This window comes from Schistocerca nitens, chromosome 5, assembly GCF_023898315.1.
Source record: "Schistocerca nitens isolate TAMUIC-IGC-003100 chromosome 5, iqSchNite1.1, whole genome shotgun sequence".
Taxonomy (NCBI): domain Eukaryota; kingdom Metazoa; phylum Arthropoda; class Insecta; order Orthoptera; family Acrididae; genus Schistocerca; species Schistocerca nitens.
In genome coordinates, this window is record NC_064618.1 from 623,504,497 (window position 1) to 623,576,585 (window position 72,089).

The window sequence follows — 72,089 nt, forward strand, 5'->3', positions numbered from 1 at the left end:
TATATAAAAAGTGGGCTATGAAATTAACAAGAAAGAGACATGGAAAATAGAGCATTCGCTTGGATATAGGAGATCGGCAGAGGCGTGGAGGATGATAAGAAAGATGAAAATTGCTAGTAATCCCGCACCCGCAATACAACCAATATCTACAGGACTGTGGAAAAAGCACTTTGGAGGACAGCCGAGATTAACATGGAGAGCAGGATTAATTACGATGATGAGGAAGAGAGCCATCGTTCATTTTCCATATTAGAGTCTATTGAGTACGAGTGGACAACAGTTTAGGACAATTCGTCCCGTTGACCAGTATGTGGTGTCATGAATATTCGCCCTTCAATCTAAGTGGTAAAAATATGTAATCGACATGGAAAGACTGAAAAGACATGTGCTGTGTCTCGTGTGGACAATTAGGAAGGTAAGTTAAGCAGAACAAGTGATTCGGTTTCGGAAAGCCGACATTAATGGCCCACTACTGTATTGCCAACTGAAGGTCTGATCCTATTAAAGAGCAATGACGCGTTTGGCAGAAAATGATATATTAATCGGTCGGCATCGCCTAGTTTCCTCAGCCAGATCGGATGGTAAAAATTATTTTTTAATGATATTATGCTTTCAGAACACAGCTGTGTACTAGCTACATTTCTGAAGTTTCTACCAGTCGTTTCTGAGAAAGGATATAAATGTACATAACGCAACTAGTCACAAATTATTGGTGACTGGTGCTCATCATCAGGTGTCAAGGTGCACAAATCACTTAAAATGTTACTAAAGCTGCTAACACTTAACTACATTGTTTCAATTCTTTCGTACCAGTATGTTACTTGGGTGGTGCTGGTGACAACGCAAGTATGTCGATCGACTGCTGCCGTGGCTTTTCATCTGTTCTAATGAATTGTAGCACTTTTCTGTGCTCTTTTCTGTCACATTTCACTTTCTCTAGTACTTTTAAGAGAGGCTAGCACTGCATAATTTACTACACAATTACTGACTGTATTTGCGCCCCTTATGGCCTATTATTAACTTACATTTGCACAAATCATAGCTATATGAACGTAAGATGGTCAACATACAAACAGTTGCGCTGCAGATTCTTTAGAACTCGAAGATATTGTAAATTGGCCGAAATAATTCATTTAGTTTCCACTTTCTTGACATAATGTACAGTTAGTAATAATAATACGTCGCATATAGTAGGTTTTGGCTGTTATCTGTTAATATAATTTGCTTGTTCTAAGTGAGACGTAATGAAGTTTACATGCAGTTAGTGCAACAAAGCATCAGCCACTGGAGATGCGAAAGTTCTGCTTTTAGCTTTCTGCAAAACGTGAAACTGTTCTTACACAAATACAGTCTAGCAATGATTAAGTTGTTGTGTGTATGTTTTCGATTTAAACAATGATTGTTTTACTGTCCATGTAACTGCACTGAAGCCAGATTTCCCTAACACAAAAAATATCTGCATTTCAAACCGCTGAATGTTATTTACGCAAGCAGATGCACCCCTCCGTTCAAATGGAATGGCAACGTCTTCCTGTAACGGGGAGAAACGTCCCTGTCAGAGAAACTGTGAACGCTTGTGACGACATTCTGTTTCTGTGTTGTTGCCTAACATTGCGTCTGTTCTCCGGTTATTTCCAATATCTCCACACAAAATGTCTCTCAGGCATACACACAGAAGCACTCAAGCATAAAGGCGCAGTCTTGTTTCTCGTACCTTTTCGCATCGGACCGAAACGATCGTTCCGGAACCAATGCAACACATTCGTTTCAAAGAAATTACTGGAGTTTCTGCTGCCTGAATCACATTCATAAAATGTACAAACCATTCGAGAACGCTGTAAATAACGTTGAGTCTGAAAAAGAGGGGAACCCAACAGACCACGAAACTGGAACACGTTCTACTTGTTTCTGTAGACAAATGCGACTACTTAAACACTTTTATATTTCATTTATTCTGCCGGCCGTGGTGACCGAGAGCTTCTAGGCGCTACAGTCTGGAACCGCGCGACCGCTACGGTCGCAGGTTCGAATCCTGCCTCGGGCATGGATGTGTGTGATGTCCTTAGGTTAGTTAGGTTTAAGTAGTTCTAAGTTCTAGGGGACTGATGAACTCGGAAGTTAAGTCCCGTAGTGCTCAGAGCCATTTGAACCATTTTTTTCCATTTACTCTCTAACTTCAGTCAGTACTAATAACATAAGCTCCTTTTGCCGGCCGAAGTGGCCGTGCGGTTAAAGGCTCTGCAGTCTGGAACCGCAAGACCGCTACGGTCGCAGGTTCGAATCCTGCCTCGGGGATGGATGTTTGTGATGTCCTTAGGTTAGTTAGGTTTAACTAGTTCTAAGTTCTAGGGGACTAATGACCTCAGCAGTTGAGTCCCATAGTGCTCAGAGCCAACCCATAAGCTCCTTTTGTTGTAAACTGACTTGTAAACGTGAATGACTATAGTTATCTGAAAATACATTATTACACAATAACAACGAAACAATGAATGAACACAGTACTCCGAAAACCACATAGCATGCAAATCAATATATTCCTTCCATACACTCAATAGCTCTTAGCATTATGAGAAGTTAATGTACGCTACTGGCCATTAAAATTGCTACACCACGAAGATGGCGTGCTACAGACGTGAAATTGAAACGACAGGAAGAAGATGCTGTTATATGCAAATGATTAGCTTTTCAGAGCATTCACACAAGGTTGGCGCCGGTGGCGACACCTAGAACGTGCTGACATGAGAAAAGTTTCCAACCGATTTCTCATACACAAACAGCAGTTGACCGCCGTTGCCTAGTGAAACGTTCTGATGCCTCGTGTAAGGAAGAGAAATGCGCACCATCACGTTTCCGACTTTGATAAAGGTCGGATTGTAGCCTATCGCGATTGCGGTTTATCGTATCGCGACATTGCTGCTCGCGATGGTCGCGATATAATGTCTGTTAGCAGAATATGGAATCGGTGGGTTCAGGAGGGTAATACGGATCTCAAAGGCCTCGTAGCACTAGCAGTCGAATGGTTCTAATGGCTCTGAGCACTATGGGACTTAACTACTGTGGTCATCAGTCCCCTAGAACTTAGAACTACTTAAACCTAACTAACCTAAGGACATCACACACATCCATGCCCGAGGCAGGATTCGAACCTGCGACCGTAGCAGTCGCGCGGTTCCGGACTGCGCATCTAGGATCGCTAGACCACCGCGGCCGGCACTAGCAGTCGAGATGACAGGCGTCTTATCCGTATGGATGTAACGGATCGTGCAGCCACGTCTCGATCTCTGAATCAACAGATGGGGACGTTTGCAAGACAAAAAGCATTTGCACGAACAGTTCGACGACGTTTGCAGCAGCATGGACTATCAGCTCGGAGACCATGGCTGCGGTGACCCTTGACTCTGCATCACAGAGAGGAGCGCCTGCGATCGTGTACTCAACGGCGAACCTGGGTGCACGAATGGCAAAACATCATTTTATCGGATGAATCCAGGTTCCGTTTACGTTATGATCCGTGGCTCTACCCTTCATTCGACCCCTGCGAAACCCTACATTTCAGCAGGGTAATGTACGACTGCATGTTGTAGATCCTCTGCGGGCCTTTCTGGATAGAGAAAATGTTCCACTGCTGCCCTGGCCAACAGATTCTCCATATCTCTCACCAACTAAAAATGTCTGGTCAATGGTGTCCGAGCCACTGGCTCGTCACAATACGCCATTCAGTACTCTTGATGAACTGTGGTGTGATGGGCAGCTGTACCTGTACACGCCATCCAAGTTCTGTTTGACTCAATGCCCAGGCGTATCAAGGCCGTTATTACGGCCAGAGGTGGTTGTTCTGGGTACTGATTTCTCAGGATCTGTGCCCCCAAATTGCGTGAAGATGTAATCACATGACAGTTCTAGTATAATATATCTGTCCAGTGAATACCCGTTTATCATATGCATTTCTTCTTGGTGTAGCAATTTTAATGACCAGCGGTGTAATTGTTTACAATCGAAAAGCTTATGGTTGCATTCTGATTTCTAGCAAAATAAACGAATACCAATTATAATAATAAACGTTCTAAAAGAATAATTGAATATTGCGATTGGATAAAAAATTTCCTAACTGTGAAACTCATTACACCATTTTTTATCTGATGACAATTTTAAGAAAGAAAGTTGTAATGGGTGTTCGTCATGGACGTCTTATGGGATATATCTATACAGGCTGTACAGAGTGATTATAATTAAAGTTAAACTATCAAAAATTTGTAGAAATAACACCACTGGTCAGAATGACGTCAAATTGCAAGGGGAAAACGTATGGTAAAAGAAAAACAGTGTGAAAATTGATCAATAGATGGCGCTATATGTGTCAGAATACGTAAATGAAAACCCGTTTCATCCGTACGACCATTGAAGTTGATATAAACACGCCGGGTACACGCCTTCTCCTCCTTTCGCATCTGCTTCGTTCGCCATGACTATCTGGATGTAGGATCGCGCTCTGTTTGTAAAGCTGTATTACAAGACTGATGACTGTGCACACGTCGCTCTGCAGACGTTCCGGACACTGAAGGGTTTGAAAAAAGGCGTTGTTCCGATGACTGCCGTGGGTCTAGAGAAAGTGATTCGTAAATTCGAAAAAGACGGTTTCTTTCGGTCAGCAACCTGGTAGAGGGATAAATCGAATTGATTCGACGTCAGTGGAAGCAATGGCCACAGAAATGCAGGAGGAGACGAGTGGTGGTGTGTAAACGTGTAGTGCACGGAGAATTGCCCGAACGTTGGACATACCTGTGAGCACTGTGCGTAAAGAAACTTCCTTCTTTGCTATCCATTCAAAATTTCCCATGTGCACGAGTTGCTTCTTGTTCACCTGCCAGCAAAGAGAGACCTTTGCTTTACAATTTCGTGCTCGCATGGAAGTAGACAATGACTGGTGGTGGAAGATTTTGTGGACAGGCAAAGCCCATCTGACAGGATATGTCAACACACAGAATTGTCGAATATGGGGAACGGAAAATCCACAAGCAAATCAACCAGTACCACTTCATCCTGAAGAGGTCTCTGTGTCGTTCTGGTTTACGGCATCGTTTATCACAGGGCCATATTTTTTCGAAGAGACAGGTGCTCCGGTCCTGTTACCTGGATCGTCACTGGTAAGCGCTATGAGTGTCTTTTGTGCAACCACATCATTCCAGCTCTGCAAAAGCGTGGATGTGTGGATGGGATCATTTTTATACAAGATGGCGCACCTCCGCACATTCTAAATCCCGTTAAGCAGCTGCTGAAGCGCCATTTCGTAAATGCTAGAATTATCAACCGCCGTTTCCCTACTCCCTGGCCGTCCCGATAATCTGATCTTAATCCGTGTGACTTCTGGCTGTGGGGTTATCTGTGTTCAGTGCTCCGACTGCAAACTTAGCCGCATTGAAGGCACGCATTACGCAACACATTCTGAACGTGACCCCGGAAACACTCCGAGCAGTTGTGGAACAGGTTGTTACTAGACTTCAACTTGTTGCAGAAAACGGTGGACAGCATACTGAATATGTTTTGCGCCAGTCACACGTAAATTAATAATCCGATTCGATTTTGATTGATGCTTTTTATACGGTTTTTCGCTTCAGGACGACTAAAAATCGATTCTTCCCATCCGACGTGATATGACCTTGCCGTGGTGGATGGGCTTATGTAACTAACGGTATCACACCGGTACACCCATGCACAGTGAGTAGTACAATTTGTTTAACGTCAGACGTACTCCCTAGGCATTGTTGTATGATTCATTTGTCATTTGTAGGCGACCACTATTAAATTATGATGCTGCCAGTGGCATCTATTGCTAAATTTTGTAACTGTTTATTTTTCTTCTGCCGTACGTTTTCCCCCTTCTCCGATAATATTTTGTTGTAATTTGACGTCATTTTCACCAGTGGTGTTATTTATAAAGCGGTTTTTGAAAGTTTAACTTTATTATAATCACCCTGTATATAAATAATACAATCAATGCGTTTTGCGTTTTGGTGTTTGGTAAACAGGTGCCCCTTCAAGCAGTAAACCTGTCCACAACAGCACAGTTTGGATCCTGTGGGGCGTCGAAGATTGGGAATTGTGACGTTAGCATTTCCTGGTTTATATCTCCTAATTTTTATAGATAATGCGCTAACCCGTGGCACGGTCGGCAACTTCTAGTTGCAGGAAGCCTATCTAACGACGTACACGGGCAACAAAAATTTGATTTTCAGTAATTCAAGTACATATTGACAGAATTTAAAACTTTAAAATGCTTTGAGAGTCTACTTACGTTAAAGGTTCAACAGACTAAGCCAAGTATGACAGTCAGATATTGTGTTTATGTCTTGAGGTAGGGTAGCTTACGACGCGTAAATCATAAAGACTATTTTCATCCAGTATTTGAGTATGGGAGCTCTTAGTGACTTCCAACTTTGGACATAATTTAAAGTTTTTAGGAAATGTTTTTCCGCTGACAGCCCTCTCAAAATAATGAAAGGTAAAGGTTTCATCACTGATTACATTTTCGTTGTTTCTATAGTAAAACATCAGCAATAGGCATGACGTTTTAATTTATTACTTCTTTACTCCTAACTGTATTTGCAACACATTTTGTAGACAGTAAATAGACGGTCTATTGAAAGTACCTGCCAAATTATGTCATTGTGCGACTGATAGTTCACGAGCAATGACCCATAAACATTCAGAATCGTCAAAATCTAGATTTTTGCTTAAAATGGAGAGCTAATTATCCAGACTGTATTTATGCAGCGTTTCATAATGAGATCACTTAGAGATTCCCAACTAATTTTTAACATAATTTCAAACGTTTTCTAAGATTTTCCTCACGTATGTGCTTAACATCACATATTTAAAACAATAACTCATTTGTAAAGCAACCAGACGCTTGAGGCTGTTTTATACGCGGCAGATCGACTCTTCAAAGAATCGGGAGATGGCTCGTCGTAATTAGTTATGCAACCCACTGGGCATTAGTGTAAAGTGAATGCTAGTAATGAGCCTAATAGCCTTCTGGTGTAAGTGCTTTTATTTTTACATAGTCCTTTGCTCTCGGCATAGAACAAAGTAAACGACAACATAGATCCGCAGTACAAAATTATAAGGAAATATTTCCCAGTGGATAAATCCTAAGTTCGCATTATTGCAATTTCTCGGAAACTACTTACGCCTATCGGTTTTCGGACAGTGTAAACGGTTAAACTCCTCCCTTTTAGGACTACTTATTGTCAGTAGTTCCATTTGGGAAAAAGAAAAATATTTAATACCCGAATCTCCGTAACTAGCATAGCTAAGACGAGATACATATCTCGTTTAATGGAAATTATTTTAAAATTGATTTGAGGACAATTTTATTATTTTTTTTTCTGTTAGTGCGGCCCGCCACGAATTCCTCTCCTGTGCCAAGCTCTTCATCTCAGAGCAGCACTTGCAACCATCGTCTTCAATTATTTGCTGAATGTGTTCCAATCTCTGTCTTCCTCTGCAGTTTTTAACTTCTAACGTTTGCCTCTAGTACCATAGAAGTCATTCCCTCATGTCTTAACAGATGTCCTATCACCCTGTCCCTTCTCCTTTTCAGTGTTTTCCACATATTCCTTTCCTCTCCGATTACATGCAGAACCTCCTCATTCCTTACATTATCAGTCGACCTAATTTTCAACATTCGTCTGTAGCATCACATCTCAAATGCTTCGATTTTCTTCTGTTCCGATTTTCTCACAGTCCATCTTTCACTACCATACAATGCTGTACTCCAGACGTACGTCCTCCGACATTTCTTCCTCAAATTAAGGCCTATGTTTGACACTAGTAGACTTCTCTTGGCCAAGAATGCCCTTTTTTCTATTGTTAGTCTGCTTTTGATGTCCTCCTAGCTCCTCCCGTCGTTGGCTATTTTACTACCTAAGTAGCTGAATTCCAGAACTTCATCTACTTCGCGGCCATCAATCTTGATGTTAAGCTTCCCACTGCTCTCATTTCTGCTACTTCTCATTACTTTCGTCTTTCTTCAATTTACTCTCAATCCACATTCCTCACTGATTAAATTGTTCATTCCGTTCAGCAGATCATGTAGTTCTTCTGCACTATCACTCAGGACAGCAATGTCATTAGCGAATCGTATCATTGATATCCTTTCACATTGAATTTAAATTCGACTCCTGAACCTTTGTTTTATTACCGTCATTGCCTCTTCGATGTACAGATTGAACAATAGGGGGAAAGACTACATCCCTGTGTTACACCCTTTTTAATCCGAGCATTTCGTTCTTGGTCGTCCACTCTTATTATTCCCTCTTGGCTCTTGTACATATTGTATATTACCCGTCTCTCCCTATAGCTTACCCTTATTTTTCTCAGAGTTTGGAATATCTTGCACCAATTTTCATTGTCGAAGGCTTTTTACAGGTCGACAAATCCTATGAACTTGTCTTGAATTTCTTTAGTCTTGCTTCCTTTATCAATCTCAACAACAGAATTGTTTCTCCCTTGCCTTTACCTTTCTATAGCCAAACTGATCCACATCTAGCACATCCTCAATTTTCTTTTCCATTCATCTATATATTATTCTTGTCAGCAACTTGGATGCATGAGCTGTTAAGCTGATTATGAGAAATTCTCGCACTTGTCAGCCCTTGCAATCTTCGGAATTGTGTGGATGATATTTTTCTGAAAGTCAGATGGTATGTCGCCAGACTCATACATTCTACACACCAACGTGAATAGTTGTTTTGTTGCCACTTCCCCCAACGATATTAGGAATTCTGAGGGAAGTAGTCCATGCCTTCTGCCTTATTTTCTCTTACGTCCTCCAAAGCTCTTTTAAATTCTTATACTGGATCCCCTATCTCTTCAAAATCGTCTCCTGTTTCCTCTTCTATCCCATCATACGAACTTTTCACCTCATAGAGACTTTCAATGTATTCTTTCGCCTGCCGCTGTGGCCGCGCGGTTCTAAGCGCTTCAGTCCGGAACCTCGCTGCTGCTACTGTCGCAGGTTCGAATCCTGCCTCAGGCATGGATGTGTGTGGTGTCCTTAGGTTAGTTAGATTTAAGTAGTTCTAAGTCTAGGGGACTGATGACCTCAGATGTTAAGTCCCGTAGTGCTTAGAGCCATCTGATTTGATTTTTATCCTTTCCTGTTTCCTCTTCTAACTCATTATACAAATTCCCCCCCTCATAGAGGCTTTCAATATATTATTTCCACCTATCCACTCTCTCCTCTGCATTTAGCAGTGAAATTCCCATTGCACTCTTAATGTTACCACCCTTGCTTCTAATGTCACCGAAGGTTATTTTGACTTCCCTGTATTCTGAGTCTGTCCTTCCGACAATCATTTCTTTTTCGATTGCTTCACATTTATCATGCAGCCATTTTGTCTTAACTTCTCTGTACTTCCTATTTACTTCATTCCTCAGCGACTTGTATTTCTGTATTCCTGAGTTTCCCGGAACATTTTTGTACTTCCTCCTTTCATCGATCAAATGAAGTATTTCTTCTGTTACCCATGGTTTCTTCGAAGTTACCTTCTTTGTACCTATGTTTTTCCTTCCGACTGCTGTGATGTCCATCCCTCTTCAACCGTTCTGCCTACTGAGCTATTACTTACTGCTGTATCTATCCCCTTAGAAAACTTTAAGCGTATCTCGTCATTCCTTAGTACTTCTTTGTCCCACTTCTTTGCGTCTTGATTCTTTCTGACTAACGTCCTAAACTTCAGCCTATTCTTCATCACTACTAGATTTTGATCTGAATCTATATCTGCTCCTGGGTACGCCTTACAATACAGTACCTGATTTTGGAATCTGTGTCTCACTATGATGTAATCTAACTGAAATCTACCCGTATCACCCGACCTTTTCCATGTATACCTCCTCCTCTTGCGATTCGTGAACAGAACTTAATTAGTCTCTCTCTTCTCTCATTCCTTGACCCAAGTCCATATTCTCCTGTAATCGTTTCATCTACCCCTTCCCCTACAACTGCATTCCAGTCTTCCATTACTATTAGATTTTCGTCCCCCTTTACGTACTGTATTACTCTTTCAATATCCTCGTATACCTTCTCTATCTCTTCATCTTCAGGTTGCGACGCCGGCATATATACCTGAACTACCGTTGTTTTATGGGATCTTAAACAATTCCAAAAATACCTGAGGTGACCAGATTTGCAGAGTCACGCAGTACTTCACAGAATAACAAACTCTATAACTAACAGCAGTTTTAGTTATCTTCTTTTGTTGTTGTCGACTTTTCCTTCAGTCACACATTCTCTTAGTACAAAAACACTAAGACTTGGAAATGATTCTCCAACGTACGATATCGATTTAGTTGTGTCCATAAATTATTAATATAATTATATTTTCGTCTTGTACATTACTCATACACGTAAAATATCGCAATGAATCGGTGTTCTTGATGAAGTTTAAATCTGTGTCCTCGTCCATGGCTTAATGTTTCATACAAGGAGATAAAAAAAAGAAGGGAGTTGTCGTTACATCACAAACTTGAAGCCGAGCTCCGCCATCTTATATAGCCCAAAACAATAGGTTCACCACATTTAAACTACATGATCCACCGCAGTGATACTTCACCGTGACGTCATTGTGACGTGCCCGTGTCCGTTTCAACACTTTGGGATATCCATCGACTTTCTTGATCGTATCCCAAATAGCATCTGGTGCTTATATAGTGTGGAGGCGTAGTAGTTTCATCAGAATTGTCAGCTTGCGTCATTTACGGGTATATTAGTCGATTCGACCGTAATGTAAAGTTATAAGGAATCACATTTCATTCGTAAGAGGCTCCAATCGAGCGATATTTTCTTTTTTGTACACGAATTATGATTGCGCTGATTACTTTTATTCCTTCCTCTATTTTTCATTGCTTTTCAAACAGCCAACGCTCCGACGCCAGAGCCACGCTGTATCAACGGCCTCGTCTCCGTACGACACACTGCTACGTGACCCCTTAGGTCGCTAGTGCAGCATCTCGTATCCTAATTTCCTCCCGCCGATAATTGTTCATTGTACTCATTTTCGCACTCATTAAAAAAGATACTGCGTAATACAGTTGGAGCCAGCGGTCATGTGTGTGTGAGTTTTGTGTGTATGATTATACGGACATGTGTGCGTGTGTGTGCGCGCGCCCTGCTTCCTTGCTCAAGAAGGCTTTGGCCGGAAACTTACTTGAACGGTCTTTTCGTCGTGCTCGGTGTGTAAGTAGCAATCTAACTGCTCCACAGTATAGTAATTCCCTCGTGATCTTTGTTGTAGGTAATCAACTGCCCTTCAACTCGAAGTGTTCTACATATAATCACAGACGAATGAAAATGACATTCATTGCCCCACATTAGGGTTGTGAGTAGCACAATCAGGAGTTCACAATGCTGCAGCAAAAACTTTTTATCACGTATCCAGTGTTATGTAATGCCTGACAGACATCAAAGTAAAATTATAAACTAAACTGAAAACTTTTTACTTTCTATTATTGTAATGTGTAAACGGTGATAATAAGGAACTAATGACTAACATCTCTCAGCCTTCAATTGAAAAAAAAGAAAAGTAGTAAATGAGCAGCATGGAGACATACTTACAAAAAAAATTGATGTTAACATAAAATGACTTGCTCCAAATCTTTAAGATTTATCGTGAAAATGATACGTGGGACATGAAACTATCTAAGTAACTAATTGTTGGTGTACCAAAAACTTGGTATAGACTTCTATGCTTTGAAAAACTTCCAAATGAATTTCGAAAGTAAAATGAAGTAAATGATTCAAGTAGACATACATTCCAATTGTGATTTGTTTGGTTATTTCTGAAAAAACTGATAGTCACTGGCGAGAAGTATTCCGGGAAAATAAGTAAACAGGCTACTGTTGGAAATATAAGCCTAAATGTTACACTGGTTAGGCTACCATTACTAAAAAATGACTTACATACATGTCAAAGCAAAGCATCTATTTTATGTGGTTTAATCGTTTAAGACCATTCCCTTAATCACATTTATAATAATTCACAGTTCCGGATCATTTTTAAAAATTATACCGGCACTTTTTTTTATTACTGTGTAAATTGCTATTGCTTGTCACACACTGAATGATACATCACAGGTAAGAATTAAAAGTGAGAAGATGTGTAAACTATATTGAAACTAATGTACTGACAATCTAATAAAATACACTACTGGCGATTAAAATTGCTACACCAAGAAGAAATGCAGATGATAAACGGGTATTCATTGGACAGATATATTGTACTAGAACTGACATGTGATTACATTTTCACGCAATTTGGGTGCACAGCTCCTGAGAAATCAGTACCCGGAACAACCACATCTGGCCGTAATAACGGCCTTGATACGCCTGGGCATTGAGTCAAACAGAGCTTGGATAGCGAGTACAGCTACAGCTGTCCATGCAGCTTCAACACGATACCACAGTTCATCAAGAGTAGCAACACGATACCACAGTTCATCAAGAGTAGTGACTGGCGTATTGTGACGAGCCAGTTGCTGGCCACCATTGACCAGACGTTTTCAATAGTTGAGAGATCTGTAGAATGTGCTGGCCAGGGCAGCAGTCGAACATTTTCTGTATCCAGAAAAGCCCGTACTGGACCTGCAACAAGCGGTCGTGCATTATCCTACTGAAATGTAGGGTTTCGCAGGGATCGAATGAAGGGTAGAGCCACAGGTCGTACCACATCTGAAATGTAACGTCCACTCTTCAAAGTGTCGTCAATGCGAACAAAAGGTGACGGAGACGTGTAGCCAATGGCACCCCATATCATCACGCTGGGTTATACGCCAGTAAGGCGATAACGAATACACGCTTCCAATGTGCGTTCACCGCGATGTTGCCAAACACGGATGGGACCATCATGATGCTGTAAACAGAACCTGGTTTCATCCGAGAAAATGACGTTTTACCATTCGTGCACCCAGGTTCGCCGTTGAGTACACCATCACAGGCGCTCCTGTCCGTGATGCAGCGTCAAGGGTAACCTCAGCCATGGTCTCCGAGCTGATAGTCCATGCTGCTGCAGACATTGTCGAACTGTTCGTGCAGATGGTTGTTGTCTTGCAAACGCCCCCATCTGTTGACTCAGGGATCGAGATGTGGCTGCACGATCCGTTACAGCCATGCGGATAAGGTGCCTGTCATCTGGACTGCTAGTGATACGAGGCCGTTGGGATCCAGCACGGCGTTCCGTATTACCCTCCTGAACCCACCGATTCCGTATTCTGCTAACTGTCATTGGATCTCGACCAAAAGCGAGCAGCAATGTCGCGATACGATAAACCGCAATCGCGATAGGCTACAATCCGACCATTATCAAAGTCGGAAACGTGATGGTACGCATTTCTCCTCGTTATACGAGGCATCACAACAACGTTTCACCAGGCATCGCCGGTCAACTGCTGTTTGTGTATGAGAAATCGGTTGGAAACTTTACTCATGTCAGCACCTTGTAGGTGTCGCCACCGGCGCCAACCTTGTGTGAATGCTCTGAAAAGCTAATCATTTGCATATCACAGCATCTTCTTCCTGCCGGTTAAATTTCGCGTCTGTAGCACGTCATCTTCGTGGTGTAGCAAGTTTAATGGCCAGTAGTGTAAGAACTCTATCCTGCATGGAGGTACATCTCTACGCACTACCGTTTCATTGACATTTCAATAATCGTCCACTTCGTTCACATGCACAAGATACCATAGCATGCCTTGTGTTGTGTCTTCCTTCGTTGTACACGTTCATGGGCTGTCAAAGAACACGACGGTAAGTTCTGTCTCTATCTCTCTCTCTCTTTTTTTTCAAACACCAGCATTAAATATGCTGTGCATACGAGTTGAAAGATTAAAAGGTAATGAACAAGAAGCAGTGAAGCAGTACTAATCAGGAAACAAGCATTGCTTTAGGAGTTTCAGCTTCATTTTCTATCGATAAAAATACAGTTAAAGTGGAATTGAGTGGATTACGGAAGCATCCTTTTCACATCACTTCCTTCTCTTCTTGATTATTCAAAATATATTAACAAACAAAAGTTACATTAACAAGGCAAAATGTGTCACATTACCAGAGTAAATATCCGTTTGAGAACAGAAAAACGTTCGAAATTGCCTTCCTGACAATAAGTTATTCACATAAGCACTGCAACTTTTAGTATTTAAAACAGTTGTTGCGTGCACACGACAGAAATAATGTGAACAAGAGGCAGTGGTAAGCAGTAGCCTGCTGATGTTTTGGGCTATTTAAGATGGCGGCAGGTCGCGCCCACTCAGGGTTCATATCTCGATCCACAGGAAATAGGTACAGAAGATATTACATTAACCTCGCCACAAACTCTCTATAATTCATCGTAATTTTTACACACTGCCTTTACAGTTCGTAGCCTACCAAATTTATTCACTATTACACATGGAATAAAAAATCGTTTTAAAATAAAAACTAAGTAATATAATGTTTATAAATGTTCTTTCTCGTAATTCTTTTACAAGAGCGGTATCTCAACAGGGCGTAAGTCAATTTCACCTAGGCCTCCTAACATTACGTAAGTTCCTCTCTTACTTCGTTTATCCCGTACAAAAATTTGTACAAATAAGCCAATAACCAGTTTTCTATTTTTGTTTAGTGCTGATGCCAAAAAAGGCTTCTTGCTTTATCTGTAACGTATAGGTTCACATCATCTACATTAAGAGTTGTCGCTATCTGACCATCATCGTGGAGATATTTCACGAGTATTCACACTGAATCAAATGGTTCAAATGGCTCTGAGCACTATGGGACTCAACTTCTTTGGTCATTAGTCCCCTAGAACTTAGAACTAGTTAAACCTAACTAACCTATGGACATCACACACATCCATGCCCGAGGCAGGATTCGAACCGTAGCGGTCTCGCGGTTCCAGACTGCAGCGCCTAGAACCGCACGGCCACTTCGGCCGGCTCACACTGAATCAATAAACCCAAGGCACGTGTCCGCAAATAAGCCACAGAGAAGGAAAACTATTTCTATCGCTTATAAAGATGATTGTGGACATACACAAACAAATTAAATTTGTTTTGAGTGGAATTACAGTGGAATAACAGTCGTTGAGTTTAACATTCGAAACGCCAGTTATATCGTCAAAGATTACGGCAAATTAGGCATTATTCTTTAAGAAGGATTAATAAATCAAGACGTCAAATAATATTATTGTAAGTCCTTCACATTAAATGCTGCACATCTCAATGTTATTTGGATCGCAAACATCAAAATTAGCATCACGTATCAAATAATTGAAATGTTGTTTGTTACTTTCGAAGTAACTTTTTATACTTTGAAGGATTACAGAAGGAACACCTGCATTTTGATTTGAGAGAAGTGGTAATTACAGCGTGGAGGTTCTGAATAGCTTGTACAGACTTTCCAAGCCATACAAACAGTCACACTCCTGAGTGTGGGTTTACTGTGTTGTAGAATTCGCGCGAGGAACGCCGAATAATAAACACTGAACAGTACGAATTTCAAGCTGTGAGCTCGCAGGCCCGCTTTCAAAACTTCTCGTCAGAAATCTGGAGAGCCGGCCGCGGTGGCCGTGCGGTTCTAGGCGTTCCAGTCCGGAGCCGCGCTTCTGTTACGGTCGCAGGTTCGAATCCTGCCTCGGGCATGGGTGTGTGTGATGTCCTTAGGTTAGCTAGGTTTAAGTAGTTCTAAGTTCTAGGGGACTGATAACCACAGCAGTTGATTCCCATAGTGCTCAGAGCCAGAAACCTGGAGAACAGGACGTCTGCGAGTGTAACTGAGGCCGAGGTATTTCCAGACTGCAACCCTAATAGGGGTGTAACGGACGCGCTCTGATATACTGTTAGGAATGGTCAAAGCAGGTGATCTACAACATCTCACGTGACTCACGACGACACCATACGGAAAACGGATTTTGGTAATTTTTTGTATGATAAGAGAAATTTAAAAGTCAAATAACAGTCTCTCTCTAGCAATTAGAAACAGCTCTCACAAGTTGTCGAGAAAATCGATGCTAAAATTTTCCAAGCGTAATTAACACTCTAAAGAAATGTAACCTTTTTTCGAGAAGCCACGTGGCTCTGTGGCACATCGAAATGAGGTTCGATTCCCAACTCATGCCAATTTTTAAACAAAGGTGCATGTTCTACCAGCATTTCTGTGGAGGGTAAACATAGATAAAGGCGAAAAAGTAAGTGGTGCTTGAGACTGGTATTTGCTAGACCGCTGATTCGTGTCTCGTTTCGCTCATTATCTGTTTTTTCGGTCTTTGCCCTTCAGACCGAATACCTACGTCATCCAGATATGAAACTCATCAAGTATATGCTAATAAACACGTATGTAATTGTAACATCCTTGAAAACTCCACATCTTATTTCTAATTACATATCGCGCACATTGTGAACATAAATTCTTAATTTCTGGGCTGTTATAAAAGCTGGTTTAAATTAAGATAAAACATTAAACATTAAACATTCTTCAGTATTTTATACTTCACGGAGGTGCTGCTGGAATATGCACTTTCACTTAAAAATTTACCATTGTCGGAAATAGGACTTCTGACGACCATGTAAACAAGCATTCTACTACAGAGTCAAGCAACCCAACGCAAAAGCAACTTGTTTTAGGATATCAGAGACGCTCAGAAGACTTGGTAAACCTTAAAGTTGATTTTATCGAGAACGCAATCATTCATAGGTAAATTCCATACAGTAAACAAAAAACTTTGGCGGGTTGATAATTGAGTTCTGAACTTCATGTACCATAAATACAACAAAATACGAAAATACAAATGCCGTGTGGTCTACTTGTTAGTCAGCAAGCACCAGTACATTTTCACATGTAACTCACGCCAAGGATAGGTGTGTGGGGATTTGCGCCAATTCACATTAACATACATGTAATGCATACACCACAGTATGTAGAACTGGACCACATTATTTACTAAACCACAGTACCAGTACCGAATGCTGCGTTTTTGGGTGGCAAGTGGTCATGTAGTGCATGTGTTAGGACTTGGATTATTTCGAGAGTCTATCATCACTAAAATTCTTCCGCGAGTGATATCGTAGAGGAACGTCGAAGTTTTCATCTTGCGATAACACTACGCGAGTGATATCATAGAGGAATTTCGAAGTTTTCATCTTGAGATAACACTAGCACTGCATCGCTATCCAGCATACTTGGCAGACATCTGATGTGGTCTATCCATTCTTGAACAGAACAGAAAAAAAATTTCACGCTAGTGATAGTTGCTACCTAATGCCACACAACATACAGTGCTTGAAGAATGTACAGCAGATACATAAGCACATAGGACAAAATAATGGCGTCAATTCGGCGAAGAGGGAAGTCCACAAGTTTATTTTGGTATTTAAGACGCATCTGAACGCACTCATTCCATACAGTAAACAAATTGCGAGGATGTTGGTTGGTTCGTATCACACAGTGCTCTAAATAGCCCCATAAATTTTCCAGAAGACTACGGTCACGTAATTTAGCTGGCCAATAGAGATACAATAAGGTGCACAAGCGTCGAACGAGGAAGGCAAGCGTGTAACTTTCAGGCTTTCCAGACGTAATAAGTCTTGAAAGTCTCTTCGGAACTGCTGCCGGATCCTGCAATCAACTCGATTCAATATTTCAGAGATACAACTGTCCGCTGGTGAGTCCCGCTGAGAACTCAGAACAAACCCAAAGAGACTTTTTAATGTATGCTTGTAGCCTGTGAACCCAGCGGTTGTTATCAGCAGTCTTGCCTTGAAGATGTATATGAAAGGGCTGCACTTGGCCACCAATAATGTTGAAATAATCATCGTGGCTCATGTGAGCTGAGGCTTCCCAGAGGATAAGCTGTTTCTGAGGTTCTCGGATATACTACCGCATCTAATCGTCGAAGGTCCTCGATGTTTCGGCGAACAACCACTCCGCCATCATCAGGTGCTACTGCAGGAATGATGTGTGTGCTGGGTGCTGGTGCTGTTTCTACCTACCGGTCCAGAATTCGACCATCGCCGGCGCCGCGCCGTACTCCGAGGTGATAGTGAGAGGAATGCCATGGTGTAGGAATAGAGAGAATGGGGATGGGCTAAACTGCAATTTTCCGATATTAGAGATTTCTGTGAATGCTACTTTTCGGTAACTGCGATCTTAACTGCGATTTGTCACAGTTAAGAATCGCAGTTAGCGAATTCACAACTTGTACCCCTCCGCTATTTCTGCGACTTATGCTACTCCTGCGATTTACTCGATTTCTGCGACTTACGCGATTTCTGTGATTTCTGCGCTTTACGCGATATCTGATGTTCATCACCGAAGATGTTACATTGTCATTAGGCACAATAAGTAGTGAACTGTGTCAGTGCAACGGAGAAATATGTGCTCGCTTCTATAGGCTATTATTTGTGGGGACCTAATGTGACTTTTCAGTAACCCAACTGACAAAAAGTTACCTGAAGTGGTATTATTAATATTTCCAACGCTTCTTCCTCAGTTGTTACAATGATATACGAAAGAAACGCTCGCCCAGAGAAAAAATTTCGTCTCAACAAAACAGTAAGTATTAAGTATGTTTTACGTATGTTCTTCCTTTGGCTTCAGTTTTATATAAATGGAACAAGTGTGAAAATATTGATAGTGCGATGTTGAGAACAGTAACACACATAACACCGTAGAAGTTCATGTTTAGAATACGGATTCTAACCACGTTGTTACGTTCATAAGTATCTGAACCACATTGTCTGTCAATCGATATAGCAGTAATTCAAAATATCAGTGCCAACAGAACTGGAAAAGTTGCCACAAAGTCTTTACACCGTCTTCATCAGAAATAAGATTAGTTTCTAAGTTCGTGAATAAACGAGTGAAACCTCCCCCACTCAGCTGCTTTCATTCCGAGAAGTATTAGCAGATGTATAATGTGAATTATATTGGTAGTAAACAGTAGAAGTAATAAAATATAATAATCCTCGTGATTTTCCAGACGATGTTCCCATTTCGATTCCTGACTGCTCAATGTACCCATCCACATCTAGAAGAGATAATCAAGAAGATTCAAAACGACCCTTCAAGAATTCGCTGCGTATAAGAGCCATAATTGATAACATAAGTGTGCAAAATGAGTATTGGTACAGTGTGTCATTGAAGTCATTATCTGCTTTGAAAGGGATTATAAATTAATGTGAACTACACTGTGAGTGTACCCCAAAGTTTTCTGCCATGTTTTTAGTGATAAAGACTTGCTAAAGTGTGATACTGGTTCGACCATGTTTCCAGCCTTGAATGTTCGTTTTGATTACAGACTGACTTGTAGTGTAGCCCAAGGTCTAGGTTAGGTTGGAAGGTTTCGTGTCTTAGGGTTGGTGATGTGCAAGTGAAAACAGTCGCGGAATAGTATTAATGCAATATTTGAAAATCAGACAAAAGTTTAAGTCCGTATTGTACTGTCAGAAAAAATATCCGTCTTTTGAATACAGTTGTTAAACATTTGGTAAAACTAAGCTAGTAGACACCAGTTTGCATTTTTGGTAGATTATGCACGATGTATGCGTGTAATACGCATGAAAACACTCATTCAGCACTTGTCCATTATCTGTTTTTGAAAACACCCTGCAGTTTTAGGTTTTATGATAAAGAGTGTGTTTGAATATGTCACGAAACTTCCAGGCTATGCTATAAGTTTGTATATTAGCACAACCTTGTTTGGTCTTCAGATTCCTCGGCTGCACCAATCCTCAACCCAATATAAAATTTTTCTCAGAGCAGATTAGCTTCTTGTTTCATTTCTTGCATCATAAGCATGTAATACATCCATATCGTGAGACACAAGGTTCTTAGAAAGAAGTGTGGACATGGTTAACTGAGCTTTTTAGTTCCTACTTGTGACTGCCACCTGCGACTTCTACTTGCGACTTGTCACTGAAATCGCAGCTAGACAAGAGGTTCATAGGAAGAAGTACGAAATTCTGCCAACGAATGGTACGTGGCGTTTAATATTAACTGCGCTTCTTAGTTGCTACTTGCGACTTATCACTGAAATCGAAGCTACAGATGAGGTTCACAATTCCGCCAACAGATGGCACAAGTCGTTGAATGTTAACTGCGCTTTTTAGTTGCTACTTGCGACAAAGGTTCTTAGAAAGAAGTATGGACATGGTTAACTGAGCTTTTTAGTTCCTACTTGTGACTGCTACCTGCGACTTCTACTTGCGACTTGTCACTGAAAGCGAAGCTACAGATGAGGTTCACAATTCCGCCAACAGATGGCACAAGTCGTAGAATGTTAACTGAGCTATTTAGTTGCTACTTGCGACTTCTGCCTGCGACTTGTCACTGAAATCGCTGCTAGGCAAAAGATTTACAGGAAGAAGTATGAAAATCGGTCAACAGATGGCACACGGCATAGAATGTTAAAGGCTACTTGCGACTCCTAGTTGTGATTGAAATCGCAGTCAGATTTTATAAAGTTGTTATTGCAATATCTGTGACTTCTCAATCACTGTGATTTATAACTGATACGCGATTTCTTGCTCACCCCTGGTTGCCTTCCACCCGCCGTCGCTCTCACATCCCGTGTCTGGATGTTGCGTTCTGCTGTGATGTTGCCGGAGCGTAGTATAGGCTGCCATGCCTTGCTCAGCTAGAAGTCTGTGTCCCTGTTGATTAAATTATCAGTCACATGGACTTCATTTGCTTCTTCGAAAATGCAGTCCCTAAATTTATCGGTGGTAGCTAGGGCTTTCATTTACTGACAATTCATTTTACGTCAATTTTCAATGCAGTGTTCTCGTATTGAACACTTGTTGGGCTACAGTAGGCAGGTGTGGCGCTCGTGTTCTGTATTTCGATCTTCGACTGTGTAAATAGTTTGTCCATTATAAGGTATTCCGAATTCACACTTAACTTGGTACACCCTGATTTTTTGAGACCTAGGTCGTTTTTCACTAACTAATAAAGCTTGTATTTTGATTGGCAGGCGGGAAACTGCCATTATGTGATGATTTTTTCGCAGGTAGTCTGCCAATTTTTGACGATACATTGCCAGGCAACGGCATGGAAGCGGTCTTCTTATCGTCTTCTTCCTTGTTTTCAGCCTCTGTGTCGCTCTTGGGGCGGTTATGACGCAGGGTATTCCGAATCTGTCGGTTGCTGTATCCATTCACTTGGATTCCAGGTGCTGCAGCTCTGCCATCTGACGCTATTCGTCTGCAGCAGATTATTTCTTGTGTCCTTAAGTGTTGAGCACTCTGTTCTGCAGAGTATGATGGCAGTGGGAGGCTTGGGTATACATATCCGTATGTATTGGCTTATGATATACACTGTGGGCAAGCGAGCCGTCTACCCTAGGATACAACTAGCACGCCGAGACAATAATGTTTGCCATATTTTTCTATTTCCATAGCAAACTGGATATTTTCATGGGTGGAATTCAGATGTTCTAATAATTTCTGTAGATTTGTGGGTCTATGAGATCAGATGACATGTGTCGTCGACATACTGAAGAAGATTTGCTCATCATTCTCCGAGGTCTAAAAACATGTAGGTCTTGTAAGAAGTAATTACAAAGGGGAAACATGTTACATAACCTAATGTTCGGCACTGTACTCTATGTGTCTTAAAATAATGTTTGGTCCTTTCAAATGGTTCAAATGGCTCTGAGCACTATGGGACTTAACTTCTCAGGTCATCAGTCCCCTAGAACATAGAACTACTTAAACCTAACTAACCTAAGGACATCACACACATCCAAGCCCAAGGCAGGTTTCGAACCTGCGACCGTAGCGGTCACGTGGTTCCAGACTGTAGCACCTAGAACTGCTCACCCACTCCGTCCAGCATTTGGCCCTTTCTCAGCACTTCACCTATTGTACTGTTAAGTGGTTTTCCGTGTCACCCTCATTTCCTTAAACTATTGTACCGCCTTTGATACCAAATTAAGTAATTAGTTTTGTCCTCCCACCATTTTCTGGTATGCTTTTCGAATTTCACATGCTTTTGAGCACCATTTCTGGCGCATTCTTCTTTGTCACCCCCCCCCCCCCCCACTTAATCTATTGTACTACATTTTACATGAAAATTATGCAAATTAACCTAGTGTTCTGCACTTAACCTGCTGTTCTGCTCCATGCCATCCACTCACTAAAACCCTCCGTTAACTATTGTACTGCTAACACCACCTTGATATAAAACATTTATGCAAGTAATTAAATCGATATTCTTCACATGTATGAGTAGTTTTGTTTAATTCGCCACATCCTATTGGTTAGTGAAATCTATATATAGTTTAAACAAAAGATCACTAATACGAAACACATGCAGCTACTAGACACCCAACTCCGCACATATCTCCCAGGAGTTGGGATGCACTGGCAGTCCCTGCGAAGTGATGATGCAGTTGTCAGCTGCCAAGTGACGCAGGTGTCAGTTTGGTCTCACAAGGATGAGGCAGCAGCATCTCTTTCATACTTGACATCTGAGAAATTCCTGTTGAAATACATGTTTACCTGGACGCTGTTGCTGGCATGATGATGCGTAGTTGTGGTGCAGGTCCAAGGCCGAGAGAGATGTTCCAATGCTTTCCGGAATAGCACAGGGTGCATTGTTCCTAGAGATCCTAATGGGACAGCCCGTTCGTCACTGAATTTACCTGTCAAACTGCTGCTGCTGCCAGTATGGGAGCACCATCCGCCATTGTTTTCAGCAGACAAGACTTTCAGGAGCAAAATTATTTTGCACAGATCGCTACACTTCACTGACAGTTAAACCCCCAAAAGTTGTCTACAGATCAGCAAATACCTACAACACTCACAAGAATATTGGGAGCCAGGAACATAATTACCAGTGTAACTATAATTAAATATTATGATTATTGCTGCATTCTGACACCAATCATTGGTTCAAATGACTGTAAACAGTATGGGACATAACATCGGAGGTCATTAGTCCCTTAGAATTAGAACTACTTAAACCTATCTAACCTAAGAACATTACACACATCTGTGGTCTGGAATGAATCTCAGTATCTACAGTGCACATAATTTTCCACGTAAGAATCGCTCTCATACCCTCGCTGTTATCAATGTGCTGAATCTATAAGTCCCTCACGATAGGCCACACATTCATCTTCTCTAGTCATGCCACAGTTACATTACACTGCGATATACACACATTTTACACATACATTGCATTTATATTTTTATCTGTACAGCGCCCAAAACAATTATGGTATGCCTACAGTCACACCAGCTATATGTATCGATTCTCCTCAGTCCTAGGAAATTATCAAACGAAGTCTTCGAATCAGTGCTTCTGGAAGGTGCTGCATCCTGCCAAGATTCTCCCAAACATGTGTTATGAAGGACAGATGTCAGGTACTACATGTGATAATGAATGCCACACCCGTGGACGTAATGCTTGGGAAGACATCACCATTGTGGGTTGGTGTACTGTAATCAACCTCACTATCTATAGAACAACAAGGAAAATGCGAGGGTACACTCAGGGGTGCCGATGAGGGACATCTTGCAAAGTGGCCTACAAATCGTCAAATGCGGAAAGTCTCTTAATTACACCACTCTGCCACTGAGGGCGGGAGCTTCTATATTAGAGTGTGAAACTGATATCCAACCTGGCAATATACCACTGCATATCGTGTTGATGTAGTAAACATGTAATTCGTATTCTACACCATACAAAATCACCTCTTTTACATCATTCATATAGCTATCGAGCGACAGGCACTCCTACATATACTGTGAAGACAGACAGCAAAAGCACATACACAGTAAGTATACTCCTCGCTGCACTAGATATTTCCCAGTAGTACATCCACTCCCAATGTGTAACCAGAGCCCTCTCAGTGGACCAAAGTTACTCTCAGAACTGTTCCACAAATTCTGGGTCGGTACAAATGCGTTACTGTTTCTGGTTCAGACGTGCTTGCTTGCTTGCTTTTCTACACTTACCTCAGGACTATGGCATTATAAGAACACCTGTATTTTCGCATGGTTTGCCATAATTTTATACCATTCACGCGATACATATCAAGCACATGGCAGTATCCTACCGATCACTTGCGCAACATAACTCCGAAGAAATAGACTGGAAATTATTTCTCTACAAACCCTAAACTTTAGCGAGGTGGAGCATGCTGTAAAACACTAAGTAACTAGAAACTCATCCTATCTGCGAAGACCTTTATGTAAGAACTCGAAAAATAGAGGAAACTGATATTTCCTCTCGTGAATAGTGATGTCGGTGTGTAACAGATACCATACTACCCCCTACAATTTACAAAGTCAAATAATATCTTTCTCATGTCTAGAGAACTGGCAAACGTGTCTTCCACCTGCTAAATACACACACCACAATCGATGTTCCATCAGCTAAATAAATGTGCGAAATGTGCAGAAACAGTCAACCGGACAATTTACATGGGAGGGAATAATGGCACAGTGAAAACACAAGTCCATATTGAATCTTCTCAAATTTCCACGTGATCACGAAAGCTATCCAAGGCATACTAAATATTAGTTCGCCATTCGGCCGTCTAGGGGACAACGCGGTTAAATGAGCTACATTGCTACACTCTAACAGGCCTCTCCATTCGGATGGCTCCTACCGTTAACAGGAAATGTGAAGCGCCGCCACTTGATATTACTCAAGTATTTGTAACGCATTCTGTCTCTATGTCATGTCAGAGGTTCTGCGATATACCCACTGTGTTATAGGTGATGACTGATTGAGAAGGATGACAAACAGTAGTAGACGATGTGATGATTGAGGTCATAAGAAATGTACACTAGCTTATTACAGCTCTAGTGCTACGCTTTTGGTAGGAATGGTTTGGAATCAAGTCTTTCCATTTAACCACATACCTGCGTAGGAATCCTATGGAGAAGTCCTTTAATGATTACAGGCTCTTGTGAATCATATTTCTGGCACTCTCATATCTCGAAACGAGCCACCTTTTTCGTACCTACCTGCTACAGCAAAATTCCAAGATGGTTCTAGTTAGCCCCTATGCATCTTGCGACTACCCCTCAGACTCTGCGCTACCGTCCCTGCAGCTTTGTGCATGTGATCGTTCCAATGTAAGTCAGAATTGAGTAGAAGTCGGAGAAAACTATATCTACCACCTTCCGCAACCAGTGTAGAAACAGGCGCAGCTGAGTTACTGTGACAAAACTGTGTTTTGACCATTCAACGAAAATGAAGCCTACTCTTGCAACATGTGGTGGTATAAAAGACAGTACAGGAACTGAGGGAAGGACATGAATTTTGCTACTGCTTGTGGTTCTTCTCCAAACTACAAGCAGGTACTACAGATCCACAGCCCCCCGGGCCCATTCACGTCTATCACCCCAACATTCTATCATCGTTATTCTGTACCATCCACCGGAGAAAAATTACGAACTATAAAAGCTCCACGGACTTCATCCGATAGAGAACTCGATAAGATTTTTACCACATCTCTCTCCTTCCATATATGGAAAGCAAACACCGCATACGTGCCAGCATCGAGCACATTTGACAATCCTATTATATATACAGGTATTGATCCAATGCACAGACCAGTTTACAGTTTTATCACCTGCACTGTACTAGAATGAGCGTATCCCACAGACCATACCATAAGTCGCAAGGGACGCTCCCTGTGAGCCTGTGTCATTGTTCGAAACATTGTTTTTTTTCTGCTGTAACAAGCTTTGTACATTGCCATACATTTTGTATTTTCGCCATGACTTTGAGGTCTGTGTCAGGTTCTAAGCTGACATTAACACATTCTGATCCATTACCTCCCGCAGAAAACTAGACATTGCAGGGTGTAATTCATGTTGTTACTGTGGCTACCATAACATGCCAAACACACTGGATGATTTTAAATAAAAGTCAGTTACAACATAAGGAAACTGGAAGAGTTTGGTGGCGTTGTGGAGAGATTCCAAACTGCTGTCCAAAAGTGCTTGATGAACTTTACAATTAAACTCATCTGCCACAGTTACGCAGTAGCTGCTGGCTCTGCATTTCATTTTGACTCAATCCTCATACCGCAGTCATGTATGTGGTCACTGTTCCGGGGCTATCCATCCCCAGAAGGCGTTGTCCCTCCACCAAACCTCTTTCTCCAACTGAAACAAGCGATGTCAGTCGATCATTATGTGATAACCAAAAGCACACCAGTGGACAGATGGGATCGAAAAGATGCCAGAGATATACTCTAATAATAATCATCACAGTTGATAGTGGGAACAATTTCAGCAATTTTACAGTAATTTCAACGCTGAGCAATGATGCGACAGCATGTTTCCCAATTTCAGTATCATAGCTAAACCGTCCCCTCTCTACTTTGCAAGTATCATTACGAATGTAGATAGATGACTGTGCAGTACGTCCATTCATTGTTAACTGTCGAAAACGTACATCATCAAAGTATACTAGACAGCGCCCTACATATTTCTAACACCTCGAGTATAGTGCATAATTTACGATCCATCTCTATGCGGATGGGAGTCAAAGAGCATTCTCGCAGCCTTAGAATAAAATTAGAGAATGAAATGCCGCCCCCCCCCCCCTGCACTGTCTCTGACCAGCCCGCCATGCAGCACCATTACCGATTTAATGAGCAGCCGACCAGAAGTAGACCGGTACATTCCACATCTCATGAATGAAGGGAGCTCGCCGAGTCCTCGCCAATCCAAGTACACAAAATTTTTCCAGGTCAGTGTATAATAACAGATTGGAAAGTGTTGTGATGTAATAACAGACAGTTAAGAACAATAAATGATTTTTATGCATGGTGGATCTCCAGACCAGCTGGCCGTTGTGGCCGAGTGGATCTAGGTGCTTCAGTCTGGAACTGTGCTGCTGCTACGGTCGCAGGTTTGAATCCTGCCTCAGGCATGGATATGTGTGATGTCCTTAACATAGTTAGGTTTAAGTAGTTCTAAGTCTAGGGGACGGATGACCTCACATGTTAAGTCCCATAGTGCTAAGAGCCATTTGAACCCTTTTTGAGCTCCAGATGGATGGAGTTCGAAGAATTTTACGTAAATCAACTATGCTATCAACTCTCAAGTATTGTTCTAAAGTCTAGGAACAGTACCTGGAAGGTATTGGTAAGAGGGAACATAAACACAGGCACTCCTAAGGCTACAACGTTCCGCACTTAAAACAGGTTCAAATGGTTCAAATGGCTCTGAGCACTATGCGACTTAACTTCTGAGGTCATCAATCGCCTAGAACTTAAACCTAACTAACCTAAGGACATCACACACATCCATGCCCGACGCAGGATTCGAACCTGCGACCGTAGCGGTCGCGCGGTTCCAGACTGTAGCGCCTAGAACCGCTCAGCCACACCGGCCGGCACTTAAAACAGGCTTTAATGTTAGAACACTTGAGTTTCTGACCTTCAAGTCGTGTGCAATGCAGCGCTGTTAATATTCCAATGTAACAAATATATTTACAGCTCATGCCACACATCCTTCTTGAAGGTTTCTCTACAATAAACTATGGTATCAAACTGTAAAACATGGAAACTACTTCCTTAAAACAGTGGCTCTGTGTGATACATGCACAATATAGCTTTCCAGAGATGTATAGCGTCCAGTCTCCACATCCGATCATGGTTCAGAAATTATACTATACTCACATCATTCCTATATAAAACGATGGTTAGATACAGATAATACCTTTTACAAGGAAGGAGATAAATGCATAGCAGTGGTATCCGACGTGTGAAATTACAAGTCACGCTGCCAATAACTCTGTAAACAGCACAACCGTTAAGCAGATGTGTACACAGGGGATTGCAGTGTCTCACAAACACTTATCGCTAACTTAGTTACGAAACTGAAGTATCGATTTTACACTTAAGATGCAACAGGGGAATGGAGAACATCACATAAATCTTCATTGTTTTGGAGGAATGTATCACGTTTCATCACACGTGAGATGGAAGTCCTCTGATGACCGAGAGGTATACTTTAACGATCGCAAGTAGACACTGCTCCAAGAACCACACAGAACAAGCAGTTGTATACAAGTCGAAGGCTGGCTGTCACACGACTGATGCATCCTGATGGAACATCAGGAAAAAAGTGATCAAATGACCTGCAGCAACTTCTTCCCCTCTCTCTCTCTCTCGAATGCAGTCTACCATTAAATCATACCTCGTTACAAATCCATCTCAACTGACCAATCCATCCACTCAATGTCATCTTTTCACGCACATGCAAGTACGTTTAGAGGCAGATCGTTCTCTGTCTTCATGAAAAGCGTCAAATACAGTAGTCAACTCACGTGTATCACTGTTACCTCAATAGTCATGCAGCAGAACGCTGCCTCGACGGAAAAAAGTGACTGTTTCCCTAGTTCCCTTCACTTTCATGTCGATGTTTTCTCAGACACCTCTTGCTCTCACATGCTTGTTCTCATGTACAAATTGTTCTGCACCAAGCAGAAGACATGCAACTACCTTCTCAATTTCACAGCATTTGGTGTATATTCCATCAATATATACATTATTTTCCACAATTCTATCGATTTGTTACGTCAGTTCTACCCATGCGATCATGACATAACCTCTCTTTCCATGTTGTAAAGTTATTTGTAAATGTAGTACAGCTACCAACACCTAGTGCAGAAGCACTGATCCGGAGGTATAGTATAGCACTGTACTTGATAGTATCCAGTTGCATCCACTAGACATATTCCACATTTGCAGAGCATCTGCTCTGTTTTCTGTATATCTGTGTATGTGCATGTGTGGCGGATGGGTCCCAGGACCTGCTGTAGACCAGAGTTAATGTTCGGCTGTGGATCCACTCTGTGTTATACCCAGAGTGATGTTGGGATGCGGATCCACAATGTGCCACGTCTGGGATGGGATTTGAAGGTCGATCCGCCACACACAATGTATGGAGCGATGTTGGGATGCAGATCCACAATATACCACATCTCAGTTAGTGTTCGAGTCTGGATCTGCCAAGCACTACATATCCCGACTGAAGTTCAGAGGCGGATCCACCACACGCTACATTTGGGACAGGGGTCGCAGGTCCACCAATCACGCGTTACGTCCAAATATGTGTTCTTTTTTCGAAGTTGGGCCCTCCAGAGGGAGGACCTGGTCATGGGAGCCGTCTAGGGGACTGACGACCTCTGATGTTAAGTCCCATAGTGCTCAGAGCCATTTGAATCATCAAGAAGAGACATTACCTGTACATCGGTCAGTGTCAGAATGCAGCAGCAATCATAATATTTAATTTTAGTTACACTGGTAAATATGTCCCTGACTCCCAATATTCTTGTGAGTCTTATGTGTATTTGATTATATGTAGACAACTTTTGCAGGGTTTGTCACTGCAATGTAGTAATCTGTACAAAATAATTTTGCCGCTGAAAGTCTCATCAGCAGAAAACAATGGCAGACGGTGCTCCCACACCATCAGCAGCAGTAGTTTGATGGGTAAATTCAGTGACGAACAGGCTGTCCCATTAGGATCTCTAGGAACAATGCACCTGTGCTATCCTGGAAGAATTGGAACATCTCTCTCGGCCCTGGACCCACACCACATCTATACATCATCTATACATCGTATTTCGACAGGAACTTCTCAGATGTCTAGTATGAAAGATATGCCACCACCTCATCCTTGCGGGACCTGAACTGGCAGCTATGCATCGCTTGTCAGCTGTCGACCGCCACTTCACGGGGACTGTCGGTGCATCCAGACTCCTGAGGGACGTGTGCAGAGTTGGTGTCAGGCATCGAGTGGCAGGATGTGTCTTTTACTAGCGGTCTTTAGTTTAAGCTATGTTCATCGATTTCGTGGATCAGTATCATGCTGTGAATTTAAAAAAAACTACCACATACATGTGAAGGACATCGATTTAATTATTTTGTGTACTTTTTTTTTATCTGAAGGTGGTGTTAGCAGTACATTAGTTAATGGAGGGTGTTGGTGAGTGGATGGCATGGAGCAGAACAGCAGGTTAAGTGCAGAACGCTAGGTTAATTTGCATAATTTTTATGTAAAACACAGTACAATAGTTTAAGGGGGTGGGTGGAAAAGAAGAATGCGCCAGGAACGGTATTCAAAAGCATGTGACATTCGAAAACTGTACCATAAAATGGTTGGAGGACATAACTAATTACTTAATTTGGTATCAAAGGCGGTAAAATAGTTTAAGGAAATGAGGGTAACATGGAAAACCACTTAAAAGAGCAATAGGTTAAGTGCCGACAAAGGGCCAAAGATTATTTTAAGACACATAGAGTATAGTGAAAAACATTACGTTATGCAACATGTTTGCCCTATGTAATTTCTTCTTACAAGACCTACATGTTTCTAAACAGCAGAGAACGATGAGCTAGAGACATCCAACATCCACAAACCGAATTTTTTATAAATAAACAATAAACTCTTGAATTTCCTGTTATGAGATCCTTCCTCTCAACCACCAGACCGCCTTCTTGGATTTTGTCATGGAAGGGATGACAGTGCCTTCTGGTGGTAGTACTGTGTACTACGCCAGTTGGGCTCCAGACCTCAGGGTAAACCCACTTGTTGGCGGTACTGCCTCTAATTGTTCAAATAAAGATGGAAAATAAAGACTTATGTCCAGCACAGGCTGAGTCCTTTTCCCACCAATTCCTAGGAATCGATGGCGGTCGGACCACTTAGGTTAGTGGAGGTAGCTCAAGTGCCCTTTGTTCCCGCCATTTTCCTATGTTAGTGGATGTAGCTGTGATATGTTGCATTGTCCTGATTGAATTTGAACTTCCCTACATTTTCTGGGAGAGGGTGGGGGGAGGATGGGATTTACCAGAGGGGGAGAGGTTAATTACGTAGTCAATTAAATTGATAAAAGTGAGAGGGGGTATCCAATAACTCATTACTGAAACTGTACCTGTAGCAGCGAGCAGTGAGGTTTCCTGAGGGGGAGGGTAGTGGGAGGTGGTTGGGGGACAATAGGCTAAGTGCCGGTCAGTCAAAAGGAAGGATTCTTTTATTAGAACAATAGGTTAAGTACCTGTCAATCAAAAAACAACAGTAGATTTGCCCCTGAGCTCATACCTGCCCCTTATGTAGACAACCCACACTAACAAAATAGACAATAACATACGTTGTTTCACTACTGCCATTATGGCGCCTTCCATGAGCACCAGCGGCATACATCGGCACCACATAATGCCACCCTAAAACATCAGGGAACCTGCACATTGCTGCACTCGCTGGGCAGTGTGTCTCAGGCGCTCAGCCTGACTGGGTTGCCCCGAACACATCTCCAATGATTGTCTGGTTGAAGGCATATGCAACACTCATTGGTGAATAGAACATGATGCCAAACATGAGTGGTCCATTCGGCGTGTTGTTGGGCCCATCTGTACCATGCTGCTTGATGTCGTGGTTGCAAAGAAAGAGCTTCCCATGGACATCAAGATGAAGTTGCACATCATGCAGCCTATTGCACACAGTTTGAGTCGTAACACGACGTCCTGTGGCTGCACGAAAACCATTATTCAACATGGTGGCGTTGCTGTCAGGGTTCCTCCGAGCCATAAGCCGTAAATAGCGGTCATCCACTGTAGTAATAGCTTTTGGACGACCTGAGCGAGACATGTCATCGACATTTCCTGTCTCTGTGTATCTCCCCAGTGTCTGAACAACATCGCTTTGATTCACTCCGTACGCCTAGACCCCTTCCTGGCACAAAGAAACAATGCAGACGCGATCTAACCGCGGTATTGAGCGTCTAGGCATGGTTGAACTACGGACGAGCTGTGTACCTCCTTCCTGGTCGAATGACTAGAACTGATCGGCTGTCGGACCCCTCCGTCTAATAGGCGCTGCTCATGCATGGTTGTTTACATCTTTGGGCGGTTTTAGTGACATCTCCCAATAGTCAAATGGACTGTGTCTGAGATACAATATCCACAGTCAACGTCTATCTTTAGGAGTTCTGGGAACCGGGGTGATGAAAAACTATTTTGATGTGTGTAGATGTTACAGCATTGTGGTGATTTGCACACTGATAAGTTAATCAACACGAACATGGGCTTACAACTGAGCAAGGCATGGGAGCCTATGAAAGCACTGTCCAGACAGACGGAGAGAAGGCAATTGGGACTCTTCCCACCACCATCGCAGCAGCATGCTCCCTCATCACCCAGCATTGGTCGAGATCGGCGAGGCCCGAATTCTGGATCAGCAGGTATAAATACCAACAGCACTCAGGAGATACATAATCCCATCAGCACAAGCTGCTGATGAAGGAACCGTTCTTCGCCGTAACGTCTTGGACCATCGACCATTGGATTCAGCAGTACACCCGAGAAGCTTGGTAGCATCCTGCCTCATATTCACGGTAACGTTGAACAACTGGGCCCGAATCATGGTATAAAAACATCCTCAAAACATCATAGAACAACCTCCAGCGTGAACTACTCCCTCCACACTCACCGTGTTAACTGCCTTATTCGGCGGTGTGTGCACTCAACGTCTTGCATTATTTGAAAAGAGGTAAAACTGCGACTCCTCGTAGCGTACTGTACATCTTCAGTCAGCTAGTATTCAGTTCCCGTGTTGTTTACCCCATTGGAACCTTGCAGCTTTGTATGTCCATGGGAGCAATGGTCTTTTGCGAGATACCCGAATCCAAATGTCCATTGCATATCTATCGCTTCGCAATATTAGTTCATAAACTGGTTGAGACGACCCGGCATTCACTGTTGGCAAATTCGCAGTGATATCTCAAGCAATCGTGAAGCTTCATTCATGGTGTACCGTAGTCATAGGCACGTTCGAACATGACAGCTTCCTTCTGCTGTTCTGTCATGTCTCCACTTCGATCCATCTTACACTGCTCATTCCATTCAATCGACTACATGACACTTCACACTCATTACTTAAGCATGTGTGTAGGGTCACATGACCGCCCCACACCAACCCTGCATCATCTACAGCGGTTCAAAACGGCCAGTGCGATCATTCAGGGGTAAGGGGAAGGACTAATATTTTGATCATTTGAGTTTATAAGCTAAAACTACGGAGACACGTTTTTTTGTTGTTTAATTTCTTTATGTCTTCCAAAAACCGGAAAAATAATTTTTGCCTTTTATCAATATCTCAGCACCGTGCTCGTCTGGCATATCGTTGTGGAAGCTTTCAGACAGCTATGGTGCCCCTGTGTGCTTCAATTTCCTCTCCCTCAGCCTTGCCGTTCAGACGAGCTTCTTACAAACTTAGCTCCCACACGCCTTCGCTCTTCAAAGGAGGAACTCAGATTCTGAATATCAAACTTTTCAGGTCTCCTAAACAAAATTTTCCAGCTGTCCGTCTACGTATACGTCATATCACGCCCCCGCGGACCGCCGAGAAAACTCGCAGTGTCGCATTTGAGTGCATAAAATTGCAAGTATTTTGCAGTCTTCCAGAAGCTCCTCGTATTTTTACCTTTCTTCACTGTGTTTCTCACTTCACGTAACAAGTGCATGCAGGACCTTTCTGTTGTTACGTATTTTTATAGCTGTTCCATTCACTCCAGAAGCTAACTAGAAGTGGAGTATCAATATGCACAGAATTTTAAGCTGTGATACGCACATAAGTGTTTTAGGGACAGCACAGTAAAATTTAATCTGGATGACTGTGCGGAGATGTCAACTGATGTGCTCCCAAACGATAGGCAATATTTCTCGGTGATTTCCGTAAAGGTAACTCTACCAGAGAAGTGGTTCTGAAGTTCTGCTTAGTAATGAGAGCAGAAATAAGACGTTTTTCAAAATGGCTCTGAGCACTATGGGACTCAACTTCTGAGGTCATTAGTCCCCTAGAACTTAGAACTAGTTAAACTTAACTAACCTAAGGACATCATATACATCCATGCCCGAGGCAGGATTCGAACCTGCGACCGTAGCAGTCGTGCGGTTCCGGACTGAGCGCCTAGAACCGCTAGACCACCGCGGCCGGCAAGACGTTTTTCATACCACTTGTAGCGCAAGAAGGTAACCACCTCCTTCGACGTTTTCAAATTGTATGTTTTAAAATTTGACACATTCACATTAGTAATTTAAAATCACTGATATAATGTTTTTCATTGTGTTAGTGTTGTTTCAGCAAGATATTTTCAAATTTAACAGGTCCACTTTTACAGGTACGACATACTGATGTGCTTCTTCATTATGGCTGGACCACTTCAGCTGTTTACATTATCAAAAGTATCAGTGAGGCGATCAGGATGAGGAAGATTCATTGTGAAACGTCCCCTTATAACAATTATACAGGACTGTGCTTAAGCTGACACACAATATTTTTTTTTAGCGCAACGCAATCTGACTTTCAATAATCCCTACAAAAGAATGGGCCCTGACTAACATTAAACTATACCTTTCACAAATCACTTACCTCACAAAAATCTTCGCTACTCAAGCTACTGCAATACAGCAAGCGCCACTACTGCCAGCTAAATAAAAGATTCAAACTATGGAAGGCACTAACTACTGATAGGGATAGTTAGCAAATGAAAGATATTAATAGAGAACAAACACTGTATTTACCTTAATAGTCATAATATATATAGCAGTTCATGACAAATTACAAAACTCCGCCATCTCTCTCCCCACATCCACCACTACTGGCGGCTCACCTCCAACTGCACAACGCTATGCGCTGTTCACAGCCAGCTGCCTAACACTACAATGGCGAGTATTACAACAATGCAAAGCAGCCACAGAATGCACACAGCACAGCCAGGGATTTTCATACAGAGGTGGCGTTACCAATAAAAAAACCTAAACAGCCTACTTACATAGCCCCCATGCTACCCACAAAAAATTTTACAAATTTTTTTGGGCACTGGCCAATACATATTTGTTAAAATTTTTTTGACAGTTAAAATAACAAAGAAATGAAATTCACACACTTATTGATACAATGTTGGTCAAAAGCTAAAATTTTCTCACAGTCCATAAAGACAGTCCTGATCGTTGATCACACTAAAATTGCCGTGTTTTTCTCAAAGTCTGAGCAGTAAAAGACAATGCACACAGACGTAGTGGATTTCCATGCAGTCTTGAAGAAGTAGTGTTTCCTTCCAACGGAAAGACAGTGCTGACTCGACATGCAGACAGGTAATGGGCCACAACAGAGTAAACCCACAGCACAGTCAGTCGACGTTTTGGAGAATATTGGTAGTTAGGTCATCACAGAGCAGACCCACTGTAGTCCTGGTAGAGATTACGGTACTGGTGGGCCACCAGGGGCGCAGACCCACTGCAGTCCTTGTAGAAATTGGTGGGCCATAAAAGATGCAGACCCACTGTAGTCCTGGTAGAGATGGCCAGCAGCCATCTGTTGTGACTGTGCAGGTGCACAATCACCATTGAAGAGTCTTGTAGATAATATAGCAAGTCCATAGCCACCACTTGTGCACTCACAAAAGTTTTTGGAATTGTCCTTAGAACCAGCAATGTTGTTATCCAGTCCCTTGCTGAATCATTAACACACGTGCAAACACTATCAGTCCCTACTTCTCACATATTGTCCATACACTATGACCAACAGAAACGTGTGCAGTGAAATGTAACTTACAAGTTACTTAATTTGATGACCTGGTGTCAATTACAATTTTATAACATAAGAATACAATTACAAAGGTACAAAATACATCATTAAATAACGTAACAATACAGATAAAATTTGTAGTAATACAGGCTTTACAACAGAATAGAAATAAACATATACATCAGTGTTACAGGAATTATGACATAAGTACATACATAAAAGATCAGAATAATTATTGAAACATCGACTTCACACATGAGCATTAAAACAAAACAGAATAAATAATGTCTAAGCATCTTTACAAAGTAAATAACATATTATCAATGCAAATTATATTTGAGGATAACAGTATTCCTCATCATAGTTCATGTAACTGAGTATTAGAAACATTCTACAACGTAAGTCTTATCAGATAAACATATAAATACAGGAAAAACATAAATACACAAGGGTACACAAACAGATAGTGGGATAACACAAGGAAAGGACAGGGTTTGTTTTACTGCAGTATTTTGCAAACAAAACTTTCTTTACTTCTTGGAGATCTCCCTTCATTCATCATTATTCCCAAAAAGTCCTATCTATACCTGCTTTCTGTATTCTATTCATATTTCTTTCAAAATAATTATTTTTCAGTGTACAATACTCATTTTGGCCCAAATCTTTTTTTAATATAACTTCTCAATGCATTCTTTCCCTATTGTCCATAGTCAGTTTCTTGTATAGTCTACCCCCTCTTAAGCTAACTTAAATCTACTGAGCTCAGATGCTAAACTAAAGGACGAGGCAATGCAGCAGCACAAAACAATTAACACAAACAGCAATGATCAAAAATACAAATGGCGAAGCAAGCAGCATAAATTACAACTAATATAAGGCAATGAGCAGCAAACAAGAAAAATAAATCAGTAGTAAACTGGCTTAGCAGAGTAACACAAAGTCAAATTCAGTAACACTATGCCTGGCAAACAGCAGCTTATATTTAAACATGACAAAGCTCAAGCAGAAAAAATATTACACTAAAAATGGCCATGTCTAATACCTATGTCACATCTTAACACTACAGTGATGCATCATGATAACTTACTCTACCAAAAAAAATTACCAAGTAGTTGAAAAGAAAATTATATATGCAGTTACTGTTATTAGTCCCTTCTTATTGTTCTTTCCATTCCAAGAGCTCCTTTTTTTAAGAATGTGGATTACAAAATTATTATTTAATAGATCTGTTGACAGAAAGTGTTCACATTAGCAAATGCATTTTATTTTATAAAAGCAATGCTGCAACACAGCTGGAAACTAGATATCAAATGAAATAAGCAACTATGAAAAGCAAAGCATAAAAATATCATTCAATAGTCATGCGACATTTCATAAGTTAGTAAAAATTCTCTCAACTCTCGTAGAAAGACACTTGTTCTAATCAGGTGTGCAGTTGTACGAATATTTCCCATCAATTCATAAGCATTTCAGTAAGTAGCACAAAATACGAGTAATCATATGTTTCCAAGTAATGAGCGTGTCGTATTTGCGATGCTTTCTACAAAGGAACGTCAATAGCGAGGTTAATGACATTTTTTTTTTTAATCTAATGGCTGTTTCTCCAGGTGGCTGGCACAGGTGGCCGCTCAAGACGCATTACGTCAAGGTCACTTACCTTTCTTACCGAAATATTTACGACAACAGTTTCCGCTACAGTGGCAGTGTCATATAAAAATATTTCACAGGTCAAGAATTTGCGTTACAAATCTGTAGAAACAAAATCCTATTGATATAACAGTGTCCAAAAAGTTTTCGTCGGCATTGTAATACATTCACGCATTTACATACATTTCATAACTTTTAAAGTACGATTCTTGGTTTCCAACAACCTGTTTCACAAACCAGAGTGAGTCCCTAACCACTACTCATTATTCCTTACCTTATTCGTCGACACTTCTTCAATATTTTATGATAACAGATACATAGCATACTCAAATAATTCATATAGCATCAGCTTATTGATCATAAACATACCGCAACAGCATAATACACATAGTCATCGTAATAATATCATAACACCTCAGTCAACTCTCAAAATCGTCGTAGCTTCCTCCAATAATTTCAAAGCCTAAAAAAAAAATTCTCTGCTCATGTCAAAAGTTTCATCCACCTCAAACGTACTTTAAAAATCGTGATCCCATACCAAATATATCATTCAAAGCTCTCATAATATCACAATGGTTCCGAAAAAATATGCACAGTTCACAAAGTACAGACAAAATACAATTTCGTAAGTGTGAAATTATCCAACTGTGTAATTGCGTAAACATGTGTCACTGACATAGTAAAAAAAATGTTTGTTTCTCTGCTAAATGATCATATAGCTGTGTATTTTATGTGTTAGAGAAATATGGTACCGATGTGTAAAGTTGTATAAGCAAATACCATATTAGCTAGGGCTCCTTGTGCTTGCCAGACACATGGTACACAAAGTAGGCGTGTACCCCCCTGAGGGTTAATGTAATTATACCCTCAGGTGCTACAGATTACAGCAATGGAATGAAATGTATCACGGAAAACACTTGTATCATTGCACTTCAAATATCTTAAAAAAATAAATGTTTTAAGTGCGAAATTAATCACTCAAATACGTGTACTGTAGCGCTAAATGTGCGTCTTGCTGTAAGATAATCTTTGTGGAAGTGTCGTAGTTATCGTCCTCCGAAAGCTAAGTTCTGCAGAAGCCAATGTACTTACCTCATGATACACCAAATTTCAAGTAAACCAAAATGTTGCATTAAAATCTCATTAACAGCACTGGTAAATGTTCTAAGTATGTGAGTCTTATAGTCGTTACGTAATCGTGCAACAAACAAGCAAGAATGCACACACAGTAACACTGTGTCGTCTGTTCACAATAACAATGCATTCATAATTTCTGTTTAAATAATTTCTCTTGGTTCTTGATTGGATATTTAACTTCAAACATTGTTGTATGTTAACAGATTCTAAGTCTGACAAAGCTTACTAGCAATGTAAAGTGAAAAGTTATATGGCAAAGACAAAGTTAAAAAGCAGATTATCTTTCAATAAACGGTTTTACATGTGAAATGTGGTGTAAACCTTTACTCTTCCTAGTACGCAGAGTTTCAACTTCAACGCAATTATCATGTGGTATACGTCGGATTCTGTAAGGTCCATTGTAAACTAGAAAGAATTTGTGACTCAAGTGTTTCTTCTTATGTGACAATGAATGAGCTTTAATGAGAACTTTCTGACCAATATACAATTTCTTTGCATTTGCTTCACCGTGTAGTTTTCTCCTTTTGTCTGCTGCAGATTTTATATTTTTAAGAGCCAAATCAATTATGTCTTTGTGTCGAAGTTTACGTGTATTCGGGAAAGGTACAAGCTCTCTGATTCTGTTCGGTGGTTCTTCATTCTTTAGTACAAGAGTAGGTGGTAAAGCAGTGGAATCATGAGGCATTTCATTCAGCACGTTTTGAGATAAGTGTAAATATCTGTCCCAATGCTGATGCTTTCTGTGACAATAAAGTCTGCAAAGCTTATTGATTTCTTTCATAATCCGTTCGGAGGGGTTACAATGTGGTGAGTACAATGAAATAAAAACAGGTTTGATTTTATGGTTGCGAAGCATGCGTGACCAAACAGCAGATCTGAATTGCGGTCCGTTATCTGAAATGACTTTACTAACGTGTCCAACTTCACGTAAGAAATTTTAACAAAGGCGTTGGATACAGACCGTCCAGTGGCTTTACGTAACGGAGTGAAAGAAACAAATTTTGAAGTAAGTTCAACAGCGACTAGAACTTACGAAAATCCATTAGATGTTCCGACAAGCGGTCCCAAGAGATCAACAGCAGCAAATTCTTTTAATTTAGAAGGAATAATAGGAAACAACGGAGCACGATGTGAAACAGTAGATGGTTTCGCCTTTTGACAAAGTTTACAAATAGACAAGACTCTTCGAATTCTCTTTTCCATATTGTTAAAATAACAAGTCGTTCGAAGAATATGATAACATTTTCGTGGACCAAAATGTGCGTAACTGAAATGAATGTACCAAATGAGCTTATTAAAAAAATCGTCAGGAATGCAAAGTACCCACAGCTTGTCATCAACAGTGCAGCGTTTGAAGAGTATGTTGTTTCGAACCAGGTAATAATGCCGAATCTGTGTGTGTGTCTTTTCATACCATTTGCTCTTGATGTCTTTCCAAATCGGATCTTTATCTTGTTCATGAGCAATGTCCTTTAAAGATGTGGTGATGAAGTTTTCAAAGGCGACTTTCTGAATGTAAAGAATACTGACATTTTTCTCGAGGTTGCCTTCTGTGTTACTTTTCTCCAGCCCAGCTGGTGCGCGTGACAGTGCGTCCGCAACAATGTTCTCCTTGCCGGGAATGTAGACTATTGTGAAGCGGAATTCTTGCAGAAACAATGCCCAACGTTTTAACCTGTCATGATTTAATTTTGAAGACATAAGAAATTGTAATGCACGATGATCACTGTATACTTTTACGTGCTTACCAGAAAAAAAGAAACGGAATTTGTTAAATTCCCAAACGATAGCTAAAGCTTCTAATTCAGTAACGGAATAATTTTTTTCAGATTATGTTAGCACTCGGCTAGCAAAAGCAATGGTTTTCTGAATAGCAGTGTCATTTTCTATGGCTTCTTGAAATAAATGGGCACCAAGACCGACTTTAGAAGAATCTGTGCTAAGGCAGAAATCTTGTGACAGATCTGGATGTGCTAGTATTGGCTCGTTAAGTAGCGATTCTTTCAAAGAATTGAATTCCAACTGTGCTTGTACGTCCCAGTCCCAAATAGTATTTCTTCCAGTGAGAGAACAAAGTTTTGGTGTAACAAGAATTTGCATATTCAGAAAACGACGGTAAAAATTTAGGAGACCTAGAAAACTGCGGACTTGTCTTTTTGTGGATGGAACTGGAATGGCTCTGATTGCTTCTAACTTTTCAGGATCCGGCTGAATGCCTTCAGAAGAAATAATATGTCCCAAAAATCTCACCTTTGACCTACCGAATTCAGACTTTTCCAAGTTAACTGTAATTCCAGATTCTGCAAAAATACGTAACAAACTGTTGAGGATGCGATTATGTTGTTCCCATGAAGCTTCTGCTATTAGAATATCGTCCACATATAAGGTGATGTGACGTTTTAAGAACTCAGGTAATATGGAATTTAGCCCGCGAATGAATGCTGCTGAAGAAATGTTCAAACCAAAAGGAAGTTTCCGAAACTGATAACAAACGCCGAAACAAAGGAAAGCTGTGTATTTTCTACATTCTGGATGAAGTTCGATCTGATAAAAGCTGGATCTGAGATCAATGGAAGACAACACTTTTACACCATTAAAATTTTGAAGAAGTTCTTCCAACGTTTGCGGCCTGTCTGTTTCAGGAATGATGATAGTATTGATTTGTCTCGAATCTAAGACAAGCCGGATCGATCCATTTTTCTTCTCAACAACATGTAATGGATTGTTGTATGAGCTTACTGCAGGCTCAATAATGCCCTCGTCAAGCATAGATTGTACTTCTGTTCTAACACGGTCCCTATAATGCGCCGGAATTACGTATGGTCTAACACAAAATTTAGCATGCTCACGAACACGAAATTGGTATTGAAATCCCTTGATTGTTCCTGTTTTGTGAGTAAAAACTGTGGAATGTGCTTGTAAAATCTCTGAAAGGTCTTGCCTATCATTGTCATTACAATTTTCAATTGTTTGAATTTTATTCTGAATTAACTCATTAGTATCAAATGCGCCGTCGATATCACCCCTGTCAGTACTTGCAGAGTGATTGTTAGTGTCTAGTTCTGTAGAAAATTCCGAACGGTTGTCCAACAGAAGGTAAAGCCGATTAATTTCTTCGTCATGGTTTGCGAGCCAATCTTCAAATTTCAAAGCTATTGACTTACCTTCCTTCTCTAAACTTATTTCAGCATCGTGAAAGTTTAAGATTGCTTTGTATTCATTCAAAAAGTCTACTCCCAATATAATTTCCGTCGACAATAATGGAACAATAAGAGAGTTCATAGAGAAACTGTGGCTTTGACAAAAGAATTCTAAGTTGGTTTGTTGGCGTACATCTACACTTTTTCCAAAGATTGCACCTTGTAATTTAATCTTACGTAACGGAAGTGTGGGGCAATCGTTCGATTTGTTGCATTTGCTAAAGGCTGTTTCACTAATTACTGAAATGGGACTGCCAGAGTCAAGTACTGCCGTAAATTTTACGTCATTTACTGTAATGTGAATCACAGGATACGCAATGTTGTTATGTTTTACGTCGTGTTCCTGGAGTAAGATGTCCCTAATGTCTTCCATTTTTACGTAATTACTAGCTACGGCAGCTGCGTCGTTAGTTTCATAAGTACGTTTTGTGGCTGCTAGCGGTGTGACTCATTGCCTATTGTCTCTTTATTGGCGCGCGTCGTTATTGGGATTTGGAGACCTAACTTCTACAAATTCACCGCCTCGAGAGGGCCCTGCTCTGTTTGAATCCCGCCAGTTCTGATGCAATTCAGGTCTGTCGTTACGATCGTATCGTCTGTCGTCATGTCGGTAGATGCCATAGTTTGTTTCTTGTCGGTCACGTGCTGGAGAATTTCTCCCTGAATTATCACTGCACGGTGGACCGTTGCGTCTGAAGTTATTCTGTCTCCCGTGATAGTAATTATTTTGGTTCCCGTATTGTCTGTTTCTCTGATTGTCTCTGTGATAGTCATTACCGCAGAGAGGTGATCTTTCCCTGTAATTATTACTACTCTGCCAACGGTTGTCGTACGGGTGGTCTCTGTTTCGGTCACGATTTGTGTTGTGAGAATAGCCTTGTCGTGTCCAGTTATTATTTCTTTCATCGCGGAATTGCGACGGATGTGACCTGTAATTGTTGTGTTCCAGTTTTCGCGTTCCGCGATTGTCAGTGTCAATTTCTAATTCTTGTAAGAGTTCCTGAAAAGCTTCAATGTCGTCTTTGCAACGTCCTGCCAAAATAATATGTCGTAAAAGTTCAGGTAATTTGATTAAGCAAATGCGGATGAGTTCTGAGGGGCTGTATGGGTGTGACAGGTACTGATTCTTGTGCAACATGTCTTCAAAATATTTCACAAGACTGGAAAATTCAGATTGTTCGAAACGTTTCATCATTATGATGCTATGTTTTACTCGGTCTTGTGTAGCTTGAGACCAATACGCTGAGAGGAAGGCATGATAAAATTCTCCTTCACTGTGACAATCGTGAATGACCGATCGCATTCTTACAGCTGGTTCATTTTCCAAGTAGCCACACATAAATTCTAACCTGTGCTCCAATGACCAGTTGGGAGGAAAACAATGAGAGAATTGATGGAGCCACGCTTGTGGATGAATGTCGTTGGCAGAATTCTTAAACGTTTTGAATTTACGTGTAGTAATGAACAGCTTATAGTCAATATCATCGTGTCGGCGAGTAGCATATCGGTCATTGTTAGGTCGTGTCGGCCGTTCCATCTCAAAATTCGGTGCACATTGCCGATTTCTTTCATAACTTCCGAAATGCCCTGTGTTATTATTTTGTGGTTGCTCCGTATTTCTATGTCCCTCTTCCCGTATTGGGGTGCGAGTGTCCTCTGAAATACGTAATTCTTGTACTACCTGTGTCAGCTGATCTTGTACTGCCCGGATTTCTCTTTTGTACAGTGTATTGATTTGATTTTGATTTTGTTTGAATTTTCTAATTTGTTCATACTCTTCTGTGTCAGTGAAGGCTACAGGTCTTGTGTCATTCAGATCATCATCTACCTTTGTAGATAAGTTAGTGACCTGATCCGAAAGTTCGGCTACTTTCTCCGATAGTGAACACATTTCCTCAGTGTGTTTTTCTGAACCAAGTTTCAGAGTGTCCATTTGTGTTGAAATCGAATCTACTGTGTCCTTCAAGTTTTCCTGAGTTTTTGCAAGTTGCGTAACCGAGTCGGTAGATGCAACTGAGTCAATTTTAGCCCACAAGGTCTCATGATTTTCATGAACAATGGTTTGCAGTTCTTTTATGGCTGCTTCGTGATTCTGTAATGCATTTTCACGCCGCGAAAAAATAGGTTGAAAATGCTCACAAATTTGTGTTTTTACGTCATTACGGACTTTTTGACATTTCGATTCAATGTTATGAAACTCAGTAGTTAAATCTTCACGTGTTTGTTCAAGTGTGGTGTCTAACTTTTGAAGATTTTGTTCCATTGTGTCTAACTGTTGCTGTGTTTGTCTCTGGTGTTGTTCCATTGTGTCTAACTTTTGAAGATTTTGTTCCATTGTGTCTAACTTTTGAAGCTTTTGCTGTGTTTGTCTCTGATTTTGTTCCATTGTGTCTAACTTTTGAAGACTTTGTCCCATTTGTCTCTGATTTTGTTCCATTTGTTGCATTAATTGCAATAATAATGTATTAGTTTCTGGAATCTGTTTCTCTATGCTTTTTGGCAGTGCATTTACACCGGCAACATTCACATTTTGACAAGCGGAAAATGTGTCTTGACTCATTTGAGAAAACGGTGGGGACCCAAAACCTGAATCTACAGTATTTGCGAAACTGTGTCCTGTCATTTCGGATTCCTGAGGCGAGCTGTTGCCGACCGATCGATAGATAATGCTTCCCTGTTCACTACCTGTTTCACTGTCTACACCATTATTTGCCACCCGCTCCATTTCCCTATGCACAATTACCAAATTACTACTTTGAACATTAGTTAATTCATTACACGGTGGCGCTAACACACTGGTTTCGTCTTCGCTGTCATTTCTCAATTTAATTTGGAGCCTAGTGTTACGTTTTTCACACGCTATTATTGTCACAATATTTCACACGACGACACAGAAAAACACAATTTGAAGAGCAAAAATAGGGGAACACATTAACATAGCACTGAAAATAATATCTAGTTAATTGCAGCTACGAAATACTTGGTGCAAATCTACATGCGTGCCACACCTGTTTTACTGTACAACAATGAAAGACTGCAACTGTTGTGTCACCGCCAGACACCACACTTGCTAGGTGGTAGCTTAAATCGGCCGCGGTCCATTAGTACATGTCGGACCCGTGTGTCGCCACTGTCAGGATCACAGACCGAGCGCCACCACAAGGCAGGTCTCGAGAGACGTACTAGCACTCGCCCCAGTTGTACGACGACATTGCTAGCGACTACACTGACGAAGCCTTTCTCTCATTTGCCGAGAGACAGTTAGAATAGCCTTCAGCTAAGTTAATGGCTACGACCTAGCAAGGCGCCATTTGTACCATTGCATGTATCTCAAGATAGTCTCACTTGTATCATCAAGAATGCTGTATACCAAAGGACGATATAAAAGTTAAGTGTTCTAGTAGCTACGTTCTTTTCTTTATCACATTCATTACGAATCCTGTTCCAGACTTAACGCCAGTCGGCGTGTGTGTACGTGTGCCCTTTCGGCTACCCGTCTCTGTGGACTGGCTGCCTTGTCAGTCCACTACATTGGCGACGAGTCTCAAAAGGGACTTTAGCGTTCATATTGCACTCATTTGCTTGTGTCATGGCTTCGCCCCATTCTCCAGATTTACTGTCCGAATTTTATCGCTTGCAGAATCAGTAGACGCAGGCGTTATTGGATGCCCTTGGACGGCTCGTCCAGGGTCAACATGCGCTGCACAACGATGCGGCCGCCGCCGCTTCATCACTACCGCAGCCACAACCCGCAGTTGCACCGCCGTTCCGTGCTTTTCGTCCCGACGACGAAAGCTGGACAGAATGGTCCCGACAATTTGGATTTAATCTCGCCGCCTACAGAATTCAAGGTAATGAGCGGCAGCCGTTTTTGCTTTCGTGTGTAGGTGTGTCCACCTACCGTGTGATAGTGAAATTATTTCCCCGACGCGACGTAGCAACTCTGTCCTATGAATAAATTTTGTCAGCTATAGATGCCTATTTCAAGGAAACAGTCAATGTCGTTGCAAAACGGTATACGTTCTTTCGTACAAAACGTACGGCAGGTCAGACTAATAGGGAGTGGGTTGCAACTTTGCAAGGACTTACTAGGGATTGTGCATTTGAATGTGACTGTGGACTCCCTTATTCAGATACTATGGTGCGTGATGCAATAGCACAGAACGTTTCTGATGTACGCATACGGGAACAGATTTTGAAACTAGTTAATCCCTCCCTTCAACAAGTGATAGACATACTGGATAGGCAAGACACACTTGACTTTGCTCAGGACTCATTTGCAACTTCACCAGCGGTGTGTCACATTAACCGGCCCGCCGGGCGCGCAGCACGGGACGCTAACCTGCCCTCGCGCACGTCCTCGCAGCCACGTGTCCCGCGCAAGCAAGCAAATGCAGTGAAATCATGCCCGCGGTGTGCAACTAGACATTCGCGTGAGAATTGCCCGTCACGCCAAGCTATTTGCTTTTTCTGTAATAAGAAAGGGCATGTTCAAAGTGTTTGCCAGAAAAGGCTCAGATCAGACAATCACAACCGTTCCAGGCCCTTTGCTTCGCGCCGGAATCGAATCACAGACACACAGGCTCGGGAACCTTCGCCCATGGACATTCATGTAGTTAATGCCACTCTGCCCAGTGTTCCTCTCGCTAACAGTGACTGCGTTCGTCCCACAAAAAGTGTGCGTCGCACCTCCCGTCACGTCGCACGTGATTCTGTACCAGTGTCTGTACAAGTTGCACAAAACAGTCGCTCTTGTCGTCAGCAGGACAATAAACTTTTTGTAGATTTGGACTTTGCCGGACAAGTGATACCATTCCAGCTCGATACCGAAGCTGCAGTTTCATTGCTCAATCACGCCACGTACAAACAACTGGGCGCACCACCGTTGCGTGCAGCGAATGTTCAGTTAAATAGTTATTCCGGACAAGCTATCCCTGTGTTAGGACAGTGCAGCCTTCTTGCGACATACAAGGGACAAACAAAACTAGTGTCATTTTACGTTCTTCGTTCTTCTACTGCAGTGAACTTGTTTGGTTTCGATTTATTTCAGTTGTTTAACTTGTCTATAGTACATCAGGTCCTATCAGTGAACGAGACTGTGCCTTCCAACAGTGTTTCTCGCCTGTGTGACGAATTTGCAGACATTTTTGCACCGGGCCTTGGTGCGCTAAGGACTATGAAGCACATTTGGAACTGAAAGTGAACGCGCGACCGAAATTTTTCCGAGCGCGCAATGCTCCCCACGCATTGCGTGATGAGGTCGCAAGAACACTACACGATTTAGAATCACAAGGTGTAATTGAACGTGTGCAGGCTTCTCTCTGGGTCTCACCCTTTGCAATTTTGCCTGTTGCTGAGGATAAAGCATTCGAGTCTTCCGAACTTGCTTGCATGTTCATTGATGCGGAAACCGATGACGTGGTCGAATCGTTTCCGATTGATTTTCGTCGTGTAGCTACAGCCACAGCTGCTGACCCTGTCCTTGCTACTGTTTTGCGTTTTGTTGCTACGCAATGACCCTTGTCGAAGTCATGGATCGAGGATCTGCTGGTTCGCCGATTTTTTGCTCACAAGGAGAGACTTTTTGTACGACGTGGTGTTTTGCTGTTGCGTTCTGATAATGATCAGTCCAGAGTCGTGGTCCCACGTTCGTTACAGTCCTCTGTCTTACGGCTTCTTCACCAGGGACATTGAGGTATAGTGCGAACGAAACAACTTGCTCGTCAGCACTGTACTTGGTTCGGAATCGATGCTGCGATTACGGATATGTGCTCTTCTTGCCTGGCGTGTGCCGAACAACAATCCGCACCGCCACGGAAATTCTTTGCATGGCCGAAAGCCACTTCCCCTTGGCTACGCTTACATATCGATTTTGCTGGTCCCTTCTGGAATGCTCGATGGTTGGTTGTTGTCGATTCCTTCAGTAATTTTCCATTTGTTGTCCGGATGTCTTCCACGACGTCTTCTGCCACAATCCAAGCGTTGTCTGCTATTTTTTGCATTGAAGGTCTTCCACAGACTATTGTTTCCGACAATGGCCCACAATTCATGTCTGCCGAATTTCAGTCATTCTGCAAGGCCAATGGTATTCAACATCTGACATCCGCGCCGTTTTCGCCACAGTCAAACGGTGCCGCTGAACGATTGGTCCGGACTTTCAAGTCACAGATGTTGAAATTGCAAGAGTCGAAGTCTCGGGAGGACGCACTGTTGCTCTTTTTGTCCTCGTATCGCTCTCAGCCCCGCGATGGTCACTCGCTGGCTGAGTTGCTCCACGGTCGTCCTCATCGAACCTTGATGTCTTTGCTGCATCCGCCGCATCAGGTTCCTGTGCAGCGGCAGCCTCCTGCTTTTGCTCCTGGCGACGTTGTCTTCTATCGCAACTATCGAGGTTCACGGCGTTGGCTCGCAGGGCGCATTCTTCGCTGCCTCGGCCGCGCGATGTATTTGGTTTTGGGGGCCTCTGGTGAGGTGCGTCGGCATCTCAATCAGCTGCGCCTCTGTCGTCGCCTGGGTTCTGCCGCTCCCCGTCTGCTTTCAGCGACGGTGCCGTCCGGTCAGCGCCCTGGGGACCCATCTACTGGCTCGCCTCATCCCCAGGTGTTCCCGACGATGCCTTCCATTTTGCCCCATGGCGACGCGCCGCTGCCGCCGCCGCCGCCGCCGCCTGTTCTCCCGCCAGCGCCGCCCACAGTGGACGCTTCGCTGCAGCCGCCCAGCGCCTCCCTGGGTCGCGCGCCACCGATCGCTTCCCGTGACCGGTTGTACTCCGCCATGGACCTCTTGCCCGCTCCGGACCACATGGCGTCATCGCGCGTCGGATCCCCCGACGCAATGGAGGTCGACCCTTCGGCTCCTCCTGTCTCATTACGGGCGCATACACCGCATGTTGACGTGCACCCTGGACTAGGTTTCCAGGCATTTCCTAGCTCCCCTCGGACCGAATGGCCGGGTGCGGGTGGCACAGCCTCGCCTGTTGTTAGGCTCCCCACCTCATCGCATACGTCAACATGGGGTCCTCCCCAAGGCGGGCGGAAGCCTTATCACACGACCGTTCGCCGATTTGCGGGGGAGGAATGTGGTGTCACCGCCAGACACCACACTTGCTAGGTGGTAGCTTAAATCGGCCGCGGTCCATTAGTACATGTCGGACCCGCGTGTCGCCACTGTCAGGATCGCAGACCGAGCGCCACCACAAGGCAGGTCTCGAGAGACGTACTAGCACTCGCCCCAGTTGTACGACGACATTGCTAGCGACTACACTGACGAAGCCTTTCTCTCATTTGCCGAGAGACAGTTAGAATAGCCTTCAGCTAAGTTAATGGCTACGACCTAGCAAGGCGCCATTTGTACCATTGCATGTATCTCAAGATAGTCTCACTTGTATCATCAAGAATGCTGTATACCAAAGGACGATATAAAAGTTAAGTGTTCTAGTAGCTACGTTCTTTTCTTTATCACATTCATTACGAATCCTGTTCCAGACTTAACGCCAGTCGGCGTGTGTGTACTAGGGATGGGCAAAACTGTTCTTTTCAGAGATTGGATCAGAACTGTTCACTCCCTGAAATGAATTAGCTGTTTTTCATGACTCACCACTCATTTACAAAAGAAAATAAATGAAAGGCACATTGCCGTTTAAACTTGGTTTATTCCAGTACTATACCTGTATTTTGATCTTATTTGATCCTATTTTGAAGTAACATAGATAATGAGTAAGAATTTTGTATTGTTTATTGAAATTTCCACGATATGACAAAGTTTTTGATTATTGATTTATTTTGCACTAGCGTGGTTTTTTGGGTGATCGGAAAATGTTGTAACTTGAGATTTACATTAACAATATATTTGGCTATAATGTATTAAAATTTCATTAACCTCATACAAATACATCGCAAGCCATATATTTTTCCTTTCGAAGACGCCTAAAATCGCAAAATCCGTACCAGAATAAGAAAAAAAAATATAAATTTGACTGTAAAACGAAAGTGCTGCATATAGCCTTACGCAGAATAAAACAAGGAAAATATTGGTGTATCACATTTTGCGATACGTTTATCGGTTCGCTCGTAATTAAAGCGTAAATTCGAGTGTCCATAATAAAAATCCTATAGTAAGAGTAGTCATTAGGAACCTAATCTAATCAGTTTAAACAAATAAAAATAAAATAAAAACAATTGATGTATACATAACATAATAATGTAATATACATAGCGGTATTACTATGAAGAACAATATCCAGTGGGGACAAACTCCGATGCAGAGGCGCTGAGTCGAGCAGGTCGAGCCGCGAGCTGTATTACTGCGTGAGCTGAGACCGCAGAGACCAGAGTGACACCAGAGTCGCTTTGCTCGACGCTCTGGCTCGAGTCGTGACGGTGGGGTGAGCGTTGAGCGGGCGAGTTCCGAGGGTGGGGGGAGCTCACCCGCTCCGAGACAAATCGTCCGCTCCCTTGCGAGCAGGTTTTTGCAAGTAGTTCCTATGTTATCCGCTAGGTGGCTCTCTGTCCTGTTGCTGGCATCAACTGCCCAGAGGGCAGGACGTGCGACTGAAACGTTCGCCGACAGAGTGCGATGCGAAGTTAAGCTGCGCCAGACACTGCACAGTGCACACGGCAGACGACGCACAGAGACGGCCCGGCATATGTGAAACACAAAATCCAATGGGGCACTGCACAATGCAGGCAGCCAAGGTAGAAGCAGGGCAGAGGCCGGCGCTGGCTGTGTTGTGTGGCGTGCACTGTGCTCTGACCAGCAGAGGCGCTGCTGATATGCTCCGTCTCTCTCTCTCTCTCTCTCTCTCTCTGCCTGGGAAACGTTTGGAGCTACCGTTCTTTTTTTCTGAATCACTGATTGTTCACTCCTTTGAAAGATTGAACTCTATGAATTAGTTCAAGAGCGGATCCCCCATCTCTAGTGTGTACGTGTGCCCTTTCGGCTACCCGTCTCTGTGGACTGGCTGCCTTGTCAGTCCACTACAGTAACTACAAAGGAGATTCTCTCTACAAATACGCGCTAGCAATAAACAAAATCTACACTAATTACACAAACTACAAGAAAAAATCAGAAGATTCCAGTGAGGTATCCTAGGCTAAGGGTCGACATATGAAACTTCCCCTTATAACAATTATACAGGACTGTGCTTAAGCTGACACACAATATTTTTTTTTTTAGCGCAACGCAATCTGACTTTCAATAATCCCTACAAAAGAATGGGCCCTGACTAACATTAAACTATACCTTTCACAAATCACTTACCTCACAAAAATCTTCGCTACTCAAGCTACTGCAATACAGCAAGCGCCACTACTGCCAGCTAAATAAAAGATTCAAACTATGGAAGGCACTAACTACTGATAGGGATAGTTAGCAAATGAAAGATATTAATAGAGAACAAACACTGTATTTACCTTAATAGTCATAATATATATAGCAGTTCATGACAAATTACAAAACTCCGCCATCTCTCTCCCCACATCCACCACTGCTGGCGGCTCACCTCCAACTGCGCAACGCTACGCGCTGTTCACAACAATGCAAAGCAGCCACAGACTGCACACAGCACAGCCAGTGATTTTCATACAGAGGTGGCGTTACCAATAAAAAAACCTAAACAGCCTACTTACAATTGTTACCTCTCGACGCGACTGAGAAACTGATTCCAATGGTACTGGATTTGAAAACAAAAACTAAAGGAAGTCTGAGTCAGCTTAAAAGGATTTTAATTAATAAATGTTTATGACTTATGTGACACACACATACTATTAATAAGCCTCATCCAGCACAATCTAGCAATGCACTGTTTATCTGGGCTGCACTAAACTGCCATCCGTGATTGTTTTCTAATTTTCAAGGCGGATACACATTTAGGATTCTGACAGAAATTGTAGTGTTTTCTACAAATCACTTATTTGCCCTAGAACCGTAAACTATCCTGACATATACACAGTCAGTCCATAGTGCTGATATGGCATCACAAACCCCACCCTCGTACGTACTCACCGAAAACCTGTCTGTTAACTGTCACATTCGTTTTACCACAGCTCCCCGTAACGTTATAGTGTCTTCGGGTGACACTGTCATTTCAGTTTCAAAACATCAGCACGTTAACGTCAAGAGACCCCCTGAAACTTAGAACAGATCCCTAAGTTTATGGAGAAATTGATGCATTTGTGGCAATACTAAAACACTACACGAAAAATTTGTCTGTCCCAGGAGACAAAACGCCAATACCATGTAACACCGAAACATGCCAAACGGCCTCAATTACGGGAGGAAGGGAGTCCACTAGCTTCTTTGGGTATGACACATCGAGCTGATACCCCTCATTTTAATAATATCCCGCACAGCTAACAAATTGCGGGGATGTTGATTGCTGCGATTCAGCCACTGTTTCAAATAGTGTCAGATATTTTTGTAGCATTAAGACTGGACGGTTTAGTGGACTAGTCGAGGTGCGAAAACATGTCTAAGTTATCGAAAAACTGGGAATGTCAAAGGAAGGGCAGCTCGTTTGTATTATCGCGAAAAAGAGGAGAGAGCTGTTGTGGCAGTCATTACAACAAAGGTGTTTTTCGTTGCAGCGAGAGCTTTTCGCGAAATTTCAATCACAAACTTCCTCCTCTGAATGCGAAAATCAGTAGCGTGTGACATCATGCACGACCAATATGTTACTAAACACCCCGTACAGGAGATTTTTCCAGGGCTAATACCTAGAGTTCTACTGATGATAGAAAGGTAGGGTCAAGTGTTCTGGGCACACATGGGCTAATGGCCATTTGTATACCCAACAGAAGGATCGTGTTACTGTAACTGTACCGTAGTACAGGGGCGAAGTTTGAACATTACACATTTCCACCACCTTGGGCAAATTTAGCAAATCAGTTGATTCTTTTGCTACAAGATGTGGTTTACGATGCACCATTTAGTTCGTGGGAGGTTTCTGAGAAAACCACGGATATCTAACAGTATTTTATCCAGACATTTATGTAGAAGTTCTATCTTCCTGCCGGCCGCTGGTGGCCGAGCGGTTCTGGCGCTACAGTCTGGAACCGCGCGACCGTTACGGTCGCAGGTTCGAATCCTGCCTCGGGCATGGATGTGTGTGTTGTCCTTAGGTTAGTTAGGTTTAAGTAGTTCTAAGTTCTAGGAGACTTATGACCTCAGCAGTTGAGTCCCATAGTGCTCAGAGCCATTTTTTTCTATCTTCCTGTCTTCAAAAATCTTTATCCATTGCCGAGAAACACCCAAAACAACATAGTTTTTGTGCACCAAAACCAAGCCACGGATTTCGAGACTGCTAAGCACAGCAAATGGCCATAATTTTTCGATATATTCCTAAGATCCGGATCTCGAACCACCTTGAAATTCTTCTTGGTAACTTTATCCGTTTCCGAGATACAGTTATTCAAAATTACCCTATTTGTACGTATGAAATACGCACGTAAAGTCCAGTGTGAGGCGAAAACGTAGTCTGCAAAGAGACGTACCACAGAGAAATATGTCGTAAAGCGTTGCCGTTACCATTAGAAGGATTCTGGGAACCCCACGTCGTAGTACTGAAGCACATTGAAAACATTTGTGCACGTAATTTCCGGTTTGAGCTGCAAAACTAGGTTTGCCATATCTTAATTTCACATAAGTAAATTATCAAAATTTGACTGAGCCATAAAGTTCGTTTCATATGAAGGATATGCCCAGCTGTAGCACCGAGAAGAAGAGAACCAGCGGGAAAAATGCTCCTATTGGAGCACAAAAAGGTGAATATGCTCCTTTTTAAAGGAAACTGACTAAAAAGTGGGGTAACAGCTGCCTCATTCTCCATTTATTAGCATCTTTAAAAATTTTCCGAAATATTTTGAAATGCGAAAATATTTGTGTTCTTTTTTTGTTCTGAGAGTGAAGAAGAGTGTGGCAGTGGGAAAAAGACAGGAAAGTAATAAATGCTTTAAGATAGCAGGCAGTGCTTGTGGTATAGCATGAGAGAAGGAGACAATGGCTGTGTGAGAGAAAGAGAAGGATAGAGTGGCAGTGAAACACAGTTGACAGTGACAGACTAGTATTATGAAAAGAGTGAAGGAGACAGTCCCAATGGAAAAAAGAATAAAGAGAGGGAGACAGCCGAAGTGCGTGCGAGACGGATTCAATGACAATGATACCAACGAAGAGAGAAATAGCGATAGTGAGAAGAGACAGAAACAGTGTGAAGGAATGAATGAGATATCAGCAGTAAGAGAGGGCAAGAGGAAGACATTGAAATTGAGAGGAGACAATAATAACAGGACAGGACGAAGGAGACTGGGGTTGTGAGGCAGGAGACAGTGAGATAGTGACGTCAGAGAGACACGAATAATAACATTGTGTTGGGGTGAACGAGTGAGTGAGGTGGGAGTGGATGCGTACGAGCGACTTAGAGGGACGGACTAGTGAGTATGAGCGAGTTAAAGAGGAGTGAGTGAGGGGTAACTAAATAATTAAAAAGTGTACGAATATGTACGCATCCCAAAATTTTTGGGAAAAATTTTAAAGGTGCTGAGGAAGGTAAAACGAGGCAGCTCGTATCCCACTTTTCCGTCAGAGCACTTTAAACAGAAACCTATTCGCCTTTTGTTCTCCAATAAGAGCGGCTTTTGCTGGTGTTTTAGCTGTCGCCAACATACGTAGGAAGAAACGACCATCATAGTAAAATTAAAAAAATCGGATCTAGTACGAAAAGATTTAAGTGTTCGTTTTTCCCATCCGCTGTTGGTGAGTGGAACGGTAAAGAAACAGTCTGCGGACAGTTCGTTGAAACTTCTGCCAAGTACTTAAGTGTGAAATGTAAAATGGTCATGAAGACGTAGATGCGCGTGCAGTCCTATGAACTCAGCTGTTGTCATCTTGGAAGGTGGGAGTGTCAACAAGTATACTTAACAAGGGTAAGTAGAATCAAAGATACTTGATCACCGAAAATGTTGAAGCAAACAATTTGGTTCACGTTCGCGGTAACCTAAATAAATGTATCCAAGACAAGATATGGAAAATGCCTCAAAATATCACAGAACATCCTTCGGCTGAAATTACGCCATCCACACACTGCTCATGAAACGCCTCATCCTGCCGTCTGTGCAATGGGCGCCTAGCATCACTTGAAAAAAGGCATAACTGCGTCTCACTGGACTGCCGGTACACAACACGTGTGCAGTCAGCTGGCGTCCAGTTTCTGTGTTGTTCGGCCAAACGAAACCTTGCAGCTTTATTTGCCTCTGTGAGCAAAGGCCTTTTAAGAGGTACCAGAATCCAATCGTCCATTGCATACACTTCCCTTCGCAACATTCGCTCGGAAACAAAAGTGATATAGGGCGTTCCGCAAGGTAGTGTCATAGGCCCTGTGCTGTTCCTGATTTACATAAATAATCTAGGTGATAATCTGAACAGCCCCCTTAGATTGTTTGCAGATGCTGTAATTTACCGTCTAGCAAAATCATCAGACGATCATTTCCAATTACAGAATTATCTAGAGAGAATTTCTGTATGGTGTAAAAAGTGGAAACTGGCACTAAACAAACAAAAGTGCGAGGTCATCAACATGGGTACTAAAGGAAATCCGATAAATTTTGGGTATATGATAAATCGCACAAATCTAAGGGCTTTCAATTCGACTAAATACCTAGGAATTACAATTACGAGCATCTTAAATTGGAAAGACCAAATTGATAACATTGTGGGGAAGCCGAAACAAAGACTGCCCTTTATTGGCAGAACACTTAGAAGACGCGACAAACCCACTAATCATACAGCATACATTACACTTGTCCGTCCTCTGCTGGAATGTTGCTGCGCTGTGTAGGATCCTTACCAGGCAGGATTGACAGAGGACATCGAAAAAGTGGAAAGAAGGGCAGCTCGTTTCGTGTTATCGTGCAATAGGGGTGAGAGTTGAGTGGCAGTCACTGAATCAAAGGCGTTCAGGAGTGCTAGTTCTGCAAGGATCGCAGGAGAGCTTCTGTAAAGTTTGGAAGGTAGGAGACGAGGTACTGGCAGAAGTAAAGCTGTGAGGACGGGGCGTGAGTCGTGCTTGGATAGCTCAGTTAGACGTTCTCGCTTCCCACGCCCGGGTTCCCGGGTTCGATTCCCGGTGGGGTCAGAGATTTTCTCTGCCTCGTGATGACTGGGTGTTGTGTGATGTCCTTAGGTTAGTTAGGTTTAAGTAGTTCTAAGTTCTAGTGGACTGATGACCATAGATGTTAAGTCCCATAGTGCTCAGAGCCGTTTGAACCATTTTTTGAGCTCAGTTAGACGCCGGAACGGTAGCTCAGCGTGTTCGGTCAGAGGGTTGCGTGCTCTCTGTAATAAAAACAACTGAGTCAAGGAATCAACGATCAACTTGAACGGATGTCTTGTGACGTCCGCTCAGACCAAACGCAACGAACTATATCGACCAAAAAAAAAAAATAAGTTTGGTAGAGCACTTGCCCGCGAAAGGCAAAGGTCCCGAGTTCGAGTCTCGGTCCGGCACACTGTTTTAATCTGCCCGGAAGTTTCATATTAGCACACACTCCGCTGCAGAGTGAAAATCTCATTCTTTAAAGGCGATTTTCATTGCGGCGAGGTCTATTTACGAAATTTCAATCACCAACTTTCTCTTCTGAATGCGAAAATATTCTCTTGACACCCACCTACGTAGGGAGAAATGATCATCATAATAAAATAAGAGAAATAAGAGCGCGAAGGGAAAGATTTAGGCGTTCCTTTTTCCCACGCGCCATTCGAGAGTGGAATGGTAGAGAAGTAGTATGAAAATGGTTGAATAAACACTCTGCCAGGCACTTAAGTGTGAATTGCAAAGTAACCATGTAGATGTAGATGTAGCAACTGATTGTGATGGACCTCCATTCACTGACAGTAGTAATTCCTTTTGGCTTTAAAACCAATTACCTTTGACAAGGCGTGTTACTCATTTCCGGTCACTGTTAATTATGATCTTTTTACTGCCTCTCATTGTACAGTGTGTTACATGCCTACCAGTCGCTGTTGATACATTGGGCAGTTCGTGCAGATACGCCAATAAATCGAAATTTTTCACTCACGGCGCAGTCATTGGCACGTCCAAACACGACAGCTGCTTCCAGCTGTAGAAGCATTACTTTTATCCCCATCAAGAAGATGTCTAAAAATCGAATTGTGTGTTTGTTTTCGACATATAGCTCCAAATAGTGGAGATGACGAAGTTGCTTCAGATATGAAATCATAGACTCTGAAATTTTAAGAATGATTAAGCCAGTAATTGGTAGAATTATCGAGGTCAGAACACAAGTTGAGAATATAATTTCCACATAATTTTGTAATTACGAAGTCCATATACTCCACGGAACAGGATGGTCAAAAAAAAAGTCTGAAAACCTTGCTGTGCTGTGCTGAGAAATAAATGCTAAGAAAAATATTCGATCCGTTGCACCGTTTCCGAGTTAATTAGCTTTGTAGTTAGTCACTGAGGCCATTGTGCGAGCAGATTGAAGCGCCCCCAGAGACAGTGTGGGAAAATGTGTTTTTCATTTGGCTTCCTAAAACCGAACAAGAGAGCGATAGAAAGATTCTACATGGGACGGTAGTGAGGATCGGACACAAGTCAAAGGCTGTCCAGTCTGGTGTGCCGTCGTCTACGCCGTGAGAGCAACCAGCACTAATTATATCTAGCAGGCCGCTTTAATTTGCGCGCACAACTGTCTGATAGCCTAGCTTCAATGCGAATTAGCTCGGAAATGCCACCACGTATCGATTTTTTTTTTCTAACAGTTATTTCTCAGCACAACCACACCTGCAGCACATTTAAAAGCTTTTCTAATTGTTTCTGACCACCCTGTATATCTCATTAACATGCCGACGACGCTCTGCAGGACGTTTAGAAAGCAGCGATTACGCGAAAACAGCAGCTGAGGGCCTACCAGTCTACTTACGAAACCTAATTTCACGCAAAAGAAATAATATTCATTGCTAGTGGTTTGAAATTGCAAAATTTAATTAATTGAGTTGATCTTGACCGTTGGTGCCAACTTAGAACATTTACTTGCCACACGCAGCTTCAACAAGCGTGCTCAGAATGACGGCAAACCAGCATGTAGCTGTTTTATAATAGGTTTGTTTATAATATGTTTGTTTATAAATAATCCATCTACTAACAGTCACGATTTTCTTTATTTTATTTCCTGCACTTCGCGTTTCAGGAAATGATTCCCATTTTCAAGTGCGTTTTTTGTGTTTGTTATGTCATTCCTTTGTGATGTTATCGGTGTGTGAGATTCTGCTTCATATAAGAAAACACGGGATTTTTAGTTGGTTGTCGATCTTTTTGTGAAGTTAGTGGTGAAATTTAGAAGAATTTGTACTTACAGTTTCCTTATGCTCCATTTATGCAGAGTCTCACACACACTAAACATCACACACAACTTGTTGTACACTTTTAAACATCGATAACATTTTACGTAAACAAAACAGTGACACAGATGTTCTTACACGTAGTCAATAGACATGACACTGTAGGTCTTCCACAGGGTATATGCTTTTGTACAGAGGTTATTTACCTTAACAATTTGGATCATAATTTACTTATGTCTATTTTACAATTGTGCTTATTTCAGTGTGTTGACTCACAGGTTTCGGGCGTTAACTATCGCTGACGATGCCTCTGAGCCGGAAGCAGTCGTCCACCCTGTTCCAGAGCAAGCTTCTCGGCTCGCCAAGTCTGGGCGTTCACAGAGGGTGGGTTTCCTAGTACTTGGGAGCTCCAACGTTAGGCGCGTAGTGGGTCCCCTTAGGAACATGACTGCCAAAAAGGGGAAGGAAGCCAGTGTGCACTCCGTGTGCATTCCGGGGGGAGTCATTCCGGATGTGGAAAGACTGCTTCCGGATGCCATGAAGAGTGCAGGGTGCAGCCAACTGCAAGTGGTGGCTCATGTCGGTACCAATGTATGTCGCTTTGGATCGGAGGAGATTCTCCTGGTTTTGGGCGGCTAGCGGAAATGGTAAAGACTGCCAATCTTGCTTGCGAGATTAAGGCGCAGCTCACCATCTGCCGCATCGTCGATAGACCCGACTGTGGTCCTTTGGTGCAGAGGAAGGTCTGAATCAGAGGCTCAGGTGGTCCTGTGACCGTGTAGGCTGCAGATTCTTTGACTTGCGCCATCAGGTGATGGGTTTACGGGGGCGGCTTTTTTAGGTCAGAGAGCCTCAGGGAACCAAAGAAATGGCGTCCGTCTAAAAGGGGGCAGGTAAAACACAGTTGTAGAAACGATCGGTATTGTAGTTGTAAATTGTCGTGGTTGCATTGGGAAAGCTGAAAGCCCTAATAGAAAGCACTGAAGCTCAAATAGTTACAGGTACAGAGAGCTGGCTAAAGCCGGAAATGAGTTCAGCAGTAATTTTTTCAAACGATCTAACAGTGTTCAGAAAGGATAGATTAAATATAATTGGTGGTGGAGTATTTATTGCTGTCAGAAGTAGTTTGCCTTGTAGTGAAATTGAAGTAGATAGTTCTTGAGAAATAGTATGGGTAGAGGTTATACTTGACAATCGGACTAAACCATTAACTGGGGCGTTTTACCGACCCTCCCGACTCAGAAGATAAAGTTGCCGAATAATTCAAAGAAAACTTGAGTCTCATTTCAAATAGATACCCCACTCATACAATTACAGTCGGTGGTGACTTTAATGTACCCTCGATATGCTGGAAATATTATACGTTTAAAGCCGGCGGCAGGCAAAAAAGTCATCCGAAAATGTACTGAATGCTTTCTCGGAAACTTATTTTGAACAATTAGTTCATGAGCCCACCCGAAGCGTAAGTAGTTGCGAAAGCATACTTGACTTCTTAGCAATAAATAACCTTAACAAATAGTGAGTATCATGACGAATACAGGGATTAGCGACCACAAGGCAGTAGCTGCTGGGCTGAATACCATAACTCCTACAATCATCAAAAAGTTAATAAAAATGCTCTTAGTACCGTTTTAAGAGACAGCCTGCACTCCTTCCGATCTGATCACGAGGGCCTAGAAAAGTTGTGGAATGATTTCAAAGGGATAGTATCGACAGCAGTTGAGAGATATACTGTATACCACATAACTTAGTAACTGATGGTACTGACCCCCTCGTGGTACACAAAACGAGTCAGCTGGCTGTTGCAGAAGCAGCGAAAAAAGAATGCCAAATTTAAAAGAACCCAAAAGCCCCAAGGCTGTCAAAGTTTTGCAGAAGTTCGAATATAGCGCGTACTTCATGCGAGATGCTTTCAATACCTTCACTGCGCGAGAACAACGGTGAAGTCACTGATGACAATGCCACTAAAGCAGAGTTATTAAACACGATTTACCGAAACCCCTCCACCAAGGAAGACGAAGTAAATATTCCTGAATTCCAATCAAGAACAACTGCCAAGATGAGAAACATAGAAGTAGATATCCTCGGTGTACAAAGCAGCTTAAATAACTTAATAAAAGCAAGGCTTCCGGTCCAGATTGTATACCAGTCAGGTTCCTCTCAGAGTATGCTGACACAGTAGTTCCATATTTAGCAATTATATACAAGCGCTCGCTCACAGAAATATCTGTACCTTAAGACTGGAAAATTGCTCAAGTCACACACAATACCCAAATTGGGAAGTAGGAGTAATCCTTTGAATTACAGCCCCATATCACTAACGTCGATTTGCAGTAGGGTTTTGGAACATATAGTGTATACGAACACTATGAAGTACCTCGAAGAAAACGATTTATTGAGACGTAATCAGAGCGGATTCAGAAAATATCGTTCTTGCGAAACACAACTAGCTCTTTATACTAATGAAATGACGAGTGTTAACGACATGGGATGCCAAATTGATTCCGTATTTTTAGATTTTCAGAAGGCTTTCGACACCGTTCCTCACAAGCACCTTCTAACCAAACTGCGTGCCTGTGGAATATCGCCTCAGTTGTGCGGCTGGATTCCTGATTTCCTGTCAGAAAGGTCACAGTTCGTAGTAATAGACCGGAAGTCATCGAGTAAAACAGAAATAATTTCCGGCGTTCCCCAAGGAAGTGTTATAGGCCCCCTATTGTTCCTGATCTATATTAATGACACAGGAGACAATCTCAGTAGCCGTCTTAGAGTGTTTGCAGATGATGCTGTCATCCTGTAAAGTCATCAGATGACCAAAACGAATTGCAAAGTGATTTAGATAAGCTATCTGTATGGTGCGAAATGTGGCAGTTGGCCCTGAATAAAGAAAAGTGTGAAGTTATTCATATGACTACTAAAAGAAATCCGCTAAATTTCGATTACGCGATAAGTCACAAAAATCTGAAGGCTGATAATTCAACTACATACTTAGGGATTACAGTTACAAATATCCTAAATTGGAACGATCACATAGATAATGCTATGGGTAATGCATACCAAAGACTGAGATTCACTGGCGGAACACTTAGAAGATGCAACACGTCTACTAAAGAGACTGCTTACACCACGCTTTTCCGCCCCATTCTGGAGTATTGCTGTACGGCGTGGGATCCGCATAAGATGGGACTGACGGATGGCATCGTAAAAGTACAAAGAATGGCAGCTCGTTTTGTTTTATCGCGAAATAGGGGAGATGGTGCCAGAGACATGATACATGAATTGAAGTGACAAGCATTAAAACAAAGGCGATTTTCGTTGCGACGGGATCTTCTAATGAAATTTCAATCACCAGTTTTCTCCTCCGATTGCGAAAACATTCTGTTGGCACCCACCTACATAGGCAGAAATGATCATCAAGATAAAATAAGAGTAATCAGGCCTTGCACAGGAAAATTTAAGTGCTCGTTTTTCCCGCGCGCCTTTCGAGAGTGGAACGGTAGAGAGACAGCTTTAAGGTGGTTCAAAATGTTCAAATGTGTGTGAAATCTTATGGAACTTAACTGCTAAGATCATCAGTCCCTAAGCTTACACACTACTTAACCTAAATTGTCCTAAGGACAAACACACCCATGCCCGAGGGAGGACTCGAACCTCCGCCGGGACCAGCCACACAGTCCATGACTGCAGCACCTGAGACCGCTCGGCTAATCCCGCGCGGCGAAGGTGGTTCATTGAACCCTCTGCCATGCACTTTATTGTGAATAGCAGAGTAATCACCTATATGTATATGTAGATATAGACGTAACTAACGTGCCGCTGATTTACGTACGCGGTGATGGCGCCCGATAGCGACCCAGATGGGTTTAATAGGATTTGCATCAGGCGAATATGGTTGCCGAGACATCAACGTGAGTTCGCTTTGATGCTCCTCAAATCACTGTTGCACCGTTGTGCATCCGAGACAAGGACTGTTATACTGCTGAAAGATGGGTGGTTGATTCTTGGGAGAGGAGCAAACAGCGAGGCCATCGGTCGCATCGAATTAGGAAAGGACGGGGAAGGAAGTCGTCCGTGCCCTTTCAAAGGAACCATCCCGGAATTTGCCTGAAAAGACTGATGGAAATCACAGAGAACTAAATCCGGATGGTAACACTCGGGTTTGAACCGCCGTCCTCCCAAATGCGAGTGTAGTGTGCTAACCACTGCGCTAGGTCGCTCGGTTGCTCAAGGGTGACATTGCCTTCGGGGAAGACATCAAGCATGAAGGGGTGCAAGTGGTTCGCAGCTATCAGCATGTCTTCGATCACTTTCGTAAATCCCATGCAAGTGCTGGAGAATGTCTCCAAAAGCGTAATACTGCACCCACCAGCCTGCGTCCGTGGTGCACTGGACGTTTTGAGCCGCCATTCACCTCGAGGACGTGGAGACGACCGTCCATGTGACAACTCCAGAGAAACTGCGAGTGCCTCTGGAATACGTTATCCCGGCGTTGTTCACAGTCTGCGTAGAAACAGGTTCCATTCCTACCATGTGTGGCATCACCAGTAGATTAACCTGGAAGACTGCCGGAAACGCATGGAATTCTGTCGCTCGGTTCTAATGCCACGTCAGGAAGTAGTTTCTTTATTCAAGTAATTCTCCTTACCGATGAAGCTACTGTTACAAATCATGGAGAGTTGAATGTGGATCATGGATTATTGGGCTGCTGGGACTCCGCATTGTCTGAAATAGATTGAAGGTCAGAGGCAGTGAAGTTGGAGCATTTGGCTTGGGCTTATTTTAGACTGTGACTGGTCCTTACTTCATTGAAGCAACTGCAACGGGTAAAATAAACACACAGTTTCTTACCGAAGTGCTACCGGCTCTCGAGGAGGGAAAGCACGTGAAATACTTAGATGTATATGATATAAGCACGATGAATGTGCTGCTCACTACACGCCTGTGCCTAAGAAAGTGATCACGCAATTCTTGGATAGGACGTGAAGACTTACCAGTTGGCCTGAATGTTCGCCTTATTTGACGCCATTAGACTTTTTCTTTGGAACAAACTCAAAGACAAAGTCTCAGCCAAATTCCGACGGGCCAAGAGAATTTGAAACATCGCACTGTCGCAACATGTGCGACGACATCGAAGGTATTTCGTCGGTCGAGAAGACTTTACATCGTCGACTGCAAATATACCGGGTGATCAAAATGTCAGTATGAATTTGAAAACTTAATAAACCACGGAATAATAGAGAGGTAAAAATTGACACACATGCTTAGAATGACATCGGGTTTTATTAGAACCCCCCCAATAAAACCAAAGAATTGCTAGACGCGTGAAAGATCTCTTGCGCGCGTCGTTTGGTGATGATTCTGTGCTCAGTCACCACTTTCGTCATGCTTGGTCTCCCAGGTCCACAGATTTCATTCCGTGCGATTATTGGTTTTGGGGACACCTGAAGTCGCAAATGTATCGTGATCGACCTACATCTCTAGGGATGCTGGAAGACAACATCCGACGCCAATGCCTCACCATAACTCCGGACATGCTTTACAGTGCTGTTCACAACATTATTCCTCGACTACAGCTGTTGTTGAGGAATTATGGTGGACATATTGAGCATTTCCTGTAAAGAACATCATCTTTGCTTTGTCTTACTTTGTTATGCTAATTATTACTATTCTGATTAGATGAAGCGCCATCTGTCGGAGATTTTTAACGTTTGTATTTTTTTTTTTTGTTTTAATAAAACCCCATGTCATTCCAAGCATGTGTGTCAACTTGTACCTCTCTATGTACATTATTCCGTGATTTACTCAGTTTTCAAATTTATACTGACTTTTTGATCACCCTCTATGTTGCAGTATATGGCAGGTACTTACAACACTTTGTGAAATAAATAGAATTTTATGGAAGTGCTTATGAGCCATCATTTTGTGGTTCTGATATAATGTAGGAATGTGAGTGTGCTTCGTGATATTACACTCATAACGCACTGTTATTATTTTACATTATTTGTACCTCACTTATTTTATAAAACCATTCAATTTTTGGCGTGTACCTTTCCTTCAAAGCTCTAGCAGAAACGATAGAAAAACTGTTACCATAGTTAACAAGTCAATCATCCTAAGATGCCGTATGCTTTACCTGCCAGATGATGTGTCCGTCCACCCATATGTAGCCAGTTTCAAATTAAATTTTCTCCGCTCTTCCGCTTTTGTAAGCAGCCGTGTCATGCTGGATCCCACAAGGAACCCGACGATACAATTCCCGTTACAACACAAACTTATGCGTAAAACAGAAATTGATTTCATGTTGAAAATGGTTCAAATGGCTCTGAGCACAACGGGACTTAACAACTGAGGTCATCAGTCCCCTAGAACTTAGAACTACTTAAACCTAACTAACCTAAGGACATCACACACAACCATGCCCGAGGCAGGATCCGAACCTGCGACCGTAGCGGTCGCGCGGTTTCGGACTGAAGCGCCTAGAACCACTCGGCCACACTGGCCGGCTTTCATGTTGAAAACAGATAAATCTTAATTTCTAATTTTTGTGAAATGTCTAAGCTGATTACGAAGAGTGAAACGCCATTCACTTTGACTATGATTCTGCCAGTAAAAATCACTATTGTTCCATTCAAATAACCGAAGTCGAAACTCATTTCTGTGTAATTAATATAGTAAGAAAAGAGACTGTATGTTATCTAGTGAGGACTTTTCCCTATTTATTTGAGCGAAAACAGAATTACGACATCTTAGTGTTAAGTAAATATCTGATGTGAACAGCATCGCAGAAAAACCTCGTATATTTCCCGATTAGTCTCACTTTTATTACAGTATCATCACTTACGTTGGGCTGCAAAATTTTAATTATAATGAATTGTGTTACTATCTGCTGCTGGACGCGAGTCTATTTTGGGGCGTACGTGCAGGAAGATTTCTTTTGATTCCTATATATTCCCATGTCTACCTCTGTTCTAACACAGACAGTGACACACTCGCGGACATTACAATTGTTTTAAAACATTCTTCTAGTGTGCGACTTCATTCGCACCTTTGTAGTTATGTACGGTGATCTGAAGAGTTTCCAGTTGTAAACTCTCCATTGCATCTTCTTCTGTTCTGTATGGTTACTCGTTTCTCACATCTGTGTGTATTCCAGAAAGAGAGAGATCGTGACTTGGTCTTATTTTGATGTCTCGTGATGATCTACCTACCGTATGTGTAATTGTTCTCTCAGTGGAAGGAGTGTCATTAATCTGTTTTGGAACGTCAGCCACCTGTAAAATTATTTTTCAGTCAAAAAGGCAAAGTGTCAATATGTTGATCTAGTAAGTGAGTACACGTTTAGTTATAACTGAGTGCATCTGGAATGTACTTTAATGTTTGACACATTTTTGAAATTTATTTAATAAGTTTACTGACGCGCTCTTGTGTGCCCGGTGAATCTGTCAATATGGGGAGTGTTTAACAACATGTTTACATGATTATTATCTCCCACAGACGAAACAGTGATTGAAAGAATGTTTGATTACATAAAGAAAATTATTCAAATTGAAAGAATGTTTGATTACATAAAGAAAATTATTCAAATACTAAAGAGGGACGAACATTTAGGTATTAATAGGAAAGGGAAGATAAGAAAAAAAACAGTAGTTGAACATGCGTTGGGGAGGAGCAGTGCAATCTCCTGGCCACCGCCATTGACCGTGGTTATTCTTAATTCCCATTCACACGTAGAACAGAGTTGAGATTTCTTCGGACTTTGTTCCAGGCTTTCCTTCGCTCGAGCAATATTTTATTGTGTTCCAACCATTTTCCGATTGCAGCGGGTTTTATTCGCTACAGAGCCCGTGTCCTGACATTTTGCCACTGATTTATGTGTTTCAAACTTTGCCGGAGGCTTTGCAAAACTCTTCCTCTCTTAAAATCTTACGCAAACAGTTCCGTACAACTTTCCACAAATTGTGCTTCGCTTTACTCTCAACAATAAACACTCACAGTTTTATATTCATCACCATGTTGTGTTGCTTTTCAACTGATGACTTCACTAACTCAATGTAATGACACAACAAAGTATTCGAAACAGAGCATGGAAGAGATGCGCATACACAGACATGTGACAGCAGCCAACTGATACATCGAAATCACGCTTTCCAGCATTTTCTGTGATAAAAGTTCTCTTGATCATTAGCAAGGTTCCCTTGCGCATTAGTCTTTTGCCCACTCGGCACAAGTAGTTTCTGTAATAACGCAGTGTGTATAGATAAAATAAAAATACAATATAGATATCTAGAATCAGTGAATCTTAGTAAAATTGATTCCACGGTATCATATCTTTAAGCCCATCATACCGAATTCTGAAACCTCGCGTTACGGTTCAAGCGTATCTCAAAACAAGATCTCCATAACCACACTGTAAGTGAGCAACAAATCATTAAGCTCCTAGGTTTATACTTAATTGAGTTAACCGTTGGTGCCAACAAAGAACATTTACATGTCACTCGTGGTTTCAACAAGTATACTCAGAATGGCGGCGAACCAGCATGTAGCTGCTTTAAGTAAACGTAATAAATCAAGTGACGTGGATGGAGTCAAATAACTGAAAGAAAAGGTTATGGATACAATGATGAGCCAAAACATTATGGTCAGTTGCTTAATAGTTTGCTTTTATGTCTTTGGAAGGAGATTCGCTGATTCTGCGTATCAGAGATCTGATAGTATGTTGGTAGCTTTGTGGAGATATGTGGCATTAGACGTCAACGCACTGGTCATTTAATTCTCGTAACTAACTGGCCACTGATTTGCGTACGCGATGATAGCGCCCGATAGTGACCCAGATCGGTTCCGTAGCATTTACATCAGGTGAATGTGGTCGCCGAGACATCAACGTGAGCTCGCCACAATGCTGCTCAAACCACTGTAGTGCCGTTGTGGCCCAGAGGCACGTACAGTTATGCTGCTGAAAGGTGTTGGCTGGTTCAGGGGAGGGGACCAAACAGCGAGGCCCGTCGGTCGTATCGGTTTAGGGAAGGACGGGGAAGGAAGTCAGCCGTGCCTTTTTAAGGCACCATCCCGGCATTTGCCTGAAGAGTGTGGTGTCACCGACAGACACCACACTTGCTAGGTGGTAGCCTTTAAATCGGCCGCGGTCCGTTAGTATAAGTCGGACCCGCGAGTCGCCACTGTCAGTGATTGCAGACCGAGCGCCGCCACACGGCAGGTCTAGTCTAGAGAGACTCCCTAGCACTCGCCCCAGTTGTACAGCCGACTTTGCTAGCGATGGTTCACTGACTACAGACGCTCTCATTTGCAGAGACGACAGTTTAGCCTAGCCTTCAGCTACGTCATTTGCTACGACCTAGCAAGGCGCCATATTCAGTTACTATTGATATTGATATTGTGAATCATGTACCGTCAAGAGCGACGTTCATCATAAATGGACTAAAGTTGAGTATCAACTAGCTACGTCCGCTTTCTGAATTATAATTCCTTGTCATGTTCCATACCTCACGTCAGTATAGTCCTTCCCTCCTCACGCCAGTCTGCGTGAGCTAAACGCGTGCATTTCGGACTCCAATAGTAACACGGTGTTGGCTCTTCAGCCAACACAACAAAGAGATTTAGGGAAACCTCGGAGAACTAAATCCGGATGGCCCGATCCGGGTTTGAACCGTCGTCCTCCCATATGTGAGTCCAGTTTGATAACCACTGCGCCACTTCGCTCAGTTGCTGGAAAATATCGAATTCTGGGAAGGCATCAAGCGTGAAGGGATGCAAGTCATGTCAGCATGTTTTCGATTACTACAGCAATTCCCATGCAAGAGCCGGAGAATGTCTCCGAAACAATAATACTGTTCCCATGGCTGCCGCTGCACAAATTTGCGGGAAGCCGTACCTAATAGCAAAGTAGCTGCAAACGTTGGTAGAATAATCTATTGACCAACTACTATGGGATCATAAAACCCAATGATAGTCCACGGAGTGCAAATATTGTCACAGCGCCAAAAAAGTCGGTGGATGGGACCCGAAATTACGATTTTGTTGTGACATCTAAACACGCTAACCATTTCGGATGTTTATGCAACTCCAAACATGGGGGAAATTTCGGATAATCTGTGTCAGTGTCGGTTCTTTACAGCTAAGGACCTCTGGAGTGGATACCATCAATTCAAGATGGTGTCTGAAGATAGACCGAAAATAGCGCTTACCGTCCCGGCAGGACATTTTTATTACAACCACATGCCATTTGGACTAAATAACACACCGGCAATTTTTCAACGTTTGCTGGATGGGGTACTGAGAAGATTAAGGCCAAAAACTTGTCTAGTCTAACTTGACGACATAATTGTCTATTCAAAAGATTTATCAGAGCATGTGAGACATTAGGAGGGTGTCTTTAATAGAACGTCTTTAGTAGACTAAGAGCGGCACATTTGACGTTACATCTACATCTACATCTACATCTACATGGATACTCTGCAAACCACATTTAAGTGCCTGGCAGAGGGTTCATCGAAACACCTTCGCAATTCTCTATTATTCCAATCTCGTATAACGCTCGGAAAGAATGAACACCTATATCTTTCCGAACGTGCTCTGATTTCCCGTATTTTATTGTGGTGATCGTTCCGCCTTATGTAGGTCGGTGTCAACAAAATATTTTCGCATTCGGAGGAGAAAGTTGGTGATTGGAATTTCGTGAGAAGATTCCGTCGCAACGAAAAACGCCTTTCTTTTAATGATTTCCAGCCCAAATCCTGCATCATTTCTGTGACATCCTCTCCCATATTTCGCGATAATACAAAACGTGCTGCCTTTCTTTGAACTTTTTCGATGTACTCCGGCAGTCCTACCTGATGAGGATCCCAAACCGCGCAGCAGTATTCTAAAAGAGGGCCGGCCGGAGTGGTCGAGCGGTTCATGCCTCGGGCATGGATGTGTGTGATGTCCTTAGGTTAGTTAGGTTCAAGTAGTTCTACGTTCTAGGGAACTGATGACCTCAGATGTTAAGTGCCATAGTCATCAGAGCCATTTGAACATTTTCTAAAAGAGGACGGGCAAGCGTAGTGTAGGCAGTGTCCTTACTAGGTCTGATACATTTCTAAGTGTCCTGCCAATAAAAGGCAGTCTCTGGTTAGCCTCCCCCACAACATTTTCTATGTGTTCGCTCCAATTTAAGTTGTTCGTAATTGTAATACCTAGGTATTTAGTTGAATTTACGGCTTTTAAATTAGACTGATTTATCGTGTAACCGAAGTTTAACGAGTTCCTTTTAGCACTCATGGGGAATACCTCACATTTTTCGTTATTTATGGTCAATTGCCACTTTTCGCAAAATTCATATTTTTTTTCTATCTCGTTTTGCAGTTTGTTTTCATCTTCTGGTGACTTTATTAGTCGATAAACGACAGCGTCATCTGCAAACAACCGAAGACGGCTGCTCAGATTGTCTCCCAAATCGTTTATGTAGTTAAAGAACAGCAAACGGCCTATAACACTAACTTGAGGAACGCCTGATATCACTTCTGTTTTACTCGATGACTTTCCGTCAGTCACTATGAACAGTGACCTCTCTGACAGTAAATCGCAAATCCAGCCACATAACTGAGACGATATTCAATAAGCACGCAATTTTACTACGAGCCGCTTGTGTGGTACAGTGGCAAAAGCCTTCCGGAAATCCAGGAATACGGAATCGATCTGAAATCCCTTGTCAATAGCACTCAGCACTTCATGTGAATTAAGAGGCAGTTGTGTTTCACAGGAACGATGTTTATATGGCTGTAGGCTTTCCCGGCGTAAACTATTGATGAAGATTTCTCGGGCCTCCAGCCGGGTATTAGCGTTGATATCTCTTGACGTTTCGGGAAGTGTCATACTACCCATACTACCCCTCTTCGCCATAAGATGGGTAGTATGACACTTCCCGAAACGTCAAGAGATATCAACGCTACTACCCGGCTGGAGACCCGAGAAATCTTCATCAACAGGAACGATGCTTTGTAAACTCATGTTAACTGTATGTCAATAGACCGTTCCTTCGAGGTAATTCATAATGTTCGAACTCAATATATGTTCTAAAATCCTGCTGCATATCGACGTTAACGATATGGGCCTGTAATTTAGTGGATTACTCCTACTACCTTTCTTGAATACTGGTGTGACCTGTGCAACTTTCCAGTCTTTGACATTAAATGTCGACAAGTGCCATTTTGCGCAAACTCAAGTACTGGTGCTCGTTTTATAGACGCAGTTCAGAATTGTCCGATACCACAAACAACTAAACAGGTACAGTAACTCATTGGCCTCTATAATTATTATAGTTGGTTCGTGAAAGACATTTGGGAAAATTGCCGGGCCCTTGAGCAAGTTACTGAAGAACTGGACGAAATTCCATTGGTCGCAGGAACGTCAGGAAGTATTTGAAAAACTGAAAGAAATATTAGTTTCAAATCGAGTATGGATGGAGTGTAATGCTTCAAATAAGGCAGTCGGTTGTGTTTTGGGACAGATGTAGATGGGCAGGATCATCCAGTGGCTTACACATCAAGGCACTTAAACAAGGCAGAGGGTAATTACTCAACAACGGAGAAAGAGATGTTGGCGGTCATGTATGGTATTACATATTTTCAGTGTTATCTGTATGGTAGGAAGTTTAAGATCATGACAGATCATGCCAGATTGAAATGGTCGTTTCGTTTGAAAGATCCATCTTGGTAGGCACTTAAGCTTAGTGAATTGGAGTACAAGGTAATCAATAAGCCAGGGAGATCACATGCAAATGCAGATTCGTTAAGTAGCAGGGTAACAATACGCTACGTTCAAATGTCTCTGAGCACTATGGGACTTAACAACTTAGGTCATCAGTCCCCTAGAACTTAGAACTACTTAAACCTAACTAACCTAAGGACAGCACACACATCCATGCCCGAGGCAGGATTCGAACCTGCGACCGTAGCGGTCACGCTGTTCCAGACTGAAGCGCCTAGAACCGCTCGACCACTCCGGCCGGCAAAACGCTAGGAAAGAGCAGTGAAGACTGGCGGCATTCACAGGCAAAGGATAAGGAGTACCATGCATTTCGTGTGCACGAGTGTTTGTTGTGTAGAACAACGAGGTTTGGACAACGTGTGGTGGTTTCAGAGGGTTTTTGGAAGGACTTTTTGCAGCAAGCTTACTAGCATATGTTGTCAGGTCATGGTAAGTGACGTTCTAAGCACAAATGTGCAACAGAGCAGTTTTGATGAAGGAACAGGAAGTGTGAAGAGGAGCAGTATGTTAAGGTCTGTGTACCACGTGTGCAGAGGGCTCACATTAAGCACCAGAAAGTGCCATTGCAGATGTTACTAGAGGCATCCAGTCCATTTTCTATGGTGAGGTTGGATGTCCTCGGGCCATTTAATAAAACACCTGCAGGAAGTAGGTATGTTCTCAAGATCATCGAACATTATTCTCGATTTTTAGCAACGTTACCGATGCCAGACTAACGGGTTACTACTGTAGCACAGGCGTTAGTAAACAACTGGACAGTATAGTTTGGGTACCTGAGACAGTTATTAAGGACCAAAGTATGAATTTTGTCTCAGATTTAATGAAGCAGCTAAGCCACGTGTTGTGTATAACGAAGTTAAAGACGAGTCCGTTTCATGTGCAGACCAATGGGAGAACGCAACCTGTGCACAAGACAATTTCAAAGATGTTGACCTATTACGCAGGTTCCATACATCAATTGAGACACCTATTTATCAAATGTACAGTCTGCATATAATTCGAAGGTTCATACTGTAATGGGCTTGTCGCCATTTGAGGTGGTGTACGGCCCGGAAAGTGCTGTCTCCCTGTGATGCTTTGATTCCTAAATTAGGACCGGACGCAGAGTTGGTGAGTAAGTTGCCAGAAGAATTAGGGAAGTTTGGAGGAATGTGCAAAGGGCAAACACGAAGGCGAACAACCAAACAGACGCGTGGGGAAATTGCAAAAGGGCTCTGAGCACTATGGGATTTAACTTCTAAGGTCATCAGTCCCCTAGAACTTAGAACTACTTAAACCTAACCAACCTAAGGACATTACAGTCATCCATGCCCGAGGCAGGATTCGAACCTGCGACCGTAGCGATCGCGCGGCTCCAGACTGTAGCGCCTATAACCGCTCGGCCAGGGAAATTGCAAC